The sequence below is a fragment of the Varanus komodoensis genome, unplaced genomic scaffold, assembly GCF_004798865.1.
Source record: "Varanus komodoensis strain SLA01 unplaced genomic scaffold, ASM479886v1 scaffold29_1, whole genome shotgun sequence".
Classification (NCBI taxonomy): domain Eukaryota; kingdom Metazoa; phylum Chordata; class Lepidosauria; order Squamata; family Varanidae; genus Varanus; species Varanus komodoensis.
The window spans coordinates 8,784,611-8,853,192 of record NW_025335759.1 but is presented as its reverse complement, the minus strand read 5'-3'; the positions used below and the strand labels follow the sequence as shown (position 1 = coordinate 8,853,192).

General features: G+C 47.5%; 5 protein-coding genes across 9 annotated transcripts; 4 read left to right on the top strand and 1 right to left on the bottom strand.

The window, feature by feature from the left end:
- The first annotated feature begins 10,854 nt into the window (after positions 1-10,854).
- On the top strand, positions 10,855-17,110 carry LOC123026054 (phospholipase A2 inhibitor gamma subunit B-like). Its single transcript, XM_044435288.1, has 6 exons — positions 10,855-10,903; positions 12,083-12,199; positions 14,258-14,410; positions 15,455-15,604; positions 15,809-15,950; positions 17,023-17,110. The coding sequence occupies exons 1-6, from the start codon at positions 10,855-10,857 to the stop codon at positions 17,108-17,110; spliced, it is 699 nt and encodes a 232-aa protein (XP_044291223.1).
- A 12,709-nt stretch (positions 17,111-29,819) lies between these two features.
- LOC123026090 (phospholipase A2 inhibitor NAI-like) lies at positions 29,820-37,286 on the top strand. 4 transcript variants are annotated; one of them, XR_006415236.1, is made up of 7 exons: positions 29,820-29,928; positions 32,139-32,246; positions 33,025-33,141; positions 34,512-34,664; positions 35,269-35,409; positions 35,510-35,597; positions 36,029-36,621. XR_006415236.1 is itself a non-coding variant. In XM_044435338.1 (6 exons), the coding sequence occupies exons 2-6, from the start codon at positions 32,198-32,200 to the stop codon at positions 37,203-37,205; spliced, it is 609 nt and encodes a 202-aa protein (XP_044291273.1). In that variant the 5' UTR covers positions 29,820-29,928; positions 32,139-32,197; the 3' UTR covers positions 37,206-37,286. The 4 variants fall into 4 exon arrangements, 3 of the variants coding, with proteins under 3 accessions (XP_044291273.1, XP_044291275.1, XP_044291274.1); XM_044435338.1 differs by lacking the exons at positions 35,510-35,597; positions 36,029-36,621 and adding an exon at positions 37,057-37,286; XM_044435340.1 differs by having other exon boundaries at positions 35,510-36,621.
- Positions 37,287-39,865: 2,579 nt separating this feature from the next.
- LOC123026053 (phospholipase A2 inhibitor gamma subunit B-like) lies at positions 39,866-45,599 on the bottom strand. The gene is made up of 5 exons (XM_044435287.1): positions 45,539-45,599; positions 44,656-44,688; positions 42,626-42,769; positions 40,994-41,170; positions 39,866-40,583 (listed from the first exon to the last, which is right to left on the bottom strand). The coding sequence occupies exons 1-5, from the start codon at positions 45,597-45,599 to the stop codon at positions 40,372-40,374; spliced, it is 627 nt and encodes a 208-aa protein (XP_044291222.1). The 3' UTR covers positions 39,866-40,371.
- Positions 45,600-59,150: 13,551 nt separating this feature from the next.
- Positions 59,151-62,111, top strand: LOC123025949 (phospholipase A2 inhibitor and Ly6/PLAUR domain-containing protein-like). The gene is made up of 4 exons (XM_044435126.1): positions 59,151-59,332; positions 59,914-60,039; positions 60,675-60,791; positions 61,837-62,111. Exons 2-4 carry the CDS (start codon positions 59,991-59,993, stop codon positions 62,055-62,057), a joined length of 387 nt encoding a protein of 128 aa, XP_044291061.1. The 5' UTR covers positions 59,151-59,332; positions 59,914-59,990; the 3' UTR covers positions 62,058-62,111.
- Positions 62,112-64,111: 2,000 nt separating this feature from the next.
- On the top strand, positions 64,112-68,203 carry LOC123025972 (phospholipase A2 inhibitor and Ly6/PLAUR domain-containing protein-like). 2 transcript variants are annotated; one of them, XM_044435168.1, is made up of 4 exons: positions 64,112-64,131; positions 65,898-66,022; positions 66,581-66,691; positions 67,875-68,203. In XM_044435168.1, the coding sequence occupies exons 2-4, from the start codon at positions 65,974-65,976 to the stop codon at positions 68,063-68,065; spliced, it is 351 nt and encodes a 116-aa protein (XP_044291103.1). In that variant the 5' UTR covers positions 64,112-64,131; positions 65,898-65,973; the 3' UTR covers positions 68,066-68,203. The 2 variants fall into 2 exon arrangements, with proteins under 2 accessions (XP_044291103.1, XP_044291102.1); XM_044435167.1 differs by lacking the exon at positions 64,112-64,131 and having other exon boundaries at positions 65,827-66,022.
- Positions 68,204-68,582: the final 379 nt, after the last annotated feature.

Here is a 68,582-nt window from a genome sequence, read left to right as displayed (position 1 = left end):
AAAGACCCCACAGGCAGGACAGGAGGTCAACAGCACCCTCCAGCCCATGATCCCCAGAGAGTGGTGTATAGGGACCTACTGCCCCTGAGATTGGAGGTAGCCTATAACTATCAGAACCACTAGACATGGATAGCCTTCTCCTTCAGCAATTTCTCCAGATCAGAGTCAGACTGGGCAAGGGGGCGTAAGAAGAGCCAAGCTGGCTCAGGGCAAGTGTCCGGCAAGCCCAGCGTCCCGTTAATACAGGGGCCAACATGGGCGTATCCACACGCCACTGCCCAGGTTCTCCATCCACCGGGATCTTACCAGCTTCATGTTTCTGTACAGCTGAAATAACAGCAGAACCTCAAGGTGAGGCTGCAGTGCATTATTTTACTGGCGGGGAGGAGCTGTTGGTGGGGCAGAGAAGTCCAGCTGCTCTGTTTGCACACTTCTTTTTCCTGTTGTTCTGCATATGGCCTGCGATACCATGGCAACTTTGCCCGAATCCTGGGCAACCTCGCCAGGGCGCTCATGCAGCTCGTTGGCTGTGTGTCCGGCATGGCTGACTTCGGTCACTGCAGCACTGGAAATCTGAGGCATTCTGGACAACGTCCTGCCTAGTGAAATCTCTTCCCCCCTCCTGTTTGAGGTGCACACTGGACAAATCCACCAGCAAATTCTCCGGCATCGAGAACCGGTCGCTCCAGCTGTAGGAAGCCCTTGATCCCACCTTGCGGTCTTTGTTTTCATGTGGACCGGAGCCTCAGTGAATGTGACTGCACGCGCCGTTCCCAGCGGAGAGTGAGGCTGGCGTTGAAGCACAGGCTTTTCTCCTGCCTCGCAAGGAAGGCTTCAGCCCAGCAAGGGAGGACGGAGTTCCAGCTCTGCCGTTCTGTGATTCTATGTGACAGAGGAATTCTCTGCGCCTCCCATCCTGCTGGTCAGCTAAGTGGCCTGAATCCATCTGGGTCTCTCTGGATGGGCAGGGAAGAAGGATGCATCGCCATTAGGATACATCACGTCCTGGAAGACTTAGTCTCCTCCCTGGCCAGGATCGAAATCCAGACCCAGGAAGGACCCCTACCTAACCCCTAACCCAAACTGGCACCTGAACCAAGCCCTAACTCTCAACCCTTAATCCTGACTCCCACACTACCACTAATAAAAGTTCACTTAACAGTGAGGACCAAAGGAATCTTTCCCAAGGCAGCCCAGGCTGGAGAGGCAAGGAAGCAAAGCTGAGGTATTCTTCATGAGTTCCACTGAGCCTCCAACCCCTCCTCATTTCAGGAAGGACTTTCCCAGTCCCATCTTCTCCTGTATGTCACATTTTGGATGGACTCTTTTCACCTGTTGTGCGTGGAAGTGGGGTCCTTTGCCCTAGCTATTCCCTCTGTGGATTTAAAAGCCAGGGAGGTGATCGTTCCCCCAGTGATTATGATGACGTGAAGGGGCGCAGGTGAGTGTGTGAGGAAGCGCCATTGCGCTGCCCATCCTGTGCAGAAGACCAGCGATACGCACTGCACAGCAGCCGTGCATTTTTGACCCAGGGGTGTGCACGAAGCCAACCGGACCACCTGCTGCTGAGCCCTTCAGCACACAGAAGTGGAACATTGCAGGTATGACATCACTTCTGGGCTTTGAAGACAGGATGACACTGCAGCTGGCGGTGTCGGCAGCCACCTCCTGATGGCACCGGAGAAGGAGGAGATCTTTGCACAAGGTGCCCTGTCGTGTGTCCGTAAATCGTTCCATTTTCATTCTCTTTCCTTCTTGGCACAGAAGTGGGATTTATGGGCGTTCTGAAGACCTGTGCAGAGCACCGAGCTTGCAGAGCTGGCAACTGGAGTGTGACGATTGGCTCCGGGATCAGGCTGCCGTGGAGCACCTTTTGCTGTGACAGAGGGAGCTGCCGGCAGCGCATGTGTTCGACGGAGGCTTGCGACTCTGAGGCTGGGCTTCCAGGCTCCATAGAGCTATACATCCCCAAAGGCAGGGAAGGCTAGAGCAGCCCAACGTCCTTCCCTCCCATGCTGAGCGGCAAAGGAGGAGCAGTGTGTGGTCCGGATGTCGCCCTGTCCTTGCACCTCTGTAAGACTTGCGACTTGCCACTTGCTGCCCACTTGCCAGCCTGGGCAGCAGGTGGAAATGTCCAGCTAGTGGACGGGCTGGAATGCTGGGGCCAAACTGACCTGGGGTGGCCACTTATGAATTGCTGGAAGAAGAGGGACTGTATCGCCCCTCCAAAGGGGAAAAAAGGACAGAAAGAGGATACCTGTTTGCACGAACTATGCCTGCTGGGATGTATACGTATAGATGCAATTTCAAAATAATTTTCCTCTAAATGTAAATACAGCACTTCTCACCATAATATGGAAGACTGCATCCAGGCGACCTGTGTGCATTTCCATTCCACCTGTGCTCCAGGTGCCAAGTTTCTGACTGGCAACAATTCTAATGCGTCTTTATATTTAAATTGAACAGACTCAACAGAAGAGGCTTTGAAATGGAATACTTTTCCAGACGCCCATCTAATAGAGTGATGCAAAAAAGGACATTTCTTGATTTGACTCTATCAGATTTAATAAAGAGAAGGAATCCTGTGCTTGAATTTCAAGCCCCTGCCCCCCCCGGGACATAATGCATGAGTGTGTGTCACATTTTGACTAAAACCCTAAATAATTAAATCAGCCAAGCATATTCATGGAGCCCAGTGGGGAAGATTCCAGACTGCGGAGCCCAAGTCTGTGAGTTCAAATCCCCTCTGGAGAATTTAAGCTTTCCATTCAATATTTTTAACACAAGTGTTCATGGAGGGATGAAGAGAAATTAGACCAAGGAGTCATCCAAGCCTTCAGGATGGACTCTCATCCCAACCTACCTGACAGGGTTGTTGTTGAAGGGATAATTGAGAACAGGAAGAGGAGATTCACAGAAGCCACTTTGAGTTCATTATAAGAAGAGAGTGGGATATAAATCTAATAAATAAATAAAAATGAATATGTTCAAGCCTGACGGGAGGTCTTATTAGCTGCAACCTGCTTCGAACACCAGAGTTTAGTTCTCTCCCCTCTTCTGACCACTTTTCCTGACCTGAACCTTTGGCAGGTAACTGCAGAGAACATCAGGGGGCCACCGCTGTTCCTCCCTCATTTGACAGCACAGCCTGGGTGACACCTCCCTCCCTCCCGCCCGCCCTTTGGCTCCCACCAGCCTGGCTCCTGAAGGCTGGGCTAGGTTCCCCCTGGTGCAGGTGGTCCTCCAAGCCACATCCAAGGTCACAGAGGCCCAGCTCCTTCTCCCCTTCACCAGTTACTCCTTCATGGAATGAGCCAGCTGCCGCACTCCGATTTCCACACAGCCAGAAGGATCATGGATTGCGCTGGATCGGAGAACCATTGTGTTTATGTTGTGGGCATGCTGGAATCCCTTGTAAATATCAGAAAGTCTCTGAGGAGCACCATTTGATCTATTGCCAACTTACTTGCTGCTAATTCTGTAAGTGCGGCCCAGCAACAGCTCCCTTTCTGCAGGATGGGTGGATGAAGTTGGCCAGCCCCTCGGCTTGAGGCGCTCCTGAGACGCAGGGGCTGAAGGCTCCCAGTGGCCCAAAGTCCTCTGGCTGTTGGAAGAAGCCAGAATGGGCTTCCCTTTGCTCTCCAGTCCCAAGGCAATCCTGAGCACACCTGTGCAGGAAAGGTAGCTCTCATCCAGGGCTGACGTGGAATGGTTTGACCGGGTGACGGACTGGAGTTTGCAAGTGTTACGAACAACCGGACCAGATTTCAGTGGCTTTACTGTAGAGTAAATCTGATCTAGTTCCTTTTGAGGGCAGTTGGTTACCCTGTGGTATTCGCTACACCGGAGGTTGGGAACAAAACACCCAGCAATTCAATCCATTTAACTGGATCAAAATTGAATTAAGATTCAGCACAACAGGACACGGTCTCATTTGGAATGAGATGCGCTCATTTCTCTTTGCAGCTGCCGTCCTTTTGGGATTTGCTCCCAGAAGCTGCGGCACATGAAGCATCTGTGAGCAGAGCGAGGGGATGTCTGTTTTTTCTGGGGTTCTCACTTACACGCTCCACATGGCCAAGGGATGTTATCTGGCTGCGCCCCCCGCCAGCGCTGCCTGCCTTCACCACCGTTCCTGGGGAGGCCTCATTTCTTGGAGCATCAATGCGAAGCCCCCTTGTGTTTCCTGTTCTGCTCCTCCCACCTCCTCCTACTCCTGCTGCTACCGTTAGCTTAGCTCCTTCCTGTGGCCCACACAACACTCATGGACGCCCTGTTTCAGCTTCATCCATAATCAGAGGAGCAGCATTCTCAGATGCTACCTCTTCCCCTCTGAGGAGCAAAAAAAGATTTCATCAGACAAACATGTCTGCAGATGAGACATGGCTTGTGATGATTTGATCAGAGAAGCTCTTTCCAGGAAAGGGCAAGGCCGAAAGTGTGCCCGCTTGTGCTGTCCTACAGCAGGGGCAGGGAAATTCCCATCACACTTGAGAAGTGGCAGTGCTGCTTGGCGGTTATGTAGTCCAAAGAATATAGAAAGTGCTTCTCCTGAGTTTTTACATTCTAGAATCTTGAAGCTCTGGGGGGTTTGTTGTTTTAAATCAGCAACATATCCACTTATTTGTGATGGCTGTCAGTCTTGGGCATTACACTACACTACACTGCACTTGTATCCTACCTTTCTCCTTCTGGCAAGAAACCCAGGGCAGCTTGCAAGAATGTCCTCTTCTGCATTTTATTGTTGCAACAACAACCCTAGGAGGTAGACCAGGCAGAGAGTCAGTGACCGGCTGAAAGTCACCCAGCAAGCTTCATGGCCAAGTGGAGACTTGGAATCCGGTCTTCTTAGTCCCAGTCCCAGGGTGACACTCATACCCTGCACCATAATGGCCCTCTGGCTAGCCCTGACACAGAGAGTTCAGGTTCCCAGGATGGTGAATTCCCATCACTTCCATTAAATCCCTTTTCAAAGTCCTCTTAATTCAATGAGACTTTCGGCTCATCCTCTGATTGCCCATGTGCTGCCAAGCCTCTGCTAAGGATGACTAATAGACGTATATTCCTCTCCATTCGCACCCTGCCTCCAGCTCTGCCTCTTTTCTCCAATCTTCCCTCATTGTCAAATTTTAGATTGTAAGCTCCTTGGAGCAGAGAACTGTCCTCTTGAATGCTGAAACACGCCATGCATATGGGTGCGGATAAACAAGCAAGCAAACAAAAACCTGGGCTAGGTTTCCCCCCTTCACGTCCCTGCTTGACTGCCTTGGCACTTTTACGCTCATGCTGGCAAATGCAGCGAGCAAACGAGGCAGCCAGTTCCAGGCACTCTGGAACGAGATCCATTAAAGAGATCCATTGCAATCAGGCTGGAGGCCCAGTTTTGGAGTGGAAACTGCCTTGGTCACTCTGTGTGATGAGCTTTGCCAGGAGAGGGACCCTGTCGATTCTTTTGGGCGGCTTCATGGCCTTTGCACTCTTCAGCAGTTTCCTTCCCGCTCTCTCCCCCCTCCTGCAAATGCCCCAGAATGATGCCAGTCTTCATTCAGGGACAGGAACTGGGCAGGCTATGTACTAAGTCTGCTGGAAACTCTGTACTGCTCATCAGCTGTGGGGAATTATCCTGTGGCTGCCATAAGCAGATCAGGACAGTGTGAGAGACCCACTGCCCCTCCGAATGGAAAGTCACCCCGGATTTGTTGGTCTGGAGAAGCGAAGATGACGGCAGCCGCCTCCTGTCTCCCTTTCAAGCACCAGAGCCGGATGCAAAGGGTTCAGAAGAGCATGAAAATAACAGACCGGCCGCGGGCATGAAGGGCCCATCAGGGCCTGTGGTGCTGGGCCTGGGGCAACCGCCCCTTATCCAAGCCAACGAGTGTGGGGAAACAGCTTCAGATTCAAGCCAAACAGTATTACTGGAGGGCATTTCTCTCACATTTGAGATGCTTCATTTGAGATATTTCCCATTTAGATAATGCAAGGCACAATGTTGTAAAAAGCCCAAGTGATGAAGAACGCTTAATGGTCTGCCCCTCCCCCCCGCCCCTCATCTGCTCTCACTGCAGCGCACTCACCACTGGGCCCTGGCCAAGGCCGGGCCTCTTTCCCAGTGCCTTCAGCGGCTCTGCAGAAGCTCAGAAGGCTGGCCCAGCTTGGCATCCTAAAACTCTTAATTTGCATTATGGGAGGCAGAAAAACCAACACAATGCAGTGCAGCACAATGCAACGCAACACAACACAACGCATATGAGATTTTAATCCTTGGCCCCTTGGGGAGTTCATGCACCAAAGGGGAGGCTGAGGACGATGGCCTCTAAGGTAATGTGCAACTTGGGTTTCAGAGTCTTGCATAGCTTTATTTCACCAGAAATAGAATGAGAAAGAGGAAACAGAAGAGGAAAAGGAGAAGGCAGAACATGTTTTATCTGCCTCTTCCTCCCAACCTTTATCTGAAGTATGGGGATAATGATACACACGTCACAGAACTAGCGAAATGACTGATGAGAAAAAACAACACATGTGGTGCGTTGAGGAAACTAGCAATCATCCCCAGTTGATGTTGTTCATTTCTTACCCTTCTCTCTTGCCCTTTTCCCTGCACAAGGAACTCACGGTAACTCCTCCCCTTCCGATTTTCTTATTCTCATGACAACAACCCTGCGAGGCTAAAATTGAGAGGAGGAAAACCCTATCAGCTTCCTTGGATTCTTGTAAAGGGGAACATGGCAGGATATAACTGCAATATAATAATTACAACAATAGCAATAATAGCACTAATAAAAATGGAAGAGCCGAGTTTAACTAAAAATAAGAATGGTTACAGCTGCAACAAGAAGAAAAACTGCTGCCATGTGATGACTAGGTCAAAGAGGTCCCTAATCATTAGATTATGTGCTGATGTCTTCCCTGGAGCCTGGGTAACCGTGCAAGGCTCAGTACCTGCTTTCAGCAAGATGTTTTGAATAATGGCAAGCCAGAGATGCGGTGCGTTGGTCCAGTGAGCAGGACAATCAGAAGAACCAAGGCTGAAGAGGGGCCATCTACTGGCAAGCGTTGTGCTCCTGAAGGACACCCCCAAATTGTGGGGTATTCCTTGGTGGATGGATCACTGGCCCCTGAGCAACCTGGTGTTCTGCCAGCCGCTCTTCTGGGTCAAAGGGAAAGCGGCATTTCCAAGCCCGTAAGAACAATCACATGTCAACCCAGAGGGCACGTCTGATGCAAGCGGCTTGCATTTTGTTTAGGGCCTCTGGTGTCTGAAGCAAGTATGAGGAAATCACATGAAGATCCCAGGCTACGATTGAATCACAGGGTGACTAGGAGGGTCTTCCTTCTGGGGTTGGACTGGATTTCATCAGGTTCTGCTACTCCTGCAACATGGCCTCAACCTAGATCCAATCCTCCCTACTCTGGGAATTTAAAAACTAGACACATTAATTGCAACCCCACTCAGTCAATGTCACCTCTGGTTTGACCCTCAAGAGACAATATGCGAAGCATTTGTGGTCTGTTGCATGGCTAAGCAGAGCACAAGGGGGGTGGGGGGAGGCAGTTGATGTCATGGAAATGAGATAATGTCTCCATCTCCAGGAGGATGCAGAGTTTGGCTCCGGGGAAATAGCATGTAGGCTTGTTGTGGGGAATGTTTGCAAGCCCAGAGCACCCAAAGTGCATGGAATGCCAAGCTTCGGTTTTGTGCACCATGCAAACTATAATCTGGCTCTTTCAGCTCAAGGGCTGGATTATATTTTGGAGAAGCTCTGGGATGGTGCGTTCGGGGTGGCCAGAGAGGAAGACTGCCCGGTGAGCTGCAAGGAAAGGGGGTGGAGCAAAAAGGCACTTCCCTGCAGCACACATTTCAGCTTAATGCTTTTAGTGCTGGGAACTGAGGCCCTGGCAAGGCGTTTCGGCCTTTTGCAATGGGGAAAATGGCACACAAGCCAAGTAAGCACCAATCGATTAGTGGCTGAGGGAGAGGCGGTGCAGCCGTCTGGGGCTGGGGATTCCAGGGGGGCTGGACAGAGCCTCTGAGCTGACTTCCCCACCCATGATTTGGAGGAAGGGAGGTTAAGAGCCCCTAGGGAGCTATCTATGCTGCACCAGACCACTTAGACCAGGGGTCTCAAACTCAGCTTACCTGGGGGCCACTGGAAGTAGAGGCTGGGTGAGGCTGGGCCGCATCAAGTATTCCCCCACCACGGTGGTGGTGGGCCGCTCATCCCGTGGCTGGCCCGGGTGCCACCGGTGCTTTGAAGGCCGCAGGGTGCCCCCCCGTGCCCCGCCCATCCCGGCAATTGGCCCGCGGGCCGCAAGTTTGAGACCCCTGACTTAGAGGGATCCACTGAGAGAGCTCTGGGCAATGATGCTCCGTGGGGCTGGAGACCTGCTGCTTAGCAAAGCAGTTGCCCCTTGCCCACCCTCGAATTTGGCTGCTGAATGGAAGGGCGCTTGTGGCTTCGCTCTTACCTGGAAGGGCCGCAAGCTCAGGTCTGCTACTGAGGCCCAGTGTTTCATGCTCCTTGGTTCAGCTGCTATCACTTGGTCCCAGTAAAAAGACAAACTCAACTTGGAAAGCACCATTCATGTATGGCAAAGCTCCTTGCTGCAGTCTCTTTCTCTCTCTCTCTCTCTCTGTGTGTGTGAGAGAGAGAGAGAGGGAGGGAGGGAGAGATGGAGAAGCCAGCTTTTAATGAGCACACAGAGGATGCTAATGATGGAGGAAGTAAAAGCCAGGGGAGGGAACATAGGCAATCAATGACAGATGCCAATAAGTGGGGAAGGAGGAAGGCAGACGAGAGAGAGAGAAGAGCTGCCCCTTCCTGGGTCTGGTTCCAGCTGCCTGCCAGCTGCTGCAGCAGCCAGTGAAGGGAGATTGATCTGGGAGCGATCTGAGGGTGGTGCTGCTCGGGGGGGGGGGGGGGGCGGGGGCAGCAGCCCGTCAGTTTCCCTTGTCTTGGATCCATGTGGAGACTTTCATCAGAGAAACACCAAGGGCAGAGATTTTCCTGCTGCTGTAGATGCTGTGCCAGTTCTGGATCACCGTTGAATGACTGTGGATGCCACCACCCATCTGGACCAGAGGAAGCCCAAGCAAAGCATCAGAGAGGGAGGGAGGGGGGGGCCTTTTCCATGGAGCAAGCACCATTCAGGGCAGGTTCTGGGTACAGGTGCATGAGTGGGATGGTTGAGGGCAGGCTGCATCAGTGGTGGATTCCCGAGGCCAGTGAGCTCTTGACTGTGGATGACCCGGAGGAGGGACCCACCATGGCAGGCTGAAGGGGCATCGGCCTGGGTCCTTAACGAGTGTGGCGAGCCCAGCTTGGCCAGTTGAAGGGCTGCAGTTTCCTCTTCTCTCAGCTCTTGCCCAGTCTCCCAGCTTCTTCCACTCCTCATGCACAAATTTGCACGTTGTGTCCCTCCCTCTTGCACCCAGTTCCGGAGGCAGCCATTGGAGAGTCAACTCCCTTGTCCAGGATACTGAATATTGATGGTAGTGTGTGCCTGGGGGAGTGTCTGGGGGAGACAGGAGAGGCTGGGAGGCAGAGATGCAGGCACGGAGGGGGAAGCAGAGAGAGAGAGAAGTGAGGAAAAGGGGAAACAGGGAGAGAGGAGGGAAAGAGTCTGGAAAAAATAGGGGGAGCGTGCAGGGACACACCCAGTTCCGAGTGCTGAAAGCAGCCTTCCCAGCCTGGAACTTTCCAGACATGCTGGAAACTCCCATCACCTCCAACCAGAGCAGCCAATGACAGTCCTGGCTGGAGAGGATGGCAGTTCGGGAGCAACTGTCCCCAAACTCTGGGGGCTGGGGAAGGCTACTGCAAAGTAATTTGCTTCATTGTTTTGCTTTGGATAGTTTGTGAGCTGTTCTGGGTATATGAGTTTGTTCTGGACACACACACATACCGAGAGAGAGAGAGAGGGAGGGAGGGAGAGAGAGAGAGAGAGAGAAATTCTTCAGAAAGAAACAGCATACCATCAGAGCAGGTCAGACTTTTATTTCGGCATCCAATTGCCAAAAATCCTCAGACTCCCCTTTGCGGGCTCGCATTCCAAACTGCCCGACCACAAAGGTCAGCTTCCCAGAAGCCTGGCATCCTCTAGATGTGTTGGCAGTTGTACTCCAACATGACTGGAGGCCACCAAATTAGGGAGGGTCAATGTTAAAAGAAGGATCCCTCCCCATGTAATGTGATCCTTTTCCCACTGCATGGGCAATGCCCCTTGAGAGACACAGGGTATTATTTGGCAGGGTTCCCCAGGAAAAGAAGCAATGCCTCCAGTCCCTTTCTATGATTTAATCAAAGCACATTGCAACAGGGCATTGTAACCTGTAATTGCAAAACTGCTTCAGCTCAGGGTTACCCTGTGAATTCTTCTGACTTGTCCACAACCAGCAGGAAGAGACCAGCAGTAGACTGAGGCATTGCAAAGGACATGTGGACTGACGCGAGCCCAAACTATCCAAAGCAAGGTCTGACTGGAAGGTGAGCTGTTGCTGGGTACGTACATCCCCCTTTTCAAAGGTCAGCATTTCCCCCAGTATCTCAGAAGGTATTTCTTATCTTTTCTGCAAGGATGTCAAATGGAAACTGAGAGTTACAGAGATGGCTCCGTTCAGCTCTTCTTCAGAAAGCTGCTTTGTCACCACTCGAAGTTGGCCTCAGTGCCTCAGAGGGGGGTGGGGAGCAAGGCGGAGGGTGGGGAGTTGTTTTGGTGCCTCCTCCCTCTTTCTGGGAAATGTTTGGCTGCTTTCTCTGTCAAGCAACCCCAGCTAGATCAGAGACAGAGACTTTGCTGCATGCAACAAGCTCTCCAGCCCAGCTCTGATTCCAGCCTCAGGCACCATCTGGTCCCATGGAGACCCCTTTCATCATCTGCCTCCTTGCTCTGTTCATAGCTAGGGGTGAGTAGCTTGTCTTAGGATGGCTGGAATTCAGGAGGTCCAAGCCTTCTCCAGAAGGGGAAAAATGAGAGAAATAATTGTGTATATCTGCTAACTCTGAAAATGTTTTCTTGGAATTGTCAACTCACCCATTGCAGGTGTACATAGGCAGTAACCACATTTGATAATGTATTGAAATAAGAGGATGGAGTGACTTCATTCTGGCAGTATCAGGGGCTAAGTTGCTAAAAATAGATGAAGGCAAGAACTGTTGTCTAAATGGAACAGCAAGGTTTGTTTTGTTTAATTGGCATGTGTGGGGGAATATTTGGGCTCCACTATAGGCTGCTCTTGAGTCAGCACTGGGAATAGGGCTAAGGTTGCTTTGCACGAAGAGAAGACGGTGGTGGGTTTGCGTGACACAAGGGGGGGGGGAGTTTCTAAGCCACGGTGCTCGTTATTCACTCCTTTACGTACCAGTCATGTGCTGGCTCATTTCTTTAACCAACAGCGGATGCTGCTGGCTGTAACATCAGCGGAGTGATGTATATGCTTGGAGCATCCACTCCTTAAATCTGCCTTTAAGGAGCCGTATTTGCGTGGGGCATCTGCCTTTAAGGAGCTATCCATGGTGCTGAACTCTAGGCTCAATTAGGCACCACGGACAGCTCTTTGGAGCCGCTAAGATCAGCACCACGGACAGCTCTTTAGAAACCCCAGGCGCACGCCTGCCTCCCTGACAGTGGAATCAATAGCCCCTGCTGCTAACGACCCTGTGTGTGGCACAGTTGTGATGTCTGAGCACAATGAGGATGGGTGGCTTGGATGTTTAACAAGCTGCCCACCAAACCCACAGCAGAGTGTGGGCTCTGGGTGGCTTGTTAGCCACTCGTATGTAACCTTGCTGTTTGGACATCACAACAACCTGGTGAGGGCGATTAGTGAAATTAGCCGGCTGGCCGGTTGGCAAGCCACTGTGGCTTATTAGCCACCCTTGTATCATGTGAACTGTGGTTTTGGGTAGTTCAGGACCTGATGGATCTGGGACGCTGCCAATCACCATTTTTGGAAGCACCTCAAGAGAAACCATTGTAGGTTTTGCTGAAATTGGATGGCCACTCTCTTCTTTGCCCTGCCAAAGAAAAGAATGTGAGAGGCAAGGAGGTGAATCTGCTTGACCCTTTCTTCTCCTGCTTTTAGGAGTGTCTCTAGAATGTCCCACTTGCAACACCACTGGGAAGGCTTGCCAGGGACTTATGAAGGCCTGTGACCCTGAATATGACAAGTGTGGCATCATCCAGACAGTGAAGATCATTGGTAAGTGCAAATGACCTAAAGACAGAAATGGGATGGATGAATGAATGGATCTTGGGCAAATGTACAACGGCATTCTCACTTCCGTGGGCTGGGCCGGCTGGAACATTTTTATTTATTTATTTATATCCTGCCTTTTTCCTACCAAGGGCTCAAGGCAGCTTACATCTCCTCCTCCATTTTATCCCCACAACAACAACCCTGTGAGGTAGGCTGGGCTGAGAGTCTGTGACTGGCCCAAAGTCACCCAGTTGGCTCCATGGCTGAGTGGGGACTCAAACCCAGATCCTCTGAGTCCCAGTCCCATGCTCTTAACCACTGCATCACACATTCATGCTAAGTGCCCTGTAGATCAGGAATCATGACGTTTGGTCCCTTTGATGACTTCATCATCTGGAGCCTCCATTAGTGAAAATTCTCCCTACTGTGCTCCTGGATATTGAGTACCTTTTCAAGGTCTTAGGGCTGCTCTGAGATGCCAGGAAGCAATACGGAAATGCTGTGGTCGCCTCAAAATGCATGCTTTGGGTCCACCCATTTGTTCTTGCTTTTGGTTTTGGATGGGGGAGAGGCGGGTAGCTGGGGGGAGAACATCGCAGCAACGGCAGACTGCTCTGGCAAAGGCTGCTGCTTCTGGGCCCCCAAACAACCCTGATGGGGGTTCTGAGAGTGCGTGGTTGCAGCAGATGTTGTCATAGCCAGAGGTAGGCAGAACCCTTCCCGGGCTGCTGGAAGCCCCCTCATGCCAGAGCTGGGAGAATGGGAGGAGATGCAGAGGCCAAGCCGGGGCGAGCGCTAGTTTTCCTGAGGTTTCGGTGTCCTAGCAGAGGAGCATGGAGCAAAACCGATGGATCCAGAAGGCCCAGAGAGGGGCGGTGGCTGCAGCTTGGAGAAGAGGCCATATCTCTGAGGAGTGGCTGAAGCTCTTTCCCTGAAAGGAAGTAGGGTTTCCCCTCGTGGCTGGTCGGGGTACAGGCACTGTGTGCAAAGACCCGCGCACTTGCCAAAGCAGCCCTGGAGCTCTTCAAAACATGAATTGATTTGGAAGTAAGAGTGGGTGAAAAATCAGCTGGGATCACAATTTGACATGAGAGTGCCCAACTGGCACCGTCCCCCCAAAACTTGCAGTGGAATGCACCTTATGAAAGGAATCTATGCAGTTCTGAGACTTGCAAAAAGGAGTTTTTTTTCCCTTAGGTGGTTTGTGGGGGGAAGAGGATGAATACCTTCAAATGTGTATCTCTGAATGTGCAAATGTGTACATCTGGAATAAGAGGGGAAAGAAACAGAATACATAAATAAACATGTGCATCAGACCACACTGCTGTCCTCAGTGGGTGGTAGGCAGATGTACCTTTAAGAAAGCCATACAAATAGGCATACATTTAGCAAGAAGTGTACAAAAATAGGTATGAATTTTTATAGGAGGGAAAACTCACAAGCCAGTGCAGACCTGGATCAGAAAGGCAGAGGAAAAGCAAAACCTTGCCTCATTTACCCAGCCTTCTTCGGACTCTGTGGTCCTAATGAAGGGACTGTAATTTCAATTGGCTGTTTAGCACATTCCTGAACATCACCTGACTGCAAATAGTGATCTTCCCAGTGGGTAAATGCATCACCCAGAAACAGTTCTTCTCAAAAGACAGTCTCAGCATCATGAGTTTGTGATGGAATCCAATCTCCAACAGGCTTCTCAACTCAGAGTATCCAAGTTTTCTTTCCTCATAAGGCAGAGACACATTTCTCAAAGTAAGAGCTATGACAATTTGGGCAGCCTGGGGATTTGAATGTTTCCATAGTGTCAGTAGAAATTCATGCAGCAGTTTGCAGCTTCACCTTGCCTCCTTGTAAACTGGCACTTTTCTTTGGATCACACCATCCCCTTTTTCTCCACAACAAAGAAAAGCTTCTCTGAAAAGCCACACATTGTGGAATGACTTTGGGTAGCTCCAGACAGGCAGATCGGCTCTGGTGTTGCTAGTCCAAAAATGCTATTTAGCTGTTCTATCATCCACCTCATCCCCTTTTTCTAAGATCGTGTCTCCTTCTTGATCCCCACAGCATCCAACCAGAGCAACCACATTGAGAAGAAGTGCATCCGATCTTCCCTGTGCAACAAGGGAATCAGTGTCTTAGATATGGGCAAGGGAGGAACCATCATAAGCAACATTTCCTGCTGTGTGGGAGCTGATTGCCAGAAGAACCCTTCCTCCTGTGAGTCATGGCCTTTCCCCACTTTCCTTTCCCCAATTTGTCTTATCCAACTCTCTGAGAGCCTTCTATCACATGAACTTTTCCTCTGTCGTATGCCTTCTCCCCACCCTTTAAATCCACTGGAATTGCAGAAGTCTGTACTCTGATCACTTAACCAACAGTCCCAACAGATAAATGACTCCAGGTCTCCTTTGGGATAATTTGATTTTGTCTGTTCCCCCTGCTGTAGGAATCACAGTAGTGAATTTCTGCCAGCTTCCATACTGGGAGGGAAGAGGCAGCTGTACCTGACCCCCTGCCTCCCGTGATGCTACTCCACTGATCAGGAGAAAACTGAAAGCCAGATTCCTGGCACTGATATGCAGTCAAGTCAACCCAAAGGGTCCCTTCCAGTTGACAACAACAGGGTCTTACATTAAGCAGTCTTCTTCTCCGTAGCATTTGCAGAATCCTTTAAGATATAAGCACACAGATGCAAAAACTCAGTCACACCCCAAAAGACTCCTAGTTCAAGTTGAGTTGACTCTGAACATCAGACTTCCAAAGACTGATTCAACACTGGCCAAATAAGCCAGGCATGGCTTTGACCCGTCTTCCTAGCTGTGGTCCCATCAGGTAACATGAAAAAAGATTTTGCAAAGAACAGACTAAAGCATCAGCCTGTCACCAATCAGAAACCTCAAGAGGGATTTAGGAGGTGGCCTGGTGATGTAATTTGTTGAGATGATTGAACAGAGTTGGGTTCCAGGAAACCAGATTCTGGCTCGATATCAGGAAAATTTTCCAGATTGTCAGAGCAGTATGACAATGGAAGCCATGGCCTAGGGAGGTGGTGGGCTGTTCCACACGGGAGGCATTCAGGACGCAACTGGACAGCGCTCTGAGAGGAGAGTTTGACTGGGAGGCCTGCCCTGAGCAGGGGTTGGACTCAATGGCCTTCTGGCCCCTCCCAACTCTACTATTCTAGGATTCTAGAGGGAGTGATCTTCTGGGCTACACCGGTCTGCTTTCTCCTCTAATCTAACTGCCTCCTTTCCCTTGCAGGGCCCACCAGAAACACGTCTTCGGCCAGTGAAAAGAAGACCTGCCCAGCCTGCTTCTCTCAGGGGACTGAATGCAAGGAAGAGACCATCGACTGTGCTAAAGCGGGCGAGGTCTATTGCGCCGAGGTGTTTCAGCAGACAACAGAGGAAGGTAACAGGCCCTGATTTCCTCCCCCAGCCCCCCAGCACGCACACACACCTACCCAGTGGCGGGAACAGCATTATTTGCACCATTAGCCCCTTCTGGGGTGGAGAGGAGATTGATGCCTTCTCCGAAAACCAATCATGGAAGGCAATCATGGGGCACCGCAAACCCTCCGTGCTGACTGTCATCTCCTGCTATCTTCTTTTCCAGATGGAAAAATAAAGACCACCATGAAGGGCTGTGCCAACAAGGATTTCTGTGAGACTATGGAGATGTTCTCCACTGGTGCGACGACTTTACTGACAGACAGCCAATGCAAGCTTGCCACTGGGGCAGCCAGCACCATTTCGGGGTTCTGTGGATTCTTTCTTTTGGTCCCTGCTGGGCTCCTCTTTGGGACAGTCCACCTTTGATATCCCCCCAGCAGCGAGACTTGGGGTGCCTGCTCCAGCAATTCCTCCCCCACTGCACCTTGCTTGTGTCTCTTTGACCTTCTACAGATGATAGGCTTTTTGGAGAACGCAGAACTCTCATTGCCCACAGTATCAAGATCCTTGGTCCCCCCCCCCCTCTTTTGATGCATCATCGTGATCTGCATAATGACATGTGGCAGCCAGGGCAGGAGCCATGGCTCAGCATGATCGGGCCACTGCCAGGGTGCCTGCTCCCACAGGGGTCCTGCTCCCAGTCTCTGCAGTCCACTGGCCATGCCGTTCCTCCTCTTTGCTGTTGTTCGGCTGCCCTCTCTGAGCAACTGAGTAGCGGAGGGGTAGAAGAACAGGGGAAAGAAAAGGGCAGTTGTGTCGCTCCCCTAGCCTGCCTCGATGGTCAGCTATGCAGGTGGGGCCCAAAGGAGGCCAGTGAGTGAATGGGCGATACCAGCCAAGAGGAGGCGGTGGGCCATGGACTGCATCTTGCCCAAGTCCACCGCCCCCAGCCTGGAGCTTGCACGGCAGGCAGCTCTCCACGCACGGCATGGGTTGGTCACGCTCACCAGCAGGTGGCACTGGTTGGTGGCAGGTGAAGGAGCGGCTCAGTCCTGGGTGGCGCGATGCAACCGTGTGCCGTGCAGAGCAGTGCCTGGTGCAGACCAAAGGTATGATCAGCCCACGGCGGGCATAGTGGGTGCTTCTCACACCCCGACCCCAGGTCATCCCACACCAATGGATGGCTGCCTTAGCTGGGGCCAGGCCACTGCCCGGTCCAGCCCATTGCCTTCTGTTTCACCCAGTGCCTGGAGCTCCCCAAACCTTCAGGCCAGGTTTTTCCCAGATGTTTCCTCAGCCCTCCCACTTTCCTCAGAGACTTTACCTGCATTTTAGAGCTTGAACACGAGACTTTCCACATGCAGAACTCCCACTGGACTGCCCTGCCATGGAGTGCGGGGCAGGGGATGCTCCCTGCCTTTCTCTTGTGCTCCCCAGAGATGCCACCCGATCCTCCCACCCAGCAGCTGCCGAGCACGATTCTCCTCCACCGCCAGGAAACAAGCCAGTTTCTGCCAAATTTTGAGCAGTATGTGGGGGGGAAATGCCCCCACTAGCTCCCAGCACTGCAGCCAGTGTGCCTGCATGGGCTATGCTTCCTGGGATGATGGGAGTTGCAGTCCAGCATCCCCAGAGGACATGAGCTTGGCATAGCTGGCGTTGGATCATCCGTATTCTTTGAGGACTGAGCCGTCAGAGTGCGAATGCATTCCAGGGTTACACCGATTGCGCCGTATTGAATGATGGTTTTGTGCCTTTGGTCCCACACTGGCCGTTCTCCCTTACCTACTGCTTCTCTCCCTGCCACATCCCATGCTGGAGGGTCCCATGACTTCTAGGGGCAGCTTTTGGGGTGGCACTTGAGGCGATGATTGCTAGAGAAGACTGGAAATGAGCTGGTGCCCTGCCTTGTGGGAGCAGAAGCGCTTTATGTTAGAGCCAAGCCTGGTATAACTTATTGCTCTTTTTGGCCTGCCAGTCCTGACTTCTGACTGATTAAACGAGAAGAATGTGTCACCCGTGTGCACCTTCATGTGGGAGCCATGAGAAGTTTCAGGGGCTTCAGCTTATTCAGCTTCCTTAGGGGGAGAAGGTCAACGGAGGTTTCTGCTTCATCTCTCATCTGAGGCTTCGCATGTTGTGCTCACAAGAAATGCTCACAGCATCCCCACTCTACAAGTCTCAGCTCCTCCTCAGAAATTTGGGGGTTCTGCTTCTTTGCCGACTACTGCCCACACACCCCGACTTTCTGCTATATACACAGGCCTCTCTCGCCACATCAAAGGATACAAGCTCAGGAATTAAGGAAGGGGTGCAGAACGTAAATCTTTTCTGTAATTAAACTCACTGAGCTGTAAGGAAAGCGTAGAAGGTAGCTGAGAATGACACCAAACGCAGAACAATATTTTGAATAGACACATTTAAAATCCAAGCTGAGCTGAGGTTTTCTGCAAAACCTCCAGAAAAGAAGCAGCTACAAAAAAGACAGAGAACAAAATAGGTGTGTGTGTTTTGAGGGGGCTGAACGTATAATAAAGTATTCAGGAATGTGGGTGCAAACAGCATTTGACAACAGTAGCATTTTTTCTTATTTATCTGAAAACTCAGCTTGGGTGTGGTTGCAATGGCAGCTGCCCTGCTTTCCCTTCCTACCCTGCCAGCACGGACTCCAAACATGCCTGGTTCGGAACCATGCAGCGTCAGGAGGCTGTGCCATTCCAGGGGCATTGTGGGAAAACTGACCACTGGGCCCTGTTTGGGGTACCACTGCTATTTGCCAGCAGCAATGAGCAATACTTTATTGGTGTCAAGAAACACACATGGTTTATTTGAACAGGATGATGGCGATCTCATTCAAGTATTTGTAGCAAATAACTTTTGTGGGGCTGGTCTAGTGAAAGCGTTAGGGTTAGGGTTAAGTTCTATAGCTCCCAGCATGTCCCAGAGAGTAGGAGGGAGTTTTTTTTTCTTGGTTTAAACTTATATAGGTGTCTAAATATCAAAACATTCCAATGGAAGTAAATTTACAAGGGATCGGAGCCTGACTTTGTCAGACTAGGCCCATGGAAAGCAATGGCACTTGGGTTGGTTATGACTAACCTCAGAGATTTCAATGCATCTGCCCTAAATATGACTACATCTTGTTTCAATCTAAGGAAGTGTCTTTCAGAAGGTGCTGTGATCCCTCATTACATTTTGGATGAATGATTCACACATACATTATAACAATGAAAATATGGGAGTGTTTTTGGAATAGGGCTGGCAAGCAAAAAAATTAAATCAAAATGGAACCTGGGTTGGTTGGCTGGTATGGGTTGTATGTCCAGTGCTCCATTGGCAGAAGCCTCTTTCATCCAGAAGAAGATTCCATCCACGTTTAGGGAAGAAGTGCATTTTGCTGCTTACCCTCTCCTTCCGGTCTCCACCAACGTTGCTTCCAAGGATTTGGGGACCCTTCAGAACAGTGTGGAAGGGGAGGCGGGTCACGCCAGAGCAGTGGGAACCGGCAAAAGAACCTCTCTCCTTGACATTGATGCATCTGTCTCTTCTTTCCCACTTTCAACTTTTTCAACAAGAACGTCAAGTTCTTTATATTTGGTTCATGAAAAATGTTGTGAATTGTGTGAAATTCATTACTGGAGTCCTTTCTCTGGGCTACAAGGAATCCCTCCTCAGCCCAAACTAACTTCAAAACTTCTCCGGGCTTTGTCTGCATACTTGCAGGACCATAAGAGCATAAATTGCACAATTTAGGAAGGAAGGAAGGAAGGAAGGAAGGAAGGAAGGAAGGAAGTTGGTATTGGCAGGATCTTGAATGCTTACATCATTCCTTACTTCTGCAGTGCTGTCTGGAGAACACACTATCCTGGCAATTCTCCAGAAAGAAAGTACAAGCAACATTATGAGGGAACAGGACTGCGAAACCATTAAAGGCTCTGCAGGATGCAAAGACATTTTTAAAAAATATGACTAACATTATCTAAATGGAAAATTGCTTTCCTGCCTTTATGCTTTTCATTAAAGTGCTTTGCAAGATGCATTAAATTCCCAAGGCCTTGCCCCCAGAAGAGGCAAAATAAAAGGAAAGTTGGCAGTCAGGGCTGGCCCAAGGCAGTCCTGAAGCACGCCTGGGGATGGGGCTAGCCTGGGGGAAAGAGGGTGGGCTGCTTCCTCCTTGACTGTCTGCTCCTATGACCCAGCATCTCCCACTCTGTCACACATAACGCTGGTCCTCTCTTGGTTCCACTGGCTGCCAATTGAAGTCTAGGTCCAATTTAAGGTGCTGGTGATGACCTAAAAAGCCCTGAACGGCTTGGGTCCGAGATACCTGAAGGAGCCCCTTCTCTCCTATGTGTCTGCCCACCTCTTGAGATCTGAGGCAGAGGTCCTGCTCCGGAAGCCCTCCTTGAAGGAGATCAGGAGGGCCAGAAGTCTAGAGGCATGTCAAGACAGGAAGATGTTTTAGACTGGTGTTTGGTGGGTGTTTGTGTGTGTGAAGGTTTTGATCTAGGAAGTTGTCTACTGCCTCAGAAAAGAGTTCTGGAGTAAGGTCTTTGAAAGTTCAAAGCATTTGAGAGATCAGAAATACCCTGGCTAGACATTGTCCAAACTGGAAGTAATCTGTTTGCCCTTTTCTTGCCCTTGTCAAGATACATTATGCAAGCATGCTTTTAAAAATCTATTTCAGTCCTCAGCCTTATGGGTTGATGATAGTAATAATGAAGATTAATTTTACTTATATCATTTCTGCAATGAATGAGTCACCCTGTAATTTAAGCTCTCGGGGCAACCTGCATAAGAACAGTAACCCAATGAATAGTGATTAAAAAAACAACAGCACATGGACATGCCTTTTGAAATCTTTAGAATTCTCCCAAATAATTTTACATTTTTTTAAAGAGGTAATTATTGAAGCAGATAAGGTAGGCCAATTACCTTAGCAGGGCTTATGTCTGAATAGACATAATTGCATGTTTGCAAATTTTTAAAAAGTTGATACCACTTTGGGAATTGTCATTTACATAGTTCTATTCCATTTAACTATATCTGTATATGAATAGGAAAGAAAGGAAAAGAGTCTCTGCCAATTTTACTCTGCTAGCTGAAACGACTATAGGTTCTTAAAAAAAGAACCACACACACCGTTGCTGACATTCCCTCTTTCCAGAGCTGTAGTCAAAAGTTTTGATCCCGGGGAAAGGTGGAACAATCAAGCAGTCTCGTAAATGTATTTATTTATGATATTTATAACCTGACTTTTTTCCTTTCAAGGAATTCAAGGCAGCTTACTTAATTCTGCTCCACCTCTCAATCTTAACTTCACGACAATAACTCTGTAAGTAGGCTGGTTGATAGTCTGTCAACATGGCCCAAATGCGGGTGGGTGGGAACTAGAACCCAGACCTCGTGAGCCGCGTTCCTGCAATCTTAGCTACTATACCACGTGGATCCTCTGTTTAAAAAGACTGAGTCTGCGGTCTCATTAAACCTGAGACAAAATCTTCTTATATTTACTTCTGATTAAACATGCATAGGACCAATGAGCTAATTCCTTTACTGCTGCCAGAAGAATTGCATATAATTCTGCCTGCATGCTTTCATCTAAAGTCCAGAAGTAAAAATGCAGGCGACTAACTTGCTTTAATAAACCTGGACTGCTCAGGCCCCCTTTTCAGTGGGCCCTGCCTCACACCATCTCTGCGGTTTGGTCCTTCTGCCCTCCACCCTCAGCACCTCCCACGACCACCCTTTGGGCGGCACTATTTGCCTAGCTTTGCAATGCAAAAGTCTGAATACAAAAAAGGGCACTTTGGAGGGAAAAAAAGCACTCAAAGATATTTTAGTGGAAGATGTGTACGAATTAAATGCAACATTTTGCTGGCTTTTAATTTAGTAGAGAATAGGATTGCATGGAATTATAATTGCAAACAAGCAACAATGATATGGAGGGGACATTATCTTTCTGTCCCTAGCCAGGGCAATGGGATCTAATGGGTCCAGGGCTCACAAGCTGTTAGGATTTCTTTTAATTAAATCCAGCCCCACAAGTTCAATGCCAGTGCCAGCTCCTCTACTGTGAAAAACGCAGAAGCAAAGAAGAGGGTCTTTTATTTTTAACCTTGGTTCTTGCATTAATTTCTCCCCCCGCCACCTCCAAAAACCCACATCCCCAATTTAGCTACTGATCCTGGGGGAGGGGGGAATGGATGTGCTCCTAAAGCCAATCCAGAACTAGAGAAAAAATTGTGTCCTGGCTTCCTTTTCCCCACCCCCTTACCTTTTCCTTCCCATCAAAGCAGCATCTTAAAAGTCACATTCTAGAGGAGAAAACTGGAAAATCTGAGAAAATGGAGATGGAGATTTAAGCTCCAGGAGAAAGAACCCAAAGGCAGGAGCAGCATCTTTCAGCCATACACAGTTCCCTTCCACCACCGTTCTTTTATTTTCTCTTTTTTTCCTGGTCCTGCATGCAAACTTCAATGCAGCTGCAGAGGGTAAAATCCACGGTGGCAGCTTGTACATCCACGCAGGAGGCATTTCTCCTCCTGTTTTCAGCAGCTGCTGGCAATTCCTCTTCTCTCTCCATCTGATGAGGCCATCCATACAGGAGAAAGAGCTGGAGCAGCGCAAGGGAGGTGTCCTGTGGGAGAAGGAGGAGAGAAAAGCACGGGAGCTGCCATTGGGCAGTTGTGCAAAAAAGGAGGGGAGCCCATCCTGCTTCCCCTTCCTGGCTCCCCGGCAGAGGGGCGTCGTGCTTTTCTTGGAGTAGTGCTAGAAAAGGCTCGGGTGGGGGAGCCTGAGAGATGCACAGCCCAGACTCTAGCAGCAAACTGGACTTTCTTTTCCAGGCTGCTCAGCAAAGGCTGGCAAGACCAAAACCCAGCGTTTATAAAGCATCTTCCCTCTTTGAAGTTGTTCTTTCACTAAGCTAGCCTGGCCCAAATCATTTTGCTGCCTGAGGCAGGCCAGAGAATGGTACCTGCTTGCTGAGACAAGATTGCCTCATCAAGTTATTTTGCAACTGAGGGATCACCGACAGTGGCAAGAATAGAGGTCTTCTAAATTAAATACCTGACAATCAGTCGCTCTTTCATGCCACCCAATGCCAACAGCCTCCCTCTTGGCCCTGTGCTGACCTGAGAGAGTACACACAGGGTCTGGGGCCAGGTGGGGCCGGTTTCTCCCTCCACAAGGGTGTGGGACCCAATGGAAATGGTCTGCTCTTCTAGTCTTCCGCATCCTGGTGGATTCCTGTGGCTCTGGGGGAGTTTCCAGTTGATATGACTGGCACTCTTGTTGACATCCTAGTCAATCTGTGGGATATGAAAATGACTTGGGAGGCTGACACAACCACCCCTAAGCATCCTCTCCCACCATGTAGAGTCCATGCAGCATCTTGGTATAATCTTGCATTATGGGCGATGAAGCCGGATGGGAGACAACTAGAGCGTGGATGGAGGAAAACTCATGCCGAATCTGACCAAGCGCACTTGAGAGCTCATTGCTGAGCCTATGCTATGGTGGTGAAGGCTGCCAAGAAGGAATCCTTCTCTGCTTCCACTGCATCCTCACAGTGCCACCCAGCAGAGCCTTCCTGGGTGGTGCAGGGCCTGCTTCATTCTGAACCTAAGGCAGATCCTATTGCACCATTGGCAGCTCGTTGTGGTGACTTTGCCCAGCACTTTAGGGATGAAATCGCTCAGATTTGCCACGAATTGGACTCCACAGTTGATACAGTTCTGGAATGGGAGGTGTCCAGAGCACCCTCTGGTCCGTCTTTGCTGGATAAGTTTCAATTATTGCAGCCTGAGGATGTGGACAAGGTGCTTGGACAAGTCTAGCCCACCACCTGCTTTCTCGACCCTTGCCCTTCATGGCTGCTCATCAGAGCCAAGAATGGGAGGTCTACCTGGGTCCAGGAAGTAGTTAATGCCCCTAAGAGAGGGTCAGGCCCCGCACGCTTGAAGGAGGCAGTGATCAGACCCATCCTGAAGAGGGCAAATAAATAAATAAAGGAAATGTGAGTCCCTCAAGGACTGGACGATGGACTGAAAGACACTTGATGATTGACAAAACACAGACAGAGCAGTGTTGACCAAAAATCTGCACTTCTATTTATTTATTTGTAGTATGTATATGTTGCTGAGGCTAAGAACCCCCCAAGTGGTTTATATCCCTAAGCTGCATCCATAACTCTAGGTTAAGAGCAGAGTTTTGCATCGGGATCCAGTTCTTTGGGAGCAAAAGGGCCTTCACCCCCTTGTCCTCCCAAGTTCAGTCACGTCACCATGCCTGTGATACATGGCTTGAGAACAGCTTAACAAGTGCAATAACAAACGTGAACTGGCAGCAAACAGATGCAGGGAAAGTTGGAGATGAGATGACAGAGGATATAGACATCTGCAGAAGAATGGGAGACGTGTGCATCCTTCCACCATGGCTTTTTAGTTTGTGCCTTGGGAACATCTCTGAAGGAGCACCTGCAACCGGTTCATGGACCTCCTCTTGAACTGGCTCGCTTTCTAAGACCAGGAGGAGCAAGAGGCGCATCTGGGAATGCTGGCTGGATGGAGTCCACTGAGTTTTGTCCCACCCTTGCTAATGAGTCGAGAAAACGAAGAGCAGCCCAAGAAGTCAGAGGTTCACTTCTCTGAAGGTCAGCCCAGGCCAGTGGGCCCTGGATGGGTATCAGCCCCCGATGGGGCCAAAATGCACACGGTGTTCCTACTTTGTGTGATCTGGCCAGGGATCCCATTAACCTCCACGTAGCCATTGATTAAGCATGGCTAGCGTTCCTCAGAGCTTGTCCAAATATGTACCCTACCTGTATTTTTTCTGAAATGAATGTTATATTTGGCATCAGCATAGTATCTTATGTTGTACCAAAGTACAGCAGACTCAGCCCCAGATCTGTCAACATGCTGGTTATGTTGGCAATAGCAAAAGTTCCTGGGTTCCTCTGGCAAGAATCCTGCTGAGAATGAGAAGAAAGTGCATGGGGTGAGATCTGCAGCAAAATGCCCCCGTATGAAGGGTTCCACTCCATTCCATTGTCCCATCTGCCCTAGAACGCCGAATTTCCATTTTTACCCTAGAAGGCCATCCCAGAATCTTGCACATTCCCAGACAAGTGTGGAGTTTGCAAAATGCTTTTTTTTTTTTTTTACAATAAAATGAAAATAGAACTGCTCACTCTAAAAGCCATTTTTAAAGGAAACCTTTTCATGGTTTAATCAATGAGCAGAAAGTGAGCATTTAGGTGGATATTCTAGAAAGACACATTTTTTTCTGCTTGAAAATGCAGATTGTTCCTGTCTTGGGGGAAAAGATGTGCATGTTCAGGAATTAGATCAAGGAGAACCGAAAGGTAACGGACAGCCTTGACAAGCTTGAACTGTGCTCCTAATGATAAAGAACATTGTGCCCCCTGACACTCTTTGGTGCCCCCCACCCTGAAATAGCTGCCATTGAACTGCCAAATTGCGGCAAAACAATGTGCATTTTCATTTGGAGACAAAACAAAATCTCACTGCAATGAGATTTTAATTGCAACAGGAAAATGAAAACACATCTTTACGGAGGAAACGACACTGCAGATCAACCCGGATGGTTGTGCAAACAAGGCCGACAGTTTGCACTGCAGTTCATTTGCTGTAGCTGGATCAACATGAGTCCCAAAGTCAACGGCACACCTGCCCTCTAAAGGGCCAGCAAACAAGACTTCAGGACACCCAGCGGTCAAAACTCCAGGATGGTGAGCATGGTTCAAACAGAGGCCTGCAACTCTGCGTGATCCCTGGGCAGGCATGTGGGACTAATTAGCCCAGTTCTGTGCCACGTCACCTGGGCTGAATCATGGAGGTCCACCTTCTACACCTTTCAACTAAGGGGAAGGGGTGGCGTACTGAACCTGCGTCTTCCTCTCTCTCAAGCCATGGATGCCTTTCCCCAAAGCCGGCCAGGGACTTTGAAACAAAGCCGATGGAGCAACTGAAAAGTAGAAATGGCTGCTAGTCCCTTTGCTCTTTCCCCATCCCAAATTCTCATGGTTTTATTCATTAAGGCAAAACTCCACGGGAAGGTGTGCCCATCCTGCTATTAACCTGCACGGGGCGGAAGAAGGCTTCTGTAACAGGGACCAGTATTCCTGCATGATTATGTCTGGGGGCGCAACTGCAGGTCAGCCAGCACATGAACGTGTGCTCATCCGTACGCACTTCCACGCGGGCCCTTGCAGTTCCAACGACAGGTCTCCATGAAAGATGTGCTGTGCGAAAGCTGCTCTGCCAGTGCTGCCAAAAGGCTCCATGTTAGGGCGTGTCGATCTCCTTTAGGTGTCAGGGCTGAACTCCATGTCAGATAAGCCCTTGGGAGTGATTTCCCAGTGGCGGTCTGGCCCCAAGCCAACAGGGACGGGCTAAAGTATCAAGCATATCCTTTACCGTAGAAAATAGGACAGTAAGGGGAGGCGTGGTAGAGATGTCCTGAATAATGCATGGCGTGGAGACTGAGGAGAGGAAAGCATTTGCATGTCTTCCCTAACAACAGAACTAGGGTCATTCTGTGAAGATGACTGGCAGGAGATAAGAGGGAAGTACCTTTTCATACAATGCATAGCGACACCATGGAACTCATTTCTGCAAGATGTAGTGAAGGCCACCCCCTTGATGGCTACAAAATGAGTTTAACATGTTCATGGAGGAGAGGGCAATCCAGGGCTACTGGTCTGATGGCCACTGGCTCATCTTCTCCTGTGGAACATGGGCGGGAGGGTGCTATTGCCCTCATGTTTCCTTGAGCATCTTCCTCATCTTTGGACAGCTGGTTGGTCACTGTGTAATAGAACGCTGGGCTAGATGGACCATGGGAACACCAGAACAGGAGACCAAAGGTGGATCTAGTCCAGAACTCCGTACACACAGTGGCAAACCAGCTGTCCGCAGGATCCCCCCAGCAGGATGGGTGCAAGACCGCCTCCTGCCCAAGCCCCTCAGCAACTGGTGCATGTAGGCATGCCACCACCGGTGAAGGAGGGAGCCCACAGTTCACAAGACTAGTATCCAGTGGTAGCCTTGAAGGACATCCATATTGGTGGCCGTCACCACTTCCCGTGGCAGCAAATTCCAGAGTTAACTGGACCACCAGTCTTGTCCAGCATGACTCTTCTTCTGTCCCTGCCAAGGAAATTCTCAACTAGATAACTTGGTCTGGTCCATTTCGTATTTGACCACTTGGGAATCTCAGCACTCATTTGCTGCTCTGCAAACCCATCCTGCCCTAAGGATTCTAGCCCTTATGGAGGAAAGCAGGGCTGTACATGCATGGGCAATGAAAGCGCAGAAGCCTGGGTGTACTTTGCAGAGGTCAAGGCTGAGCGGGGTTTCATTGTCTTCTACAGTTCCCTCACCAAGATTGCAACAACAGGGAATTGCACAAGAAATTGAGCAAATGTACCTTAATTCCTTGGATTGGCTTAATGTATACAAACTACAAAGTCCCCTTTCCGTTGCCTGCAAGACTTATTTATTTAATGCAGAGTACACATGGCCCTTAGTCTGGTGTGTTCTCGCAATTGATTTTGGGGGGCTTCATGTTTGATTTATTTTTATTCAATTATTTACATCACGTACTACCTGGTTTGCTAAAAATGTGCTATTTATCTACAAGGAAGTGTGCCCTTGCATTAATTGATTATTTATTTATTTATTTGGAGAACTTCTATGCCGCCCCATTCGCCAAAGCCTCGAGGTGGCTCACAATCATAAATAAATAAGATAAAACAATATAATTTAACAGTATAATTTAAGTTGCCCTGGCCAAAGAATAAAATAGATAAATAATATTAACAATTAAAATAACGTTTGAATTAAAAGGTCTTGGCCTGGTGCCGAAAAACAAATAACAACAGTGCCAGGCGGACCTCTCTGGGGAGTGCATTCCATAGATTGGGCGCCACCACAGAGAAAGCCCTCCTCTGAGTACTTACCCTCCTAATTTCCTTCACGGAGGGTTCCCGGAGAAGGGCCTCTCCCAATGATCTCAAGGGGAAGGTGGGCATATATGGATGCAAGCGCTCCTTCAGGTAACCAGGACCCAAGCCATTAAGGGCTTTATAGGTCATCACCAACACCTTGAATTGGGCCTGGACTTCAATGGGAAGCCAGTGAAGCTGACGGAGGACTGGAGTCATGTGAACATAACGCCCAGTCCCCGTCAGCAGCCTGGCAGCTCTATTTTGAACCAATTGAAGTATCCGGACCATCTTCAAGTGCAGCCCCACGTAGAGCGCATTACAGAAGTCAAGTCGAGAAGTCACCAACGCATGTGTCACTGTCGCCAGGCAGTCGTTCTCCAGGTAGGGGTGCAGCTGATGGATCAGCCGAAGCTGAAAGAAAGCGCTCCTTGCCACCGCTGTCACCTGAGCTTCCAATGAAAGCTCTGGGTCGAGGAGCACTCCCAGGCTGCGGACCTTGTCCCTAAGAGGGAGTGCAACCCCATTCAGGACTAGGTTCAATTCACCTTACCCAAAGCCCGATCCGCCAACCAACAGGACCTCCGTCTTGTCTGGACTGAGCTTCAGTTTATTGGCCCTCATCCAGCCCATTACCTCGGCCAGGCACCAGTTCAGCACAGCCACTGCCTCACCTGGATTGGTGGAGAACGAGAGGTAGAGCTGGGTATCATCAGCATACTGATGATTCCGCAGCCCACACCTCCTGATGACCTCTCCCAGCAGTTTCATGTAGATGTTAAATAGCAAGGGGGACAAAATGGACCCCTGCGACACTCCATGGCATAGCTGCCATGGTGCAGAGCCATAGCCCCCCAGCACCACCTTCTGGAATCGGCCATTGAGATAGGAACGGAACCACTGCAAAGCAGTGCCTCCGACCCCCAGTCCCGCTAGCCTATCCAGAAGGATTCCATGGTCGATGGTATCGAAAGCCACTGAGTGGTCCAGGAGAACCAACAGGGACACACTCCCCCTGTCCTTCTCTCTGCACAGGTCATCGTACAGGGCGACCAAGGCAGATTCAGTACCGTACCCAGGTCTGAAGCCAGTCTGAAATGGGTCCAGATAATTAGTTTCATCCAAGAGTGCTTGGAGTTGTCCCGCCACCACCCGCTCCAATACCTTGCCCAGAAACAGGATGTTGGCCACTGGTCTATAATTAGTGGCCATCTCTGGATCCAGTGATGCTTTCTTCAGGACCAGTCGGACTACTGCCTCCTTTAAAGGGGCAGGTACCCGACCCTCCCTCAGCGAAGCGTTAACCACTTCCAAGATCCAGATCCCAATCCCGTGCTTGGAGTTATTTATTAACCAAGACGGGCAAGGGTCCAATAGGCAAGTGGTGGGACGTACTTGTCCAAGCACCTTGTCCACATCATCAGGCCACAATTACTGAAATGCATCCATTAATTTTGGACTTATTATAATTGATAATAAGCCTGGGGAACTTTCATTCAACTGACTCCCCTTGCTCTCTAGTTTTACGAAAAGGTTTTTTTTTTCTCTTTGTCTTTGTCCATGGGGTTTTTGTGGCAAGTCAACTGGAGTGGGTTGCCATTTCCTTCTCCAGTGGATCACCTTTTGTCAGAGCTCTCTGGATGACCCGTCCGTCTTGGGGGCTCCTGCATAGCTCATAGCTTCATTGTGCTACACAAGCCCCTTCACCTTGGCAGGGCAGGATCCAAGAAGGGGAATGAGACGAAATCCATGAGACTCAAATACTTTGGCCACCTAATGAGAAAGAACAACTCACTGGAAAAGACGCTGATGTTCTCCATCTACCTAGTAGCTGCCAAAAAAATCAAGGGATTCAACAAATGTCAGACTGTTTTTTCCTAGAATGGAAGTTGAATTAGGATTCTCTCTTTCGGGATGGGAAGAGGAGAGAGAGAGAGAGAGAGGCAGAGAGGGAGGGAGAGAAGGGATTTCATGGGCAGCAAAACACACTTTAATAATTTTGCACGCAGGTTTTGCACCTTGCTAAGGTTTGCAATCCTGCTGAGTTCTGTAGATGAGAGGACAAAGCTGGTTATTTCCATAAGTGACCCATAACCAGAAGCACGCCACGGAGGTTTTTCTCTCATAGTCCATCTCCTGACCTCATGCTCACCTTGAAAATTTCCATCCACTCCTGGTTTATCTGTTTACTCTTTTGTTCATATGTTAGGACATTTGCCTGGATGGCTGATGGATAGCTGGGAGAAGGATCCAAAAGATGACATCACAGCCTGCTATTATATAGTGGGGCATGGAGGGAGAATGCTCTGCTGTGCTCATCCGACTGGGAATCTTCGGCAGAGATCAGTTGCTACAGCTGCTTGGAGCTTTTGGTAAGCAGAACTTTCTTCTCAGGGGGTTGGAATGCTTCCCCAAGGAAAGCCCGGCTGCAGCCTCAGGGTGATATGACTTACTCACGACATTGGCCTTTCTGGTTTTCCATTGTGAAAATCAGTGAGCTGGTTGGGAGGCCATGCATGACAACCTGCTGCGGGTTTCCAACCATGGTGAGTTGTCACATAGTATGAACTCAGTCTCGCGCAGGCACGGTGGGTTGCTGTTTCTGGACAAGCCACCATGAGAGCCCATGGGATCTTGCAATGGCTGTTTTACCAATGATGGTTGTTCTGCCGTCTGACCCTAGGCAAGCAAGGGACTTGGCAAGAGCAGGAAAAAACCCACCCTTGGGACTTTTCGTGATGTTACCCATGCTGTTGCCAGTTGCAGCCTTTCCAAAGGGATCCAACGGCACGTTGGCAGAATTAGCATGGATTGGCCATTGAAAAAACGAACCCCAAGTGTGCGGCTTTGGGGAGGGGGCGGCTTTTTTCCTTTAAATTGCACTTGTTCCTCCTCAGGCATGGGTCTGAACGAAGGTGCTTGCCCTGGGCAATCATGCGTCCTTTCGTTTCCAATACTGTCCAAGGGCCAAAGTTCACAACAGCCCATTAAGGAAAGATGACAATAAAAGAGGCATAAAAGCAAAGCATATTAAAATGTTTTGAAGTCATAAAAGTTTACAATATAAAATTTAAAACCGTCTATATGAAGGAGTGCCTTCTCCCCGGTGTGCTGATCCTCCGCTTGAGATCAGAGGCAGAGGCCTTTCTCCGGGAACCCTCTTTGAAGGACAACAGGAGGGCAGTTACTCCGAGAAGGGCCCTTTCTGCGGTGTTACCCCGACTGTGGAATATGCTCCCCAGGGAGGTTCACCAGCCACCGTCACTCTATTCTTTTCGGCAACAGGCTTAGACCTTTTTATTTTCTTGGTGTTTTAACCATTAAGTGGTTTCATCCTTGCTTCTATCACTATTTTTAGATGCAGCGTGCTGTGCATTGTTGCTGTTATGGCTTCTGTTGCTTGCAAGCCACCCAGAGACTTTTTAGTAATGGACGGCACAGAAACGCTTTAAATAAATGAATAAATATAGCAGCTAAATGTCCTTTGAAAAGTTACCCTGTAAAATCCCATTTTAAAGGAGACACTAGCAGCTCTACAAAACAAGAAAAACAAGATGAAAATCGCACTGCCCCCTTCTGGCAAGCGTAGCCCCTCCTTTGCTTGGCCTTGACAGCTCATGTTTTGCCTTTCGCCCGGGGAAAGCAGCGTAAATAAGAGACCCGCCTGGAGCCTCAGTGGGTCAACGTCCGGGGCTGGCATCGGCCCCACTTGGGCAGCCATTCCCCTGGCTCTTCCCCAGTGAAGCCTCTCACTTTGGACTGGCAGAACTGTGCAACTCTGTACTTGTGCAACTCTGAAGAGGAAAACAGGAATGAGAAATAATGAAAAATGTCGCATGTTTGGAGGGTATTGAAAAAGCAAACAGAGAAGGGGACCAACCATCTATAGCCCTTCCAATATGCCACTCGGGCACTTAGAAAAAGCTGTCCCTGGGTGACAAAAAGGGGTGGGGAAGGGAGCAGAGCAATGGTGAGGGCAACATGACGCTCGATCTCAGCAAGGAGGGAGCGAAAGATCAGTTTTGCCCGAAGATGCCACCTGGGGGAGCAAGGTGTGGGGAGGAGAGCGACTCACCGTGTTCCCAGCCTTCTGTCAGATGCACAGTGTGTTGCTTTCAACAGTCCCCCCGACCCCCTGCTCACTGTGGCTTATTGACAGGGCAGGTTAGCAGGACGCAGAAACCCTCCAGGCTTAACATACAGACGTCCCCCTTTATTTCTTCCCTGCAAGACTCACCACCTTTCCCACGCACTTGAAGCAAACAGACCCCTGGCTGAAGGGCTCAGGAAAGCTCGGCATGCTGAGTGAGGATTTTAAAGCAGGCCTCTTGCAATTCTAATCTTTTCCTGCAAGACTGCTGATGCTGCTTGTTCAGATTTTGCAGTTGATGTTCTTTATGCCATTCTTCCCTTGCAAAAGCTTGCAGAATCCACCCTTCATGCCAAAAGACACTAGAAACAAGGATGCAGTGCAACTCTGAGCAATGCTTTCATGCAGGGGAATATCTGGAGCCTGTATTGCAGGAACACAAGTCATAATGTGGAAGAAATACTACAAATGGATTTCTGGTGTCTCTTTCAGTCCCCTCTGGCCAGACTTCAACCTACGAGCTCAACTTTCTGCATCTTTTGTGATTCACCATGCGGTCTCTCCTTGTTTGCTGCCTCTTTGGGGCTCTCTTAGCTACAGGTGAGGCATTCCCATTAGTGATCTGAGCAGCTGCCCCAGACTCTGACTTCTGCAGGAACAAGAGATGTTGCCTCTTTGAGACAGTTTCACATGTTGGGCAAGTTAGGTAGAGTTCCAGTCTCCATTCTGAGAATGTGAACATAAGTTCAGGAAGCTGTGAACAGTCTGCTCCTGCTCACGTTTGTTTAAGCTGGTGAATGGGACATTTCTGAGTGATTTGCACACTGAAACAAACTTCTCCGTCATCCCTGTCTGTAAGGGATCGTTGCTTACACACTGGCAGTAAGGGAAACCCCACCACCGTCCCAGGCAGTGGCTTCCGTTGCTTCCATTGTCAGGCGCTTTCACAGTTAAGCAGGTCACCTAACATTTGGCTGCGATGGTCCCTCCTGGGACCGCTTCCAATAGACCTTTTCTTTCTTTAATATGATCAGCCTTCAGCAATTTGAAGAGTGCTGTCCTGCCACACAGGACAATCCCAATGTGGAGAATCCCAAAGCCCAGCTCAAGTCCAAGGAATCTGTGAAAGGAGCTCACCGGTGTTTAGTAGAACTGGAATGTGGTTGCCGCTTGAGGGGAATCTTCAGGGAAAAGAAATGGCCTCTACAGTCCTACAGAAACCAGTTTTTGAGCGATCTGTTCTAAGCATTGGACCAGGCAGATACTCAGCAGGTCAATGATGAGGACACATGGGCGACCTAATAGCAGCCACAGGAATTGCTCTTTGAACACTTTGGTGATTCCCTGGAAAAAATACCTGTTTGTTTTCCTTCTCCAGGCACCTGTCTTCAGTGTGAGATCTGCACAGGTTTGAGCAAAACATGTGAGGGCCACATGCAGAATTGTGCTGAGGAACAAGACACATGCATTCATTCCATATATGAGCTGATGCAAGGTACATGGCTTTGAAAACTTGGGCTAGCACAGAGGTCACCAAGGGAGGAGCCTGGCCGCCACAGAGTTCAAGCCCAAGTAGTACAGTTTGAGAGGGGAAGGCTTGAACTTAACCCACACATTTAACCCCGAAAAGCTGAGAGGGTCTTCCATGAGGAGATGTGTGATGTTAGGTGCCCAGATGTTGGGGTTGTCCTCATTGTGCCAGACCTGTGAGTTTCAAGCACCCTCAATCCGGCTGCAGTTACGAGGGAACTCTGAGCTAACTTACTTTGTAAGGTCTTGTTGGGAAATGGTCTCTTGGCAATCTCAGGGTTGCCTGGCAACACCTGTGCACCCAACCATAAGGATCTAGTCCTGATGGTTGGACGCATGGCCTGGAACATACGGGCAGTAACATCTCAAGGTCTTGGACCTGCATTGCAGTGGGCAGGAAAGCATTCACTGTCATCCTGTGGGGTTCCTTGCCCTGCAGCATGATAACAAAAACAGGGAGAAAAAACAAGCAAACCCACGTCATCAGGATTTGCATGCTGGAGATGGCAGGGCCTTACATTTCTTGCCCTGGGGCTCTTACCTTTTTACCTTCTTACTCATTTATTTATTCACAAATGTATATGCCACCTTTAGCTGCCAGAATGGCCTCCCTAGGTGACCCATACAATATTATTCATTTAGTACAGAGTATAAATCAAATCAGTCACTCCTACAGAAAATCAACTCTGACTGTTCTTTAGAAGGCCTGATGCTAAAGCTGAAGGTCAAATACTTTGGCCACCGAATGAGAAGGAAGGACTCCCTGGAGAAGATCCAGTGCTGGGAACGATTGAAGGCAACAGGAGAAGGGATGGTGAAGGTTGAGGTGGCTGGATGGGGTCACTGAAGAGGTGGGAGTGGGCTTGGGTGGACTTCGGGGGATGGCGGAGGACAGGAGAACCTGGAGGAAGGTTGACCATGGGGTTATGAAGAGCTGGGCACGACTTTACAAGAGACCAGCACATGCCCCTAGATTTGATATCTTCCAGCAATTGATACTGTGCAAGTTGCATTTCTGATTTTTAAAATGTAATTATTAACATCTATATGCCACCTTGTTTACTAGATAGTGTCACTTGTCCATATGGCAATGTGTCCCTGGGTCAACAGATAACGGGGAAAGGTGGTGCCTTCTATGTCAGCAGTATTTTTGAATGCTGTAGGAGCGACCTGCGATGCCGAACTCTGCAGTCCAGGTTCATTCTGACAGAGCACGTGGATGGCTCAGAGAAAGAACTCATCCTTGAGGAGAAGTGGAGGAAACCATGTCCCCAGAGTCTCCTGTTCCCTCCAGTTTTAATGAAAGACGTGTTTCTGTCTTCCTTATTCACACAGATTACATAACAGTTACATTGAACGTCAAGGAGTGTGGCAAACTCAGCAGCTGCGAATACGGACAACCTGAAGTAGAAGTGGGAAAAGGACTGCGAATGAGAGTCCACAGGTCTTGCTGCACTGGGGAAAAGTGCCGCACCCTTCCACCCCCCGGTATGGATGTACAGAGAACATGTTTGGTGACCCCCCTGAATCTATTGATCTTTCAGCAGTTGGAGGGCGGGGGGGGGGGGTAGAATCAACTACAGAAAGACCTCTGCAAGCATGTCTCCTTGTAAACCAGCTTTGGTCAGACAACTGCATTGTAAAAGGTGAAGAAGTCCAAAACCAAAGAATAATTACATTCCAACTTGTGAATCCACTTGGGAAGTGTAAATACGGTGAGTTCATATTAAAATTTGAACCAAGTGGATTTCTCCTCCCATCCCTGTCTAAGCCACAGTTTTCTAACCTGAGAAGTAGGGAGCGGGATGCATCTCATGCTGTGGATGCCGCAGCTCCTTCTGGTCTGGATGTTCTCCTCTGGACTTTGCAGAGTCTCTGTATCTTCTCAGCAGCTTGGGACATTTGGGCTTTACCTCCCCAAATCCAACTCCAGAAGAGAAAGCTGGTTGTTGCAGCTTGTTTGGTGTATCCCCTGCCCTTCTGCAAATGGTCCTATTCTCCCCATCCCCAATCCACTTGGCACTGATCAGAGCCAATGAGCCTGGGGACAGATTCGTGCCAGCACCAGTAAAACCCTCTATTTTATTTCCAGAGTTATCGGCACCTGACATCAAATCCAATAATCTTCAGTGTCCTGGATGTGTGGGAATGTTCTCGAGCAAATGTTACCCGCAACCTGTCGAGTGTACTGGGTCTAACACCAAGTGCATGTCAATCATTCTAAATGCAACAGGTAGCAATTTCATGTTTTTCAATGGATGTCTGCCCTGCCCTTCATCTTGACAGGCGATGACCTGCTCCTTATCTTTTCTCAGTTTTGTTCTCTTCTGTAGTGAACAACCTATGATTCACAACCAAGGAAAAACCCACATGTTCTCTTCAGGGGTTGTTAACAAGCCGTAGCTGGCTAGTGCAGCAGGTGTGAGACAACATAAGAACCCTGAACATTGGCGGCAGCGCATGGCTTGCCAGCAACCCAGATTCAATCCATACTCAGTCCTGGAGTGTGGTTATCATCTTGTCAGAATCCAGGCACTGTCCCTCAAGTCCTGGATGAAATCTGACCATGTATGTCACCATTACACACACACACACACACACACACTTTCAAAGCCCCTTGGCTGTGAGAACATTTAGAAACTTGACATAAGTTGCACAGCAACAAATCTAATGTTTTCTTCATTAAGGAACCCAAGGACTTTTTAACATTTATTTATTCATTCATTTGTTTGTTTGGGCATTTCTAACCCATCTAATTACCGTATGTCTTTGGACGGCTTGCAACAAATCACCAATAAACACAGCCTAATAAATACATCCTAATAATTATGTCATAATATCCCATGACTGAGGATAAAAACTTAATTAAAGTATTGAAGCTTTAAAGTACCAGGCAAATACAAAGGTCTGGACCTGGCACTGAAAAGCATATAATGTCGGCGCCAGACGAACCTCGCTGGGAAGCGCATTCCATAGCTGGGGCGCAGCCACATGTTGCTCAGCTTAGGTGTGCACCATCATCATCATCATCATCATCATGATCATCATCATCATCAATGCCATTTTTCCTCTTGTGAGGAACCGCAGGGCAGCTTAATAGCTCTTCTCCACTCCATGGTATCCTCAGAAGAACTCTGTGAGGTGGTTACACTGAGATTGACTCAGTGTTCCAAAATCCTGTGGTGACCTACATGGTCGAGTGGAGACTAGAGTTCAGGTCTCCCAAGTCCCCAGTCCACCCCTGTGATCACACACAAACTGGCTCTACCTAAGATGGCATACCTAAGATGTTGTGTACACACAATGATGTGAATTTTGAATGCAACCATGATCATGCAGGTATGCTAAGCATTTGACTGGGGCAGCAAAAAGTGTCTCTTGATCATACAGTCAGTAGCAAAAGCAGATGCCCATAATTAAAGTTGGATTCCTGGTGGGGAAAGTCGAAAAAGAAAGACCAAATATGAGGTGGATTGACTCGGTTAAGGAAGCCACCGCCTTGGAGGTATAAGAGCTGTGCAGGGCGCTCAGGGATGGGACATGATGGGGGGCTTTCTTCGCAGGGTTGCAAAAAGTTGGGAATGCCTTGATGACACATGGCACCGACAATGGATGTGTAACAGGTGTTTGATGCTTTCACACAGGGGCTGTGGGTGGCCCATCCTGGCTTTCATATACTTTTAACCAGGGTTGGGCACAGAAGATCCTCTGGGGAATGTTGCTGGTGTTGGAATGTTTGAGTGCCTTCAAAATTCCTTGGCTAGGTTGCTCCCCACAGAATCTTCCATTCCCCCAGAGGAGAACTGTGGTTGCCATTGCCTTGACTTGAGCCTTATCCACTGCAACTCAGTGCTGACTACCCTCTTGGTTATTTCCACAGCTGCAGGGCACGCTCAATTTGCCATCAAAGGCTGCGCTTCAGAGGATTTGTGTGCCCTCCTTAAACCTGGCAACCAAGAGTTTTTCACATCCACTGTATGGTTGAATGAGGCTTTGTGCATGGAGCCTGCTCACATTGAAGCTGTGTAGCCAGTCAGTTCATCGTTCTGAATTGATGGATCGTAAGTGTCTCCTAGAGTGGAGCCAATTAAAAAAGCGTCTTTTCAAACACCTTGCTTTGTACAGAGTTTTATTTTAAACCAAAATGTAATGTGGAGAAAAGCCATATGGTGCAGTCCCCATTTGCTGTTTCTGTGGGCAACATTTATTTCTATCCTGGAGAAGGGGACACCCCAGAAAGGGGTGAGAAGGGAATCTGGGAGGAAGGTCAGAATCTGGCAGGTTGTCTCAGTTCAGCTCCCTGGATTCTGGCCCCGTGCTGGCACCAACTTGCTGTAAAGCAGGGGTCCTCACACGTTTTCAACAGGGGCCCAGTTGAAAGCTGCCGGCGATGGGTGCGGGCGGGGGGGCACGGGCCTGGACAGCATGGGGCATGCATGCGCCCGTGGCGAGGCAGGGGCATGCGTGCGCAGAGATCATTTTCTCCGAGCGAGTCCAAAACGATCTCCTTGCAAGCAAGCCGGCACCTCTTCCTCGTGCGTGCATTCACGGCGAGTCCAAAACCTCTATGGCGGGCCGGATGTGGCTGGTGGGCCGTAGCTTGAGGACCCATGCTGCAAAGCAAGCCAGACCACCCTGCAGTTTCATGTGTACTGAATGTTGTTGTCCCACACTTCAGAGACACCCCTACAAGCAAGGATGGAGGGGGAAGAATCATCAACCCGATTAAGCAGGTTTGTTGGTTTCCTTTGCCAGGATTACAACTAGAGCCACTCAGAATTTCACACACACTTTGCTGCATTCAATTTGTGCCCGTTCTGCATGGGAAGAACCAGACACTTATAAAGTGGGATATGTTACTTTTCACCAGGAGTCACAACCTCCCATGGGAGGTTTGCTCAGCAAGAAGGAATGGGGAGAAGAGCCATCCAGGTCTCATGAGTGGCCCCGCAGTCTGGACAGCTTTTTCCTGAACTGATGCCCACCAGATGATTTTGACTATGACTCCTGGACTCTCCCAGCCAGCCATGTTAATTCAGCATAAAAGTATGATCTACCTATCCATCTATCATCCATCCATCCATCTCACAATTTATTTGTAATATTTCAATTTTCCCTTTGCACAAAAGTAACCAAGACAGTGCAGAATAAATTAAAGGAAATGACAACAACAAATGCTTAGTCAAGGAGGGCTGATGTTTCCCTTCATTTTGAAGAGATCATTCCCCAAAATGCGAGGGAACATTCCCCCCACCCCCGCTGCTTTCAAGGTTGAGTGACAGTTATTTATTTAAAACATTTCTATGCCGCCCCCATTGCAACAAAGCCTCGGGGCGGCTCACAGCATAATTAAAACATATAAATAACATATTAATACAATTAGAGATTAAAAAGTCCGGTTGCATCTCGGCTTAAAAATTTAAAATCCTATAAATACCATAATAAGTTAACGATTAAAATAAGTTTTAAATGAAAAGGTCTTGGCCTGGAGCCGAAAAACAAATAGCGATGGCGCCAGGCGGACCTCTCTGGGGAGCACATTCCATAGGCAGGGCACCACCGCAGAGAAGGCCCTCCTCCGGGTACTCACCCTCCTAATATCATTCACGGAGGGTTCCCAGAGAAGGGCATCTGTTGTCGATCTCAAGGGGCGGGAGGGCATATATGGACACAAGCGTTCCTTTAGATATCCAGATCCCAAGCCGTTGAGGGCTTTATAGGTCATAACCAACACCTTGAATTGGGCCGGAACTTCAATGGGGAGCCAGTGAAGCTGACGGAGGACTGGGGTTATATGAGAACAACGCCCAGTCCCTGTCAGCACCTGGCTGCTCTATTCTGCACCAATTGAAGTATCCGGACCGTCTTCAAGGGTAGCCCCACATAGAGCGTGTTGCAGAAATCTAATCGGGAAGTTACCAACACATGTGTCACAGTTGCCAGGCAGTCGTTCTCCAGGAAGGGACGCAGCTGATGGATCAGCCGAAGCTGAAGGAAGGCGCTCCTCACCACCGCCGTCACCTGAGCTTCCAGGGACAGCTCAGGGTCGAGGAGCACTCCCAGGCTGCGGACCCTGTCCCTCAGAGGGAGTGCAACCCCCTTTTTCTAAGAGGGTTTGGGGTGTACTTAGGTTTCAGGTAATGAGGTACATGGGTGGATAATCTCCTACAGCTTCCTTGAATTTTCTTCTAGGATCAGATGCTCTTCTTCCTATTTTGTCCCTAAGAACTAAGCATGTGGAGCATATTAGATTTGTATTTGAAGTTTTTCTTTCCCAGGAAAACACACTTGCTGCACATGACATGTTGCCAAGAGCACAATTTAGGTTTTAATTTTGCAGCTTGAAGTGAAATGGTTAGTATTAAATATATCCATTGGTGGCAATGGACTGGAAGTAATATTGGGTATATGTACCAGACAATGGGACAGAGACTTGGGGGGCGGGGGGGGGGCAAAATGCATGCTACGTCTCCCCTTTCCTATTGCAATGAAGAGACTTGAAAAGAACGTGTCAAGCTTTTCTGTAAGCAACTTATCCTCCTTTATCTCCAATGTCTTCCAATGATCCGTCTGATGTTTTCTTGTATCTGATACATTTAAAGAATTCTTTTTTGTTGGTGTTGAGGTTGAAGTTGTTAGTGATACAACAACAAAAACTTTTTTTATTACATTGTTTATTGTCTGTTTGCATTTCCCATGTGCAAGCAGATGTATTTTTCATTGTCTTCCTTTGAGCAATTTGTGCATTTCTGTTTTCTGAAGGAAGTGTCTTTTTCTGTAATAGTTTTCCTGAGACGGCTTGTTAACTTGACTTGGCACTACCTTTCTTGACCTGGGGTATCCATTCCGGCTGACCCGGAATGTTAAGAGCAAAGACCTCAAAGACCTGAGTCCAGCTGAATTAAACTGACAGTTTCAGTTTCTCTAACACTGGATATTTATTGTAATTTCAGGGTGCTTTTCGTCTTGATTAAAGTGAATTTTGCAAATTGGAAGAAATGCTTATAGGAACTGAACTGAAGCAAGATTCTGCCCCATTTCCAGGTGGGACATAGAAAAATGAATGCATTTGTATTTTAGACAATAGGAGAGCTTTGTTCTTTGTGAAAGTGTGGTCTATATGGCCTAACCCCACACTTCTCTTCACTGGAGAACTCCTGAAGCAGGATCCTTGGCTGGTTGTGCTGGAGGGAAATCAGGCCACGACCTTCACAAGCAGGAACCCCGTGAGCAGGAGGCCTCCAAGCGATCTGGCAGAAGTGCTCACTGCCTTGGAGGCAAGCTTACAACTCCCTGTCCCGATGACAGTCAGTGTGGCAACATGGACGGGACCCGCGTGAAAGGCGTCGCAATAGGCCTTGTTCACACAGCCCTTGATGGTGAGCCACCTGCTTCTGAAGCTATGTGCTGCGGAGACAATGCAAGGAAAGGCAGTCAGCATCAGGCGCACGTCAATACCGGTGGGGATCATTATCCCCGGTTCTCTTTGTCTCTCAGAGAGCCAGCAATCGCATTCCGGGGCAAAGTCCAGGTTGAAAGGGAAGGAGGGGAAGAAACTCAGAAGCACAAAAGGCTGGCTCACGTTTTATCCTCCCTCCAAAGTCAGGATAAACCCACACAAACAGCTTACAAAGGCAAACATATGTTGCCATCTGCTGAGCGAATCGTGGCAAAAACCAGACTGAAAACCCAGCATGTGTTGCTTTAGCAGTGTATCATAATGATGACGTTTCTATTACGCAGTGATTTACCCCACTTGTCTTCCCCTTGCCAGGAGGGAGTGGGGGGGGGGGGGGAGGGAGGGAGAACAGAATTACTTGGGTATCTAACAGTGCCAGGAGATGGATAGACTCCACGTCCGTATAGCTCGATGCAATAGTTTTCATCTCCAGCACACTGAGCTGTTCGCTTCCACCAACATGCAAGGATGGGGTGCCTGTACGAATAGCAGGCATTGCAACGCTTCCCGTTCGGTGTCACGTTCACAAGGGGCACTGTGGGAAAGATGACACTTGTCAGACCTGGGCTGGAAGACGGACAACGTTGCAGAGAGGCTCAGCAGGAAAACCATCTTCATCAAATGCTTCTGTGGGCCAATGCCAATGATGTTGGCACACTGCCGAGACAACGAGGGCAAGTCTTGCACAAGCCCAGTGATGGTGACGCAGGTGCCTGCTTCGTTTTACTACCTGGTAGCTACATAATACTGACGGGGAAGCATTCCTGGTGGGGAGGCGGTGGGTCCAGCCTAGGGATTTCCTGTGAATCAGTACTCCAAACAGAGGCTGTGATTGCACAACACAACAAACAACCCAGTGTGGCTACCATAGTTTGTGCTTTTTTGATCTACCTGACAGAAGACTGAATGATTATTATGGTCTCCTTCCTCCCCAGTCAGTCCTCCCACTATTGGCACGTAACCTGTCAGCCTCTGTGCCTGAAATTCAGGCACTGTTCCACAATAGAGACTGGATGGCTAGAGTGTCTCCTGCAGTTGTCACTCTTTTCAGAGGACTCTGTGGTATTGCATACCAGGACCATGGAAAGCATAATCCTGGGCTCAGACAGCACAGCAAGCCATGGTGGTACAAGAGAAACCATAGAGCAAACCATTGTTTCTTTTTATGGTTTCTAAAGGCCTAAGTTGCCATGAACAAATGCCATGGCTGGGCTCACACCACAGGCCATCAATGGCAAAACCTTGCCATGGCTTGTCATGTTGCTTGAACCCAGCCAGAAGGCCCCAAAGTCTGAGGCTGAGGGAATAGCCGTCTGCAGCATCAGCCTCTCTGATTGGCAGGCAGTATGAAATCTCACGATTGGCCCAGCCTGCTACAATCCCCACCCAGTTAGAAAAAAGGACGAGATGCAACGTGTCTTGCCCTTGCCCTTGAGACAATTCCCAGACTAGCCGAATTCAGTGTGTCATGTGTGTTTTAATGCCCCAGAACCCCTTCAAAAATTAAGCCCTGTTCTTTCTTCCATGGCAGGAAAATGGCAAAAAGAGACTGTATATATACCACCCCTCTCCGCACACCAATTTGCTCATAGATAATCACAGTTTTTCCACTTGCATGGGGTTCCTGTGCCCCTAACCCCCGTCAATGTGGAGGGCTGACTATACATGACCCAACTTACATGCACCATCAACCTAAAGGCAAATGCCCATTTTCTCAGGAGTGGCCCTTGTGTACAACCCGGGAACGGCCTGTGCACTGTTTCATTTGGATGAAAGCACTTCCAGCTGGCTTGTTGACATGCTACAATGGAAGTATATGGTGTGAAGAGCCGCAATCACAGTTTTTGACATTGCCATTAGCAGAAAGAGAATGTAGGTGGTGTTTATATTTCAACCTAGCAAGCACTAACTGGGGAAAAGTCAAAGAGGCATCTGGGTGAATTACATACAATGGGGAACAGGCAGAGGGGTAGATCCATGAACTACCTACAGGGGAAAGCAGTCCGCTTGCATGTATCCCCTGAGCAGCAGGAAAGCTTTGCTGAAAAGAGTTGTCCTCTGCCCACGTTAAGAATGGTATGGTTTTGAAAGCAGTTAGAGGACTGTGTGCATATCTTAGAAGTTTTCTTTTTCTCTGTGAGGAAAAAAGCAGGACAGGATCTGTTAAATATTCTGGATACGGTCTCACTTCAGTTTGCAGAAGAATGTATGTAACACTGCAAAGATTTCCTTATTCAGGGTGTAGAGAACTTTAAAAAATCAGAATGGGACAGAAGCTAACTGGTTCATCTACCTGGGCCCCAGGCTTTAAATATTTTGCCCTTATAATATGGCTTTAAAATCTTGTGTACCCAGCTATGTTAGTAGTAAGTGCTTCCAACTCTTTTTTCTGACACCTCTTTTTCATTGGGACAGCTTGGTAGAAAGTCACTCTCTTCATGTTGGGAATAGCTATACATTGAACTTGGCTGGTGCAGAAAGATGAAGATTTCAGCTCCATTTATAATTTGGTTGAGAAAGAACTTGAGGTTTTAAAAATTCCAATGAGGGAGAAAGCAAAACTGGCAGAGCCCTTCCATTCCCACAGGATGCATCATCTCAGAGTATAATCTGAAGGCACGTGAGGCATCCACATGTTGAAGTTAAGCAAGTCCAGGGCTGGCCTGATCTTGGAGGGGAGACCACCTGGGAAATGCATGTCTCTGCCTTACATTCCACAATGGGAGGAAGGTGGGATAAAAGACAAGCACACAAATCTCATATACAGCTCCTTGTTTGGTCAAACAACCACATGTTGATCCTACCATTCTCTCTGGTCTCCAGCACCCCTTCCCATGCTTGCTACCTGATAACCTCTTAGTGATGATCCAGGGGTTGCTTTGCAGGATTTCTGCAGGTGATGCACCTCCTCCACAAGCAGGTGTGGGCTACATTTTCATCATGGCTGCACAACTGGAATAAGTACCTTGATCCAAGGTCAGAAGAGACATATGAAGGGTACTGGATTATGACTCTACAGAAACTGTCGCTTCGGAACCTAGTAGGACTTGTGAGCCACAGGAAGCACTGAGAAAAGCTGGAGGGTAACAGAACCGATGTTGTGGTCCAGCCCACCCTTTATGCAATGGCGGCATCAGATCTGAAGGAAGGTGGTGGGAAGAGGAGGGTACCCAGCTCACTGCCAGAGGGGCTCCATCACCTGTGAGACCTCTCCCTCATACACCTCTGTGCGAAGGGCCTCTTGGAATTCTCCACCCTTTCCGAGGATAGAGAACTTGGGAAGACAATGTCCCTGGAGACTTTCTGAACAGCGTAACTCCTCTCTTTTCTCTGCTAGAGGTTTTCCTCTTGGGGGGCAGGGGGACCACTTGGGTGGGGTGTCAAGTTGCCACCATAAGTAGCAACAGCATTGGTTGCATTGTCAGGCTGGCCTCCACATCCGACCCACCACAATGCGGGTGTGATTGTGGGAAAGGGTGCCGTGTGCATGTCCAGGGAAAAGGTGGAGGGAGGCCAGCCGAAATCCGGGCTCCTTTTCTTGTGGGGCAGCCAAAGGTGTTGCACGCATGTCCCCCTCCCCGCTTCCATATCTCTTCATTGTGCCACAGGCTCCCAGTCTGTACCTCCTGATCTGGAAAAGGCTCATATTGAATCATTTGATCATCTAACAGTAATTTAAGTGTGGGAAGCCAACACATGGAAAACTAGGCACTTAAACACACTCCTCAGCTACCCAAAAGTAAGAGAAACAGAAGGACCCTAAACCCAACTCCTGTGAATTTCTCTGAAATTTTCTTCTCCTCTGAATTTCCTTTTGCATGCAATTTCTTTTCTATCGAATGAAATGAGGAGAATGATTAAAAATGTGAGAGGAATTTTGGTTTTTGCCACAGCGGTAATCCTAAATATTCCTTTAAGGACGGAAGAGGGCCAAAACTAACAGCATGAGGCTGGACGGGTGTGAGCAAACGGCGTGGCAAAGCACAGCAATGCCTGCCACAGTTTTCTTTTTCTACTTACGGCTTTGTCGGAAAAAGTTGTAGAAGTTACCACCTGGAAGAAGGAATCAGAAACAGAACGTGATTAGATGTGAAACAGCTGCAGAAGGAGAATGAGGAGAAAAATCCCCTGGAAGGTTAACCAAGATGGAAGACTCTCATACAACATCTGGCTTATGATACCATCTGGATTACAACATCTGGAACTGGCTTAAATAAAGGACTAGTGAGGGGAGACAGAAGTGTGCAAAATTATGTCTGGCATAGAGAAAGCAGACAGGAAGCCTACAGGCAGCCGACTCCCCGCCCCCCTTCTCATAACAGGAGAGTCCAGGGCTGGGCAAACCATGTCTTGGTTGTGGCTTTTCTATAGGCAGCCCAACGTGTGAACAGATGGATGCTTGGTCGAATCCAGCACGGCTCCTGTGATGCTCTTTTGCACCAAAGGGCTATCGAGTAGTTGTTGCCAGCAAAAACCAAACAATGACAACAGGTCTTTCCCCATCATTACCAATTTGAGACGGTTCTACCCTTAAACACTGCATATTACTTAACTTAAAAAAGGAAATAAATAATACATTGCTTCATAGCAGGAACAACTATGCCATCTCCGCTTGAAGTATTCTAGTCCTCATGCTAATTCTAGTCCTCCAGGCTCAACAATTATCTCAGCGTGGGAAATGGACAACATCTCCTCCAATCCTCAGACTAGGCTGTGCTGTAAGGATTGTTAAGGAAATGCAATGCCAGGGTCAAGATGGACACTGTCCTGAGAATTAGTTCTTACATGGGTGTTCAAAAGAACTGGCAACAGCCAGGTTTAATCCAGCCTTCCATGGGCTGCTTCTTGGACCAGCCTCACCTCTGCCTGATCCCGGGGGTGGGCATTTATTTATTTTACTTACCCCCGGTGAACTCGGACTGAATGGTGGCACAGCTGTCGTGTTCGCTGATGCAGGTATCCATGCTTCCCACACAGCTGAGTTCAGAGCTTTCACAAATCTCACACTGCAGCGACAGCCCTGAAGCGAAGGGGTCGGCAGACAGATGGAATGAAATGCAGAACCCAGCTTACACATTCACCCAGCCCATGTCTTCTCAGTTCTGCTTCTTTTTAAAGAATTTGATTTTAAAGAAATAAATACGTGCAAAGGCCTCTATTGTCCTCTTAAATTCTTCTTTCATCATTTCATAATATAGGAGTCTGTCTGTGCTTACCATTACTTGCCAGGAATAACAACACCCCTGCATTAAACCAGCATAAGATGAGAAGGTGCATCAGAAGCATGGTTTTCTGAGTTGTTGTCAACCATATGGAATAGAGAACTTGGACTGGTGTTCCTGGTTACATCACAGTGCTGAAAGAATGATAGAATCATTCAGTTGGAAGGGGCCTAACAGGCCATCTGGTCCAGCCCCCTGCTTGATGCAGGCTTCAAGTCTCTCATCCAAATACTAACCAGGCCTGAACCAGCTTAGCTTCTGAGACTAGGCAGGATCAGGCAGTTCAGGCTATATGGCAGGGCAGGAATGCCCCCTCCTACCCTTGAAAGCAAGATGGAGGCACTTAAAAGAGGGAAGCCACTTGCACGGTGCATGCGTGGGACTCAGTTCCTAGCGAGGGCCACATGAACTCTGGGCCAGCTCACCAGGAACTTGGACTCACAGCTGCAGGAAAGTGGACCAACAGCCAGGGATCCATGCCTAGGGACTCTGAGAGATCCCTAGCCCCAAAATGGTTTCCTCACACATCCCTAGACGGCGTTATGTCCAAGTGGTTCGTATTCACGGCTTCTGCCTTCTCCACTGCCTGGAGGGGAGGCCCAGGTCCAAGTTTCAGGTGCGCACCACAGAAAGGGGCCATCCTTCACAGCACGCTGAATAAGCTCCCCCCCTGCTGCAGTTGCAATTCTGGAGCTGACTAGGCTGACTAGGGCAGAGAAAAAATGAGGATGGAGCTTGGAGAAGACCTTACTTGGAGGAGACCAGAACATACTCCAGTACCTGCACATGAGAAGTGGCTGTCTCAGCCTCTGCTTGCTTGCTTCTCCTTCCTTCCTTCCTTCCTTCCTTCCTTCCTTCCTTCCTTCCTTCCTTCCTTCCATCCATCCATCCATCCAAGCTGCCATTGCTCAGCATAAGCTCCTACCCTGAACTTGTCCCTTTGTGAGAATTTCCTCTTATGATGTTGTCTATGGAACAGCCCATGCAATGATCCAGGTGACCATATAAGAGGTGAAACTCCAGGATCCTTCCCACATCCGTTTTGCGCAAGCCAAAAATGCTGTTCACACCATCAGCGCAACCCCAGTGACCAGGTGGCTCCAGGCTGTTAACCATGGAGTTGCTTTCCAGTCTGCTCCAGAAGACTCCTGTGTGCTTGCACACTCTGTGATTACGCAACAGGTAGAGATGCCAAAGAAATCCACAAAGGAGTCAGATGACTTTGGATTTCTGGGAATCTGATTCATGTATTCTGACCTAGACTAGCATCTTCTGAGTCTTGCAGATCCAGCAAATTTGTGGACCTTTTTTTCTCTCTCTCCAGAATGGTACACAAATTTAGGTATGCAGAATCTACTGCAAAACAGAGTAACAGATACACTTTTTAAAATAAATCGCACACTGCATGTTTTACATCTTGGAACTCTTTTCAGCCTCTCCTGCGCAGAACTCTCTTTCTGGGTGCTGTTCGTTCATTGAAGTCCGAGCTAAGGAAAAAGGAGAGCCAGTGTGGCGTAGCGATTAAGAGCGCAGGATTGGGATTCAGGCAACTTAGGTTCTAGCCTCCACTCAGTCATGGAGCCAGCTGGGTGACTTTGGGCCAGTCACAGGCTCTCCGCCCAACCTACCTTCCAGGGTTGCTGATGGAGAGGAGGAAGAGAATTATGTAAGCTGCTTTCAGTTCCTTGGAAGGAAAAAAGGTGGCATGTAAATAGCAAACACGTGTGTGCATACACAACCAGCAAAACATTGCATGCATGCGTGCAAAAGTCATATACGCTGTACTGGACTTTTTTTTCTTGAAGCATGGTGGGGGGGAACCTGATTCTGTCAATGAGTGAACAATAGAAGAAGCCACTTCTGATGGCATAGATTGAACTAAATCATTAAATCCCTAGCAATAGGGGAAGGATCTGCTCCACAAAATAGGTTCCTGCCCATGGAGCCGTGTCGACAGCACCCATCCAGCTGAGACGGAAATCGGAGAAGGATGAGGACTCTCACTGAAAAGGGTTTCACCAGATTCCCTTGGTTTTTCCATGGACCTGATTCCTGAAGATACACTATAACTGCCATTTTGTTATTTATTTAGCCACTTTGAAGGTACAGAAACCAACCAACTGGTTGCCAATTTGCAGCCACCAAGCATTTTCTGAATGCTGATCAACAAAGATCTTGACTTTGTATGTACGTATTTATTTATTTATTTATTTGGAGTTTTTGTATGCTGTCCCAGTCACATAAGCCTCGGAACGGCTTCCAACATAATAAATAAACAATAATACATATAAAATATAAAATCTGGATTCACCCTGGCTATAGAAATTAAAACCAATAAATAATATTAACAATTATTAAAATATTGTTTGAATAAAAAGGTCTTGGCCTGGTGCCGAAAAACAAATAATGACTGTATGACGTGATTGACTGATTATTTATGGTTTACTTGTTATATATTGTTTTAATTATTGTATTATTATATTCTATTTTAATCATTGTAAGCCATCCTGAGACATTTTATCAGGAAGGACGGGATAGAAATGTTTTAAATACATTAAATAAAAATAAAAATATGTACTATGAAAACCAAGCTGAAAACAATTTTAAAAATCAAAAAGCAAACCTTGAAAAATGAAACTTTATGAGAAAGCATTTGTACTTTGGACAATATGAGCTCTTCATTCACTGGAACTTTACGGGCTGACTTGGCCAGACAAGCATTTAAGATGGAACTGCTCAAGTACAATCCGTTCATCGTTCTGCAGAAGGGAAATCAAGCCATTTTCACTAGCAGGAATGTGGTGAGCGGGAAAGACATAAACAATCTGGGGCTGGAGCAAGCAACATCATTGGCAAGCTTGCAACTACCTCTTCCAACGATGGTCAGTGTGGAAACATATATCACACCCTCGTGAAATTCATTGCAATAAGCCTGGTTAACACAGCCCATGATGGAAACCCTCATGCTTCTGGATGGATTTCCTGCAGAGAGAATGGAAAGAGAACATAATCAATACTAGGGAAACTGAGATGTCCTGCACTGACCAATGTCCTCAGTGGTTTTCCTCGGTTGGAAAACTAGTAATTGCATACCTGAGCAAGAACCAGATCCAAAGATGGGGAGAGGGAAGCTAAGAACCAGAGAAGGTGTCCCTGTATTTTGGGGAACAGACCACAATTTCACTTCCATGGCTTTTTGATCAGAATATACCCGATTTCCACCTTCTGCATTGAATCTGCAGTCCCGGGCCATGCATTTTCAAGCTGGGAAAGTGTTTCGCAGGCCACCCAAAATGCATTCAGTGATGTCATGATATAAAAATAGCCTTGAAAAACACACACTTTTGCAAAATATGCATGGATACATTTTAATCAATGGGAGAGTTGTGGGCTTTTCAAAGTTATGCACCACTGATGCCTGCATTGGGGAAAATAGGCATAGATTTTCATGTTAAAAGGTGAAAAATAGCTTGGGAACTGAGATGGGCTCTGGTCAAAGTGACATTTAAGATGGAATTTGGCTTTGAGTCGTGTGAATCTGAGTTTTGCTGATTCATGCACAGAGATGTACAACCATAGGGAAAACTTGCTTTGCCGGCACTTTGCAGATTTTAAAATGATTCCTGCTCCACCATTTGCCAATCTGTAGACTCGGAATTTACACAAGTGTGTTCACACTTATTTGTACAGACTCAGCTTTGTGCAAATGAGTGCTCCTGAAAATGTTCAAATCTCATGATAGCACATATTGTCATGCCTTACTGTGTGCATGGAGAAAATGTGCATTTTGGGTTTTGCTTGAAACGTTGTATATTTTTCCTATATGTACAAAATTAGAAAAATCCCTGCAGACCCCAAAGGCTCCATGAGACTTTAGAAAGCTGATCTGCCACATCCAGACCCAGTCTCTGACATCCCTGTTCACACTTCCCTAACATTGTGTTGCACTTTTGTGCATGACACAATATTTTTGTGCCTGTTTTTGACTGCAGGTGGCACCTGACTCCAAATTCAGTCTGGAAGGTGCAAAATGGGGTCTCCAGGTCAAAAGCAAACATTTTTCTCAAGCAGTGGTGTGACAGAAACCCCCCCACAACCCTCTTGGGGTTGCATTCTAGGCTGGGTTTTCTGCAGTGTGTGTGCATGGAAGTGCGTGTGTGAGCGTGTGCATAAGAGAATGAAAATTAAATGACTTACCTCTGCTCCTGCGGGTGTGGGGGCCTTCAAGGATGCCGATCCCTCTGATCTCGAGGCAGTGGCTCTGGTCACCCTGGCACTGAGCAAACTCCTTCCATTCACATCCAGTTCCCCACAAAGAGAAGCAGCCTCTGCATTGCTTCCCGTTCAGTGTCATGTTCACAGGAGGCACTGTGAGGAAGAGGAGGCCCTCAGAGCTGGGATGGAGGGAGGTCAGTGTGGCCAAAGCGATGGCCAGGGAAGCCGTATGGAGCCAAGACGTCAAGCAGGCTCCTTTCGCAAAACCCTAGAACAGTAGTGTGGGAAGGGGCCTACAAGGCTATCCAGCCGTACCTCCTGCTCATGGCGGGCACCAAGCTAAGGCATTCCCAGTAGATGGCAGGCCACTATCATTCTGTTGAAGTGCTGAGCGACTTTCCCGACCAGAGCAGGTTTGCATGAGGTTGAAGCTTTGCTGTTTGCTTTGCTGTTTGCCTTGCCTTGCCTTGCCACTGGTGGCACTGATAGGGAGGCATTCCCGATGCTGAGCAGGAGGGCATAAAGCTGTGCTTTAGCTGGTCTACGAGAGCCTCATCATCACGAGCAGCCCCTGGGAATGCAGACTCGGGGCTGCAGGTGCAAAACGGACCAACGTCCGGGGAGCCGAGCCCAGCGAGCACAGCCAGTTCACCCCTGCAGCTGGATCCCTCACACACCCCTAGGCACGCCGATCGGAAAGCGTAGTTTTTGCCATCAGTACGGCCGTTCACACGATGAGAATGCAGGTGCTTCCCTACCAGCCCACCTGTCTTGGGAAGAACGCCGTGTGGAAAAAAGGGAGGGTGATGTTCGGGAATTACGTACAATTGGGAAGAGTCTCTTGGCATGTGCCCCCTGAGCAGCAGGTACGCTTGGTTGCGATCGTTAATCCTCTGCCCACATTAAGAAGGGTGTGATTTTCATAGCAGTTAGAGGCTGGTAGGCACATCTTACTGGTGAATGGCTTCCCTGTAAGGTTAAAGCAAGAGACAGGGGAGTTTAAATAGAAGGATTTACCAATCGTCACAAAGAACTCCATCTGTTGCACAAAAAGAACCTGATTATTAAAAAGTGTGTGTGTGTGTGTGTTTGTGGAGGGCAGGAGGGGAATCCAATGTGACAGAAACTGGAGCTGACAGATTCGTCCACCTGGGTTCTGGGCTTCGAATGCTCTGCTCTTAGAAACCTGCCTTTTCATTCCATCTACTCAACTTCGTTGGTACCCGCTGAGGGTCCCCAGCTCTTTTCTTCATTCCCTCTTTTTAATGTGGGCAACTACCACAGGACCCTCTCCCCACTGGAAAAAAGCTGTATTTGTGGAGACTGGCTGGTACAGAAAGGTGAGGATCTCATTTCCATTCATTATAATAAGAATATACCAAGAGCCACACTATATTTGTTGAGAAAGAAGCGAAGGTGTTACAGGTCTGAATGAGGGAGAAAGCAAAACTGGCAGATCCCAGTTTTCCTCCAGATGGGCTGCAGGAGATTACGCAAAGCTCTGTAGTTTGGACAGCAGCATGTGACGCTTTAGAATGAGCATACGCCAAATCTCATAGCTCCGTCGAGTCCCAGGCAGCACCCCTCCCCACTCTTGCTACCAGATGTCCTCTTAGATGACGATCTCAGCAGTTGCGCTTGAGGAATTCCACAAGTGCTGTGCATCTTTCTCCTCCCATGCAGTGACAGAATCATATTTGTCAAGGCCTCACTCCTGGGACTAGGCACCTAATCCTGTTATTCCACATCTCAAGACACAGAAGCAACAGCTTCTTTATCCACTGGGACTCATGAGTGACAGGTTGCAAAGAGTAAAGCAAGAAGGAATTTCATGCTTCTATTATTCTGTACCACCCTCTTCTAAATGGTAGAAATGGTAGAAAGAGTGCAGCATCGACGTCTCCAAAGGCACTCAGTGATTCAGTTTTCCCAGTAAAAATGTCACCGTTTATGACGAGAATTTAAGCTGTGCCACATTGACCCAAGCTCCACAATGCTGGGAAACTAGAAATGGTGGCCGGTGTCATGGCTGATTCCATGATTAATGATGACTTCTGCAGGGTCGCAAATCGTTCCTGCTTACAGCGAACCTCCGTGCACCCATCTTGAAGCCCTGGGTTGCCTTGGCCTTGTATAAGCGGAATCAGAGATTTGCAGTTTTGCGTAGAGGCCAGCCTTCTCAGAGTTGACTCAGCCAGTTTGTTGCCTACAGCTGCAGCTGCCTGACTCATCAGGAGATGGGTGAGACAGTGAAAAGGTGCCCATAGAATAACGTGTAGTCACTCCCATGAAGGTGCATTCTTCCACTAAAGGAACAGTCATCTTAAATAATGAAGAATGTCCATAGCTCTTTAATTATAGGCTGGATGTGCACATGGTGGGCATGTCATGAGTGGAGCTGACTGGTGCCGGAGGTCAGACTAGATGGCCCGGGAGGTCCCTTCTGACTCGCTCTGTTTCTATGTTTCTAATCTCCAATGTATAATTGGTTCTTTAAAGAAGATAGAGGGCCTGAGATGGGGGGAGGGTGAGTGGACTTAGTGAAAAAAGGTGGCTATATTAGAAAGCAAAGTCCAACAGCACTGTAAGAATATTTTTCTACTTACGCCTTTGAAGGGAAGGCTCCTCTGGGACATAGTCTGGAAGAAATGATCAGGAGAAGAAGGAATGATCAGAATAGGTATTTCCAGCTACAGAGAATAGGAAAAAACCTTGAAGGCTGAAGTTCTCTTGTGTGTTTGTTATTAGCAGAAAACTGTTGCCATTACTTAGAAAGTTGTACCCTAAAATGTTCTCTAGAAATAATATTAAACGATATAAAGAAAAATAAATCGCTTCTGAGTAGAAAGAGCAGTGCTGTCCCCTCTTTAGATATTCTAGTCCTCAAGTAGAGCAGGCTACGAATGATCTTAATTTATCTCACCATAAGGAAAAGGTTCTTGCTTCCTTATTGTATAGGGAGATAAATCCTGTGCAGCTTGTATTCAAAAGTCCTTTAAGAAAACACAGTATTAGATTCAAGGTAGTCATTTTTCTCAGTTGGAAGCTTTGGATAATTATACCTTGGCCAGGTGCTCAGCTGAGAGGCAGATTAATTAGAAGTAATTAGCAGAGGAATTAACAGTAGCAATAATTAAGCTAGCCTTGCTCATGAAAGGTTCCCAAAACTGTCCCATCTCTGCCAGTAAGAATGGGCAGACCAACAAAATTAGGGTCTACCATGATTCTTCAAGCATCAGCTCACTGCTGATCCCTCCTTAATTCCTGTTCATGTTTGCAATTGCTGCTACTCTTGCACAAACAGGGAAGTTGCACAAAACAAACATCTATTGCATTTGAATTTTTAAAAAAGTCCCACATTTGTACACATTGCCAAAGTTGTGCAAATTTCCTGCATACATTAAAGTTAAACTTCCCATTGGTGATCAGATGTCATTTGTTCTGCCATCCACACATGAATGGAATCAGATTTGAGTGTTTAACCATGACTCTGTTGTACTTGCACTAATGCACACGAGTGCATTGGCACACTTGTTCATCTGAAACAGCTTTGACATAGACTTGCACTGATGTGTTTATCTGCAGTTGCACAAATTCCTCTGCCTCAAACGAAGATTTCTGAATATGAGAATGACATGGAAAAAGCCCGCTTGGAAAAACATGGTGTGCATGATTTTAACAATTGTGCAAAATCAGACAGGGGAATTTGTGCCAGATCCAGCACAGGCACATGCTTGAAAAGTTGCTAACATCTTCCTAAGATACATTTTCCTGCCTGTCTTTCCATGTGGAGTTGTGTACGTTTGCATGCTGGAACAAAATCTAGTTTCATTGATCTTTTTCACTTACCGAAAATAGTCTCTGTTTGAATGGTAGCACATGTGTCTGAACCCAGATTGCATGTCTGCACAGTTCCAGTACACGTGTTTTCAGGGCTGGCACAAATCTCACAGCTGAGAGACAACCCTAATGGCAAGGGGTAGGGAGACAGATTCCAGTTAATCTTCCTCAAAATTCTGGCAAAATCCTACAGACACAAACCATGTGGCAGCTAGAAACTACCCAGAAGTCACATGCCCTGGAAGGGCATGAGAGAGTTTTTGGGGACAGCCAAAATCTTTCTCATACTTTCCTTGCGAAAACTCCAGGTTGATTTCCTAACATCTTCAGAGAGGGGTATAATTTTTTTCCCCTTGACCTTATACAGGCATTATCTGTCGGTGTTCACAGCACTGGACTTGATATGCCAGTTCTGCACACCTGGATACAAGGAAGTTTCCTATGAGATTTTGAAAGCAGAAGGGAAACTGTTGAGGGCAACTTAGCAAGAAGAAGGAGGGGGTAGGAACTGAACTAACTGCTTAGAGCAGATGTCAACCATTTTACCATGAGAGACTCTTAGTTGGTATCCAGTGTGAGTCCTGCTTCTGAGCAGACCTATTGAAATGAATGGGAATTAATGTAGGCTAACTTGGCTACAACCCCCTGTTTTTTTAATGCAGAGGAACACTGAGTAAACTGATTTCAATCATCATTTGAAAATTCAGAAGTGTTTTTGTGTGCTTTTCTCCCAAGGCATATAATTTTGTTTGCATTTTGCTGAATGAACAAATTTTATTTGCATATTATTTCAAGCAATAATATACTGCAGTTTTAATCATATTTTACCTTCTGAAAGACAACTGGATTTCACTTCACGTACTGATTCAAACATTAGCATTAGGTACGTTTGGAAGAGAATGGAAACAGGACCAATTTCTCACCCATCCTTGGTTCCCTTTCCAGAAACTGAGCAGACTTGGCAATTGAATCTAATTTCAACAGTGGTAATGTTCCTATGTCCTTAAATAGGTGTGAAAAACCAGGGAAGTCTCAGCTCACCTAATTTCTCAGAAAGATGTTTCAAAAGCCCAGTTTAGCTTTCCTTCATTCTTATTCAAGGCCTGAATTTTAGTCAGTTTAAATGAAAAAGTGGGAAGATTTCAGAAGTCCTGCACTGAATCTCCTGTGATTACAGAAAACCACAAAGCATTAATAGTTAACACAGGGCTGGATATTTTTGGGGAGTGTGGGTTGTGTGTGTTTCTGAAAATATCCAGCTTTCTCCAAACAAACTGACAATTCCTGCTTTCTTTTTGCAAGTTTCATATGTTTACATTTCTGTTGAGCTGGGATGGACCAACCGAATTCTCTGTTAGAGGGAGTGAAAATGGTAATATGTAGAACCCTTCCTAGATTTTCACCTTTTTACCAATGCACTCTTGTTGCTCAATATACTCTCATTACTATTTCTTTGTAAGTGTAAACAAATCCTATTTAGCATGAAATCTTTTTAAAAATGAAACCTTACAAAGACATCTGTTGTCAGTTAAATTCCTGTTGCATGTGTTTTCAGGGTAAGGATTCAGCTATGCTTACCTTTAGTCGCCAAAGATAGCAATAGTCCCGCATTAAACCAGCACAAGCAGCAAAGGTACATTGGGGGCATGGTTTTCTGGGCCTATATGGAAGAGGCGATTTGGACCGGCACAAATTTCTGCTTCAAAGTTCTGCAAGAATGGTTCCTTCCATCCTCAGAAAAAAAGGACAAAAAAATGGAGGGGAAACATGTAAATGAGAAGCAACTTTTGCTTGTCCATATTTTTAAGTGACTCCCACACTTCTTGAACTAAAAGGCAGAATGGCACACTGTCTTCCATTTTCCAAAGCAATTCTCTGGTTTAAATTTACATGAAAAATGTGTGCATTAGAAATTGGTGCACACCACAAAGTATCTTTATGGAACTCCCCAGGGAGGTCCGCCTGGCGCCGTCATTATTTGTTTTTCGGCTCCAGGCTAAGACCTTTTTATTTAAAACTTATTTTAATTGCTAAATTATTGTATTTATTAGGATTTTAAAATTAACCGAGAATGCACCGGGGGGGGGGGTAAATTTTTTTTTCTTTTAAATTGTTATATTGTTATTGTTTATGTATGTTTTTGTGTATTTTTTGTGAGCCGCCCCGAGGCTTTGTTGCGATGGGGACGGCATAGAAATGTTTTAAATAAATAATAAATGAATAAACTTTGTGTACATAAATGGATAGTTGGTGTGAATGTTCATGCACATGGTTTCCCAGAGTAATGCAGAAATTGGATGGCGTGGGCTTTTGTCTGAATAAATACAGAATTAGCACGGACTGGAAATAATTCATCCAACTTTAGCTTGGAGAAGAAGAAAATTGCTGGAGTTCTTGATCAATGTCTGTGATCAGTTTCTGAATCCAGTCTATTGCTAAAAGATGCAGCCTTGCCTTCCGCAGAACTTCACACCTGCTTCCATTTTGCGGGGTGGACATCAGGGCTGTTCCTCATGCTATATGCACCTGGCCAGCTCTGTCATCATAGATGTGTTGTCACTTATTTATTTGTTTAAAACAGTGGTATGCCACCCAAATTTGCCACCGCACCTCTGGACGGCTCCCACAGCACCTCTGCGTGGCTCATTAAGGACTTAGAGTAGCCAATGGCTCTCCCAGTTAAGTATTCCTACCTCTAAGCACTTTGCTTTTATCTCCTATATCACTTGCTTCATAAAACCACACAAACAAGCTACAAAGGCGTGCTTACATATCACGGATTACCACATCTAAGCTGTCGGAATCTTTCATTTCTTCCTTTCCCCCTGCTTGGGGGCTCCACGCTCCAGGGACAGATATAAAAGGAGCATCTAGATGAGCAGGGAGGGACCATACCGAAGGGGCGATCCCAGAAGACAAACAAAACAATCTCCCCTCCCGGTGGCCCAGCTCCAGAAGACAACTGCAGACCTGGCTGAATGAGGGCAGGGCCTGACTGGGATGGGGGCTACCTTAGCAGAGAGTGCTCCAGCTCCAGCTCCGTTCATAGTGGCCATCAGCTCTAAGCCCCAGTTTCTAGAAGTGCCAGTAGCCCAGCATTTTGGAGGCCTGCTCTGATGTAAGTCCAGTATGGACATGGCCTATTGTGATGCCATCTTTCAAAAAGCCCATGCAATGGCTGGGAGTACCGAGAAGAAGAGAGGCACACGAGGCCCTGCATTTTGCAGAAGAGCCCAGGAATGCCGGGTGGGAAAGGACTTTGATCAGCCAGGTCCAGCGAGCCAGACTGACTCAGCAAGAAGAAGTACTTCGAAAATAGCATGCCCGGTATTTTAACTGTGTGCCTGTGAACCAGAACTGAACAGCTGGGTGAGCTGAACTGGTTTGGTGAATCTTAATTGGCATGAAATGGAGCAACGAGAAAGGGTTTGGGTAAATGGGAACGCCTCTGACCCTCTGCCGCGACCACGGATTCGCGTACTTGCCTGCTTCCCTACTGCCAGATGTCAAGCCAGGGGGCTGCGTCCCGATCTGGAGAAGCTCCTGGGGACCCCTAGCGGTGGGGGTGGGGCCACAGGCAAAGGGGTGGGGCCAGAACCACCGGCATATTTTGGCTTGAAGCTCTTACTTCCTGCAGCTAAGACCTAGAAGAGACTGTTCAACCTTTCTGAATGAGAAAGACTGGTGCAAAATGCCAGGAAGGAACGGTGGGCTGAGGAAGGGTGCAAGGCCATTCGGGTCCCTGAGTGGGATCAGCTGGAGACCCCTGACCTGAAGTTTCATACACTGGAAGTATAGTGGGCCTGTGAGTGAGGGTATGGGAGAAAGGTATAACCTGAATGTATGGCCTCTCACTTGGATAGTGAAGAGACTTCCTTTACAAGCCTGGAAGGATAAATTCTCTCCCCCAGTTGTACAATGGACTGAGAAGCTTACGATGCTTTCACCTTACAATGAGGTCACCGTCAAATGGATACCTGGTCCATTTTTGCTGAAGGCTTTGTATAATGGCCAGTCATTTGTATGTGCACAAGCACAAATTATCTGAACATTTAATTCATGTATGCTTCAACACTAAAAAGGGCTATTTTCAAGCTCTCTCATTCTTCAGCACGGTCACCCACATGTCTATAGCATCCTATTTTGACATGACATTAATCTACAATTTTAAAATTGAAATGGCAGCTGGAGAGTTCCCAGCAACCCTTCGTGTTCTGTTCTAGAACACAGCTATGGTGAGATCATCGTAGTAAATCTGCCGCCCAGAATGCAAAGCTGCCGGCCAAATGCAGCACGGTGCTTTTTCACCTGATGAAAAAGCACAAGACAGAACGCAGGTTCCGAGAATGTGGGCAGTGCCAGTATGGTTTTGGTTCCAGGTCTTCTTTTTTTAATTGTGACTGTCTGCTAAATTGGACACGGGGCATGCCATGTGTAGTATATCAGCTACTTTTCAGCTCCCTCCATCTCAGCCCCTCTCTGTTCGATCTACTCATTTTGGTAGCCCAAAGAGAAGTTTAGGTGAAATACCCAGTGGAAACCAGAATATACCTTTTGGGGGCGGAGGGTCTAGGATTTGTGTAAGCCTCTGACTTCACATAATTCCTTGCACAGAAGCATGAAACCGTGAGGGGTCAATGAGGCCTTCTGGTCCAACCCTGTGCTCAAGTTGAAGCATCCTTGCCAGAGGGCTGTTTGGCTGCATCTTGAATGCCTGCAGTGTGGGAGAGCCCACGAGCTCCCAAAGTTGTCAGCTCCTGACAGCCAGGAAGTTCTTCCGGATGGTTAGCCAGAATCTGGCTTCCTGGCATTTGAGCCCATTATTCCATATCTTGCATGCTGGGAGGACGGAGAAGAGATCCTGGCCTTCCACCTGGAGCCACCTTTCAAGTCCTTCATGGTGTATTGGAACCACGTAGAAGATTATATTATGGCGAGGAGTTAGGTTTGACCCTCATATTGCCCTCATATTGCCTCTTTTCCCCTCATATTGCCCTTATCAGGTATGTTGATTTATGATAAAGTCTTCAGTTATATAACGGAATGTGTCATCTGCTGAGTATAACTTATATAACTTGTTTTTCATACCTGGTTTTACATTCCCCTTGCCAGAAGGGAGTACTGTGTCCCAGGTGCAGAGCTTTCGGGAGGACCCTACATTGGTTAGCTATCCGGAGTTGTTTACCCCAGTGTTGGCTCAGGGCCAGGGGCCGGGCACGAGTGGAACGGAGGTTTGTGGACCAGAAGCACTCAATTACTCCATTAAGATACCTAGCTTTGGGGATAAAACCAGAGGGTTGAGGACCTGAGTTGGGGAGCTTCTACATGGATCAGGATCCTGAGTGATGATGGCCTGGGGGTCTCTCTTGCTGCCCAACTGGGACTCCTGGCAGCTGAAGGGGAGAAGATACTCTTGTAAGGTATCATTGCTATTTTGTTTGCCTGCAGATACTATCGTGGCTTAACTAAAGCATTGCTTTTCCTTCACCTACTGGCGTGTTCATTGCCTCCACATCCAAAAGAACCCCTGTCTTTGACAGAACACATGGTAGCTTCCAATAACTACTGGAAAATTCTGGAACATAGCAACATTCAAGTAGCAAAAACCTGGACACACAAAATGACAGGAAACTTGTTTATTTCTGCCTTGCTGGTAGGGTCCTCTGCATGTAACTGGGAGAGCTGATGAGTGACTCTGCTAGGCTATTTTTGAAGCTCAGAGGCCAAATCAAACTTCAGTGGAATTTTTTCCAGTGTGATCTACGTCCATAGCGATTTCAACCCTTCCCACCCCATTGGATTGAAAAATCTGCAAATGGTGGCCAATTCTTGTTCAAAAAGTGAACTGTCTAAATTGTTATGGGTCATGTCGGTCTTTATAAGTAGAAACAGGAATGCAGAGTGCATCTCCAAATGCGAGACAACAAGGAGATCCCTCCTCTTTCTGCTCCTGTTCTTCCTTGCATTTCCAAGCATGCTTATTGTTCAAATGTTTTTGCAGGTATGCCAGCCCTGAAAGTTGCCATCTTCTGAGAGACGCTTTTCACACTAGCCACCTCCTTGTGCATTTCCTTCACCATGCAGACTCTCTTGGGACTGTTTGTCTTTTGTGCGGTTCTCTCCATGGGTGAGGACTTCATACGTTCTCCAGAAACACACAAACATGGAACTGTGGGGAGGGGGAAAGAAATAAGATAAAAATGAGACTGAAGCATTGAGATCTGCCACCGAGGACCTTCTTTGAAAGAGGCTAGAAGATAGACTGCACAGGGAAGGGTCTTCTCGGTGGCAGAACCCCAACTATGGAACCTACTCCCTACAGAGGAGTGCCTGGTGCGGATGCGTTATTCATTTCAGCACCAGGCTAAAATCTTCTTAATTATCCAGTATTTTAACGGTTAGAATGATCTTACTGTACATTTTATATATTGTAAGTTGGTTTATTCAGGTGCTGTTATGGGTTTTTTGTTCCTTCGTAAGCTGTTGAGAGAACCTGAGTGAATACAAGATGGGATAAAATGTTGTAAATAAATAAAAATAAATAAGCTGGAAAGCCTTGATGTCTGCTGGGGTGGTGGGAGGGAAGTGCAATTGCTTCACGTAAGAAAAGGTTGTGTTGGCCATGGGAGGTATGCAGCTGGAGGAGGCCACATGCTGTCTTGTCGAAGACCAGGTGCGGCACAACATCTCTTCCTGTACTCCTGATTTTAGGGGAGGCCATTGGATAGAAGTGAAGGAAAGCTTTTTGTGTTCCTCCTCTAGGGACATCTTTGGAGTGTGAAACATGCCATGCCCCCAACAAGACCTGTACTGGTGATAAACAAGCTTGTGAAGCCAACCAAGATGCTTGTGCCATCACCTTGATTGTAACTGTAGGAGGTGAGTGGGAAGCATTTACTCCCTTCCAGTCAAAACATGGACTTGGACACCACTGGCAGTTGGCAGTCCATCCATTTTTGGGTTGGCAATGTTACTTGCCAATGCGCCCAAGTGCATGTCTATATATTTAAAAATGGAATGAAAAAAATACTTCTGAAAACTGCACACAAAAGCAATGCGAGAAGACTTGCCTTTCAGATATGCACATCTTTGTTCCAGGCTCTTCTGCCTAAACAGATGTTCATTCAAGATTTTCAGGTCTGAAACTGGGACTTTTTACATAAATTATGTGCTCAAGTGTGTGAGCTCTGACCTCTTCTGCTGAGTGAAGCACCGAGAAAAAGTTGGCAGCTGCTGCATCCACCTTTTTGCTGCTGTTTGCTGTTGCTTCTTTTATCCAAATATCCTGCAGATGTTTTCAGATGCTGCCCTCTTGAAGCAAGTTCATCTCATTTCCAACAGATGGACTAAAGTGTCTCTGTTTGAACGGCAATTAAATATAGTTACGTGGAATGAACTTTTCTAGCAAACAAGCAGCTTTTGTATGACAATTTTCCCATTGTTGCTGTCTTCCATATCAAATTATAGTATACTTTCAAATGTGTAAATTTAAAACCCTTCCAGGGTGACACTGTTACTTTCCTTGCAGCACATAAAAGATGTGAAATTAGCTCCTTGTGATTCCTATTTCTATTCTTTTCGGTGAATATATTCAACAGGCCAGTTCTGAGTCTGCAGGTGCTTCTACTTGTACACTCCAAGTGCTCTCAGCTGTCCAGAACTGTTGTGTCTCAACACTTTCCCAGCACGTGTGTTAGGAGATGTCCCCTACTTGGCGATCCCCCACCCCAGGGCACCGGGGAGTAACCAGACTTGCATGTTGTTATTGTTTCAATAACGTTACATTTTATGCTATCTGCTTTGATACCTCTGTGGAATGCAGTAAATGGCTAAAACAGGTATAAATAAAATGCAGATAGACACACCTGCGTGCATTGCTTTTACTGAGAACAATGATTATCTGTTGCTTTTCTTTCATCTCCAGGAGGGCAAACCAACTACAACATTGTAAAGGGCTGTGATGAAAAGTCTCAGTGCAATAAGAAAGAGGAAAACAAGCTTGACAATGGAGGTTCCATTACAACCACAGTCGAGTGCAGCAACTTCCCCAAACCGGGCACAGCGGGTGGTTCTGCTGCGGCGCATTCATCTGCAGCGTCCCTCCTGCTGGCTCTCTCTGCGTTCCTCATAAGGACATTCCTGTGACGAAGCGCTTGCATCAGCCCAACACCAAATAAAGCATGCCTGCCGCTTCCCCATGAAGTTCTCTGGGGTGGATCATGTGCGCCGCAGGGGGCCAGGGTTGGCAAGGAGTAGTTCCGTGGGTGTGATTCGCTCAGGGGCAACCCCCCCCCAGCTGGCCCTCCGCTCCCAGTGGCGCATCACGGGTAGGGTGGCCCCGGTTTGTCTGACTCTGAGCACTCCTCTCCCATGCCCTCGCCCTGCACCCGTGCGTCTTTGCCCTCCTCAGAATCCACCCGAACCCTCAGAGGGAAGAGCGTTGAGATGAGCAGGGCTTCTTTAATCTCAGAGCCTGGAGCTCCACAGCCCCAGGGGCCCCCCGCCACCTCCCCTTCGTTCTCTGACTCAGCGCCCAGACTGGCAGGACTGGTGAGCACGTGCTCATTCCCAGCACCAGCCGTGATGGCACCACGGCTGGAATCGGTGGCATGAAGGTGGGCAGGACCAGTCCATGGTCAGCCAGCATACAGGTGTCCTCCTCTTAGGCTGGGGTGAGCAGAGGGGGGGTGGTGAACCTCAGGGTTTCACCCTTGCATCAGCTCCAGCTGTAATCACTCTGTGCAGTTCCAATCTGACTAGCCAGCTTGATTGCGGCCGTGAAATGCCACGGCACGGACTGGGTGGATGCATTTGCTCGGGCCATCACGATCCCACTGGTCTTTGTCATCATATACAGGGTGTGGCCCCATCGACTCCACACACAGCCCAGCTCGTTCTATCTGCCCTTTCTAAGCACCTTCCAGGCCTCAGGAGCATCAGAAGCACCTTCGCTTTGCTAACCCTAACCCTACACTGGATTTTCCCCATAACCCTAAAATCTGGCATAATTCTTCTGGAGAGATTTGCTATTTTTATTTGTATTGAAGTTAAACAACTGAAGATCTCAGTCCAGTATAAGTGGCGTGGCCTGGACCAGAGGGAAGACTTCGCTCCACCCCTCTCCCAGAAGTCCTGCTTCCTGCAAGCTCCAAGGGTCGGTCCCCATTCACACATACTTGTGTTGCTTCTGGTGCTGCAGCACAATTCCCACCCCCCACCCGCAGGCACTCGGGGATGCAGGCTTGCTGAAAAAGACCAGGGTTAAGGCCGTGAGGTGGAAGGGAAAAGAAAGGAAATGCAAAATTTATCCTGAGTAATTTACTTCTGTCTGTTCCGTGTGCTGTGAGTGTCCCTTTCTGTTAAATAGTTATGGAGGCATGTGAGACTCTGTGAAATTGCCAAATTCCATCATGATGCTTGTTCTCACTCCTCTCTCTGTCATGCTGTGATTCTTTTTTAAAATTTATTCTTCCTTCCACTGGGATATTTCCGGGCATCTCTTTGCCTGTTTCCAGGCATATTTTTCCAAATGCCAATTGTCTGCATCTTTGACTCACATTCATTTTGAAATGCAGGTGGGTCCCATGGCATAGGATTGTTGGAATGGGTGGAAGATGGTATAGGGCCTAGTGAGAGCACACTAGAAATGAAATCAATGCCAACAATATCTGCGGTGGCGCCCAACTTATGGAACGCGTTCCCCAGAGAGGTCCGCCTGGCTCCATCGTTATTTGTTTTTCGGCGCCAGGCCAAGACCTTTTTATTTAAACAATATTTTAATTGTTAATTTGTTGTTTTATTTATTACTTTTAAATTATGGCTGAGATACTCCGAATTTTTAATGTTATCCTATTCTATGTTTGTTTATCTTCCTTGTAAGCTGCCCCGAGGCTTTCTGTGATGGGAGTGGCATAAAAATGTTATAAATAAATAAATAAATATAAGTGTACATAAGTTTCCAGCCCCTGTGCAACAAGATGGCTGGATGACTTGGCCCTGGAGGGTATGGAAGCATCATTTCCTTTCATGGAAAAGCCCCTTTCACATGATCCAGCAGGGTCCCCTACATGGCAGCTAGATAATTCATCACAATCTCCATTATCCTCTCTGCAGTGTTGCTAAGTGATATCGCCATAGTGAACCTGCAAAACCGAATGGAGAGCTTGCAACCCAATCTGCCTCAGAACGTTTTCATGTGCCCAAGGGGAAGGCAGCTACAGTGAGAAGTACAGTTCATGAGAATGTGTGCAGGGCTGGGTATGTCCCTGGGGTTTGTTTGCATTGTGATGAGTGTTCCTTAAACCAAACGTGGCAAAATTTGACTGCCTGGATAGCTCTGTCTGCTGAAAGGTTTCAGCGCATTTATTCCCAACTCCCTCAAACTCTTCTCCCACTGGTCATTCCTTTAACCTGAAATGACTTTTCTTCTTTTTTAAATGAATACTGTGTAGTATTTCAGGATTGCTTTAGTTTCTAGTTTTGGTAATGTGAGCATGGCAATTATACAGTGGGCATCTAAAAAGATAAGGGATCATGAAGGTTTTTTAAGTTTTATATTTTATATATTTTATGAGGGGTTTTCAAAAAGTTTCTGCACTTTTATATTTTATAAATATATTTTATCTATTTTTGCTGATGGGATTAAAAAGGTGGTACGATGCTAGGAAAAATACATTGCAAAGGAAGATAACTATATAGAAAATGATGTAATTTGTTTTTGAAATTCTTAAGAAATAGTTTAAAAAGTGTGAAAACTTTTTGAAGAACCCTCATATAGTTGACTTTAAAAGACTATTAATTAAAATGGTTAATCATATAATATGAAAAAGAAGTGACCTAGAATAAACTTGTCAACTTATCCTAGTAGACTGTGTACTTATTTTATCTAGACTCTTAGCAAAGTAATATCGTACTGCCATTAGTAATGTCCTCTCTCAACCATTCCTTCAGTTCCAGTAGCACTGAATCTTTCCTTTAGGATCGGTCTTCTCTCTCTCTCCCTTTCTCTCCTTATCTCTGCTTTCTGACTTAAGCTTCTGTATCTTAAAATTCATTTCCCCCTCTTTCAACAACTCTTGTTCATTTCTGCAAATTAAGTTTTGAACTCCTAAATTAAAAATCTCTGTCTGTCTGTCTGTCTGTCTGACCTTCTGATGAATGTGATCATCTTCTGGCACCCAGAGCCAACTTTCCACACTGCCCCCCAAAGCCAGCATGGAAGTCTCTCCAAGAATACGTTCTGGATATGATCTGCAACTGCAGATTTTAAACCCCCATATATATTATCTTGCTTCTGCAAATGCTGCAGCAAAAGGGAGGGTGAATGAGTAACTGATCAGCATCATCCCTTTGAATGTTTTAGCACTGCTTTCCTGGAAGGCAAGGATGGAACTGGCACAGGGTCATTCACCCCTTGCCAAATGATTATCTTAATGATAACACACTCTGGAATTGGGTTCAGAGCATGATAACTCCCTTGGGCCTGGAGCAATAGGATTATTGGCTTAACAAAAGCCTGATGATGAGCGCTATCTTTATCCAAGTTACCACGGAAAAATCATGGCCAGCAGTGAAAAGGAAGTGAATAACCTCTGCTCCCTTCTCTGAAATTTGGAGAACTCCATGGAAACCTCTGCAATTATCCTTCTGAAACTTACATGTCTCTCTCCCTTGCTAAAAGAAACACTGTAGGATGACTGTAATTTTCAGATCACAAGGCACATGGGGATAAGTCTGTCCTCTTCTCTTCTCTTCTCTTCTCTTCTCTTCTCTTCTCTTCTCTTCTCTTCAAGAATGTGCAATTCTGGGCATTTGGTGTTAATCCCATGGCTTTAGTTATTTATTTGGAAAAAGAAGTCAGTTTAGAAAAAATAGTATCTTAGTCTAAATTATGACCAGACAAGATGATAGAGACCTTTTCAAAGTTTGAGGGAAATTATTGGTTTAGTTCTTTTTTCATGGTTTTTCTCCAAATGTTTTCTGCAGATAATTCACACCAGAGTATTTGATCCAGCACAGTAAGATTTCTTGCAGTAGCTCCTATGCTCACATCTTCCTCACCATGCAAGGTCTCCTAGCAATCTTTGTTTTCTCTGGGCTTCTCGCTACAGGTGAGCCCCCAGTAATAAACTTGCCCATCCCCAAACAAATTGAGGGCCAGGTTTATTCCAAGACTGAAGCTGGTGTGTGTGTGTGCATGTGTGCATGCGTGCATGTATCATTTCACTAATTCAAGCTGGAATAGACTGGTTGGCCTGGGACAGGTACAGGAATGCAAGAGGTCGGTGTTGCTCTAGGCAAAAACTAGCAGTGGCAAGATGATTTCCCTGCCTTTCTGCTTTGCTCTTTTTAGGATAGAATGCTAATGTGATTTAGAATGTGATTTTTTGTGGCCGTTTGGGAGAAGGGTTGCATTTTTCCATGACTAAATTTGTGTAAAATTATGGGGTGGAGTGGTGAACAATTGGCAAGTCAGCTTGGCAAGTGCAACTCAGCTGCGGAATCCACAGTTGGGTTCCTAGAACTCATTAGAACCCTTTGCAGAGTCTTCTGACATTCCAGAATGAGACGATCTTAGCCCAAGTTCCAATGAAGTTCAGTGGGGCAAAGATCTGTGGAATCTCTCTTTCCCATATACTTTATGAGCCCATTTCTGATCCTTCCTTTAGGTGCCTTTCTGATGTGCGAAACTTGCGAAAGCAGTGGCAAGACCTGTACTGGCAGTAAAGAGACTTGTGGTGCTGGCAAAGACACCTGTGCCACGATCTTGTCTGAAGCAGGTAAGCGACTTGATTCAGGGCAGCCCATAAATACCCTGCACATTTCCACAGCGTGTCCAAGCATGGGGATCGCCATCAATTGAGTGATAAAGCTGCCAAAGATGAGTGATTGCCCCACCTCTGGGCATGAGGATTTCGGGAACTGGGCCTGGAACTTTCCATCTGCCAAGCTCATCTTCTAATGCTAAGCTATGACTCTGCCTTGCGGATCTATCATGGATGGAGAGCTGGTGGTTCCTGGATTCATCATGTTTCTAGTCCACTTCTATCTGCAAGAGAAGCCAAGGTGGCTTGCAGGATGCTTCTTCTCCTTGTTTTACCATTACAACAACCCTGTGAGGTAGGTTAGGCTGAGAGTCAGTGACTGGCCCCAAGTCTCCCGGTGAGTTTCCTAACGAAGCAGGGCCTGGAGCCTGGATCTCTTAAGGCCCAGTCTAACCCTCTTACAGCTGCACCACATAAGGCTCTCTGTTTTGGGGAAATATAGTTTCCTATCTGGAGAGACATTGCCAACATCAGAAAGATTTGTTTGTAGGATATCAATGCTAACAGTGAAAAAGAAAATCCCATCTGGAAGATGGATGGATGGACACACACAGAGATTATGTTCAATGGGACAGAAAGCTTTATAGCAATTTAAGGCATTCTGCACACTAAACGTTCAGACATCTTAATACTCGCTTGGCCTTACAGAACAACATAACCCAAGGTCAAATAACAGCAAAAGGGAACTGGGGGATGAGGCAGACTGGGGACCTGGAACTTACTTGTACATCCTGTTTTTAAACAGGGCATGTTTTGCATGGATGGATGGATGGACGGATAGATTTAAGCCAGGGTCAGTTGTACAAAATTCAGGCCTCTGTTCCTTTGCTCTGCAAACCACAGTTTAAAAAAGAAAAAGGGAAGAAGCACCACCAAATCCAGTGTAATTACACATTTCTTGCTTGTACGCAAGTCAAGGGAGCCATTTTGCCCCCTGTCAAATCTCAGTTTCAGTCAGCAGAAACATTCAGTATTACTGGTGGTTCAGATCTGCTCTGCTTGAAAGGAGTCTATGCAGTTTTGACTTGGTTAGGCAACTTGGGCATTGCAAAGGAAAGGTGGGGGGATATAATCTGGTCAAACAGATGAAAAGACTTGTTTGGATAGATGGTATTCCAAACCAATCTTTCTTTTCCAGGTGAAGAAAACCAGAAAAACGTAAGCGTTGTAAAGAGCTGCTTTGAGAAGGTGAATTGCAATTCTGGAGGAATCAGCATCGTGAACGGAGTTAATGTCACCAAAACGATTCAGTGCAGCAAGGCTGCTCCGTCAGCCGCGTCCGTCCTGCTGGTGGTCTCTGGGTTGCTAATGAAGCAGCTCCTCCTGTAATATGCCAATTTCAGCAGTGCAGCGCTAAAAAAGGCTTCCTTGTCGTTTCCATGCAACCTCAAGGGTGTTTTTGTTTGTAATTTCATCTTTGACGTCTTGAGTTAAAACAAATAAAAGGAAGCAACCGTACATGCCACCCTTGGATTTGGTGTGGGGTGTTGGGGAGCGGGAGGGAGGGGCGGTGGAGGCAGGGACTTCCAGGAATATTTTCCTCCAACATGCCTGGGTAGATTTTGCAGCACAAGAAACTGGTGGGGACAGGGAGGTTCCTAAGTTTAGCAAGCTGACGGAACGCAAAACCACATGCAGTAAAGATGAGATAAGCACGATGCCCTTTGCACTCAGTCAACTGGGGCCATGTGAATGAGTCATTATTTCCTTTGCTTCCAAGTATTGCAATAAGCTGGAAATGATGAACTCTGGAGCCATGGGGAAGTCACATTTCAAGCAACACCAGGATTCCCATTTTTCTATATTCTGTGAAGCAATTTCTAGAAAATGGCTTTTTGCAGGGGCT

Excerpts from the sequence above, each read along its gene's own strand:
- LOC123026053 (XM_044435287.1), bottom strand. The coding sequence starts at position 45,599 with ATGGATACCTGCATCAGCGAACACGACAGCTGTGCCACCATTCAGTCC. Across the intron at positions 44,689-45,538 it reads TCAGTCCGAGTTCACCGGGG|GTGGTAACTTCTACAACTTT; the intron begins GTAAGTAAAATA and ends TCCTTCTTCCAG. Across the intron at positions 40,584-40,993 it reads TGGCACTGTTAGATACCCAA|CACATAGCTTCAGAAGCAGG; the intron begins GTAATTCTGTTC and ends TTGTCTCCGCAG.
- LOC123026090 (XM_044435338.1), top strand. The coding sequence starts at position 32,198 with ATGCGGTCTCTCCTTGTTTGCTGCCTCTTTGGGGCTCTCTTAGCTACA. Across the intron at positions 32,247-33,024 it reads TGGGGCTCTCTTAGCTACAG|GCACCTGTCTTCAGTGTGAG; the intron begins GTGAGGCATTCC and ends TTCCTTCTCCAG. Across the intron at positions 33,142-34,511 it reads CATATATGAGCTGATGCAAG|ATTACATAACAGTTACATTG; the intron begins GTACATGGCTTT and ends TTATTCACACAG.
- LOC123025949 (XM_044435126.1), top strand. The coding sequence starts at position 59,991 with ATGCAGACTCTCTTGGGACTGTTTGTCTTTTGTGCGGTTCTCTCCATG. Across the intron at positions 60,040-60,674 it reads TTGTGCGGTTCTCTCCATGG|GGACATCTTTGGAGTGTGAA; the intron begins GTGAGGACTTCA and ends TTCCTCCTCTAG. Across the intron at positions 60,792-61,836 it reads CTTGATTGTAACTGTAGGAG|GAGGGCAAACCAACTACAAC; the intron begins GTGAGTGGGAAG and ends TTTCATCTCCAG.
- LOC123026054 (XM_044435288.1), top strand. The coding sequence starts at position 10,855 with ATGGAGACCCCTTTCATCATCTGCCTCCTTGCTCTGTTCATAGCTAGG. Across the intron at positions 12,200-14,257 it reads CCAGACAGTGAAGATCATTG|CATCCAACCAGAGCAACCAC; the intron begins GTAAGTGCAAAT and ends TGATCCCCACAG. Across the intron at positions 14,411-15,454 it reads CCAGAAGAACCCTTCCTCCT|GGCCCACCAGAAACACGTCT; the intron begins GTGAGTCATGGC and ends TTTCCCTTGCAG.
- LOC123025972 (XM_044435168.1), top strand. The coding sequence starts at position 65,974 with ATGCAAGGTCTCCTAGCAATCTTTGTTTTCTCTGGGCTTCTCGCTACA. Across the intron at positions 66,023-66,580 it reads CTCTGGGCTTCTCGCTACAG|GTGCCTTTCTGATGTGCGAA; the intron begins GTGAGCCCCCAG and ends TCCTTCCTTTAG. Across the intron at positions 66,692-67,874 it reads CACGATCTTGTCTGAAGCAG|GTGAAGAAAACCAGAAAAAC; the intron begins GTAAGCGACTTG and ends TTTCTTTTCCAG.